General features: G+C 44.0%; 1 protein-coding gene and 1 pseudogene across 2 annotated transcripts in view; one reads left to right on the forward strand and one right to left on the reverse strand.

The window, feature by feature from the left end:
• Positions 1-21,002: 21,002 nt before the first annotated feature.
• On the reverse strand, positions 21,003-21,640 carry LOC309828584 (large ribosomal subunit protein mL48-like; annotated as a pseudogene). The gene has a single exon. The product of its transcript is annotated as a large ribosomal subunit protein mL48-like (transcript).
• A 26,589-nt stretch (positions 21,641-48,229) lies between these two features.
• Positions 48,230-72,089, forward strand: part of FARS2 (phenylalanyl-tRNA synthetase 2, mitochondrial) — a gene marked incomplete at its 5' end in the record, with an annotated part of 313,564 nt that continues 289,704 nt past the window's right edge. Inside the window, one exon of the mRNA XM_082664360.1 lies at positions 48,230-48,850. Within this exon, the coding sequence (XP_082520486.1) occupies positions 48,230-48,850 (621 nt within the window). The remainder of the gene's footprint in view (positions 48,851-72,089) is intronic.

The raw sequence follows: 72,089 nt of genomic DNA on the forward strand, positions 1-72,089 counted from the left end.
AAACCGCTTTCTTCCTGGGAGAGCACAGGATAATCTGCTTAGGCCCACTTGTGGCCTAGCGGAGAGGATGACTTTCCTCCACATCCCCACGAAGCTAGCTCCGTCCTGCCTTCTGTGCAGTAGCTGCTAACGTGGCTATTATTCAGTGCAGAGCAGCTGGGAGAGACTGGCTGGCCTGCTGATAGCGTTCTGCTGTAACACGCTGAGGTTGGCACCTTTTACTTTGTCCGGTCTTGGCGGGATTAAAGTTGTTTTCAGGATAGGAACTAGAAGCTTATTCTCAAAAATTTAGACAATAAGGAAAAATTGAAAGACGAGAGAAAATTTATTCAAGTTCCCTCCACCTGAATGCAAACCATTCATAACGTTAAAATTTTTTCTTTCATTCTTTCCTCCTGTATAACTTTTTTGTGGTTCTAATTAGACTGTTTATGAAAGTTTTACCTTTTCCTTTTACTTAACATCTATATATTTCCTCGTTATTATAGAATTACCTTTACAGAAGTTTAGTTTTTCATTGATAGGCCTTTATTGGAATGTGTGCTCGTTCTGTCAGCATTGGGCCAGAGACTCGTCCTTGTCCATCCACGGGACTCTGGCTGCCCCGAGTGTCATTATTTTCAACAGAACAAGGGGTTTTCTCTAACTACAGGGCTTTCTTTCTCTTTTAACTTCTGTGTGTTAAGACGTACACATATGTATGCAACCCTGCTAAATGTTACTAAGGAAAAAAAGACTTACACGGAGTTTTCTTTATTTGTAGATTGTGGTGCTGAACTCAGATCAACTTATTTCTAGCCTGTCCTCTTTAGATATATGAACCTCTTAAGACTGAGACCTTTTCAGCTTTTGACCATGCTGGCTTAGTCAGCTGGGGAGAGGACCCTGTGCCTCTTTTTAAGCATGGGCGTGGAGGGTGAGTGAGAGCCTGAAGGTCTGTAGGTGATGGGCAGCGGGGCCCGTGGTGGGGTCTGGCTGTCAAAGATGAGAGACAAAAGCCAGCCACAGACTGCGTTCTCCCGTAACTGTGATGCGTTTTTGATCCGTGTTGATGTAATATAGCCATTGTGGCTCCATGTGGTTCTCCCGCTGTAGGTTTCTTTGGGGGTAAAAGTAAATTTAAGGAACTTTGCATGCATCATAGGATCTACTGACCTGGACTTGAATAAAAAATTGGGTGCCCAGTGAGTGCTGGAGACCAGTGTTGGGCAGTGAAATCACGGTCCCTTTCCTTAGGAGCTGCTTGGGATGCGTGGTCACCAGAAGGACACGTCCCTGCTCCCAGAGCCTTGGGTTAGGCAGGGGAAACCGAAGGTCAGCAGCAGACCCGGCGCCTGGTCTTTGGTGGTATAACAGGGGAAGGACAAGTTGCCATAGAGCATGAAGGCGTGGCCTCTAACCCAGGTTTGAGGATTCTGGGTGGCGAGTGTGAGTGTGTGTGTGTGTTTGACAGGTGGTGGTGCTGAAGACTGGCTCTCGCCCGCAGACGTTACGGCTCCACGGGTGCGGGGTCTGCTGCAGCACTGGGAATTGTAACGCTTCCCAGATCTCGATGGACAGCAAAATTTGTGAGCCTCCAAGCCTTATAATTATGCGAGGCATGTGGATTTTATCTGTAGAGATGTTTTTGGTATTAACGAGCCACCCCACCGAAGGACTTTGACCAGTAGAGTGACTTGATTAGACCTATAAATTTGGAAGATCTTGCTGCTGGTTTTGGGGAAGATGGATTGGGGAGGCTAAGCCTGGGGGCAGTGAAGCCAGTTAGGGAGCCCCTGTAGATAAAGGTGGCCTGATGGAGGGGGTGGCAGTAGAGATGGAAGGAGGTGGGTGGATCCCAGATGGAAGAGCTCGATTCAGCAGAGCTTGTGATGGGGGCGGGTGTGGGGCGGAGGAGGGTGACCAGTTGACTGAGGGGGGTGGGACTGGGGAGAGGAGGGATGATGTTGGGGAAGGAGTGGGTTGTTTCCGTGTTCAGTAGGGGTCGCCGGCCCCGCCGGTTTCTCCTTCCAAGCAATAGCTCAGGAAAGTCCCTGGGCTGTTTGCTAAGCTCTGGCTTCGCTTGATAAACTGCCTGTAGTCTGACTTCTCCTCAGGTAGAGTCTCCTTATATCTTGTTTCACCTCACTTTGAGCGGGTCCATGTTTTTCTTCTAATGATTAATCATCTTGCATGTCTCATTTGCATAAGGGCTCAGTTTCAGGGGCTTCTCCCCACACTTGTGATCAGTGGAGGTCCCGGCGGCATGGGGCTTACCCGTGGCTCAGGGGCATCGAAGATCCGCAGCTCCCTTCCGTCAAGATTGAGCCATAGTTGGGGAAGAGTATACATCTGTTACTCTTCCGTTTAGTTGAATTACAAATTTACATTACTTGTATCTGAAAAGTGTTTGGAGACTTTTGAGTCAAATTTCGTATAGTAACCTGGAGTTTTTTGAGAAAGAAAGAAATCTATGTCACAAAAGTTCAGGGACTTCCCTGGTGGCACAGTGGATAAGAATCCACCTGCCAATGCAGGGGACACGGGTTTGAGCCCTGGTCCGGGAAGATCCCACATGCCATGGAGCAGCTAAGCTCGTGTGCCACAGCTGCTGAGCCTGCGAGTCACAACTACTGAAGCCCATGTACCTAGAGCCCGTGCTCCGCAACAAGAGAAGCCACCGCAATGTGAAGCCTGCACACTGCAACGAAGAGTAGCCTCCGCTCTCCGTGACTAGAGAAAGCCCGCGCGCAGCAATGGAGACCCAACGCAGCCACAGAAAAGTAAATAAATAAATAAATAAATAAATAAATATATTAAAACAAAAACAAGAACAAAAATTCAGTTGTGCTTTATTTTAAGAAAACCCAATACAGAAAAGTCTTAAATGCAAAGCAGGCAGATTCTGGGTGGAGATGATTGGTGGTTGATGATGTTGCTTCGTGGATTCTTGGCTTTGTGACTAGATGTGCTTTAGGAATCGTTTGTAATGTAAGGTTTCTATGTTTACGTGGCTTGGTTTTCAGGAATTAGCTTTTGGAATAAGGAACGGCCTACCTGGCTGTTATTTAATCAACTAATATTGTTATGAGAATCTTGGGCAAGCATTATTAAGGATTAAGACCCTTCGCCGCCACAGAATGCTGGATACCGTCAGACAAGGAGAATCTTTATGAATGTGATGCCTGACCTTTGCCCTTTACTGTAGTTTTTGTGTAAAGCTGTCCCATCTATTTCCTTGCACGTAGCGCCTGCAGAACTGCCTAGTGAAATCTAACCCTGTGTGTGACGTTTTGGTCTGTTGACATAAATATGATTCTAAAGTCATACATTATATGTAATGAAATTCACTATAGATTTACCTAGGTAAATGAATGAGTTTTGAAGCCAAAAATCATAGAGGGAGATGGGAAATTCACTTGAGTGAGAAAAAGGAACAAAGAGAAATTATCATAATACAATCTGAAAAAAAACCCCACATCTGAAAAATACAAGACCTGCACATTAAGTGTTTGCAGTGAAGTAATATCTCTCCCCCATCTTTCAAAGGAAGCCTGCCATGCCAGCAATAAAACATATATTTCCCAAAGCATCAGGATCTACTGTTGGCAACATATCATTTTGAAATGAATTTGTTTGCTTTATTTCTAAAGAGTAGACTGGTTTTTAAAGAAAAGGGGAACAGAGGGCAGCAGAATCCCTAATGCTTTTGTGATGGGCTGGTCATATATGCATGTTCAGAGGCAAATGACCATACAGGAACCTGCTTCATTTCAGTGAAGTCATTTCCTTCCTGCCACCTTGCGTGGCATCAACAGATGAGTCGTGCGTGAGACATAAAGCAGTGTACCGCTGGTGTTCACTCTGTCGTCTTGTGAGGGCATCATTACGGAGAGGGGTGCTGGTGGCTAGCCAGATGCTTAACTGGTAGCCTTAACTGACTGATGGAGCCAGATCCCTGTTGGCTGACATCTGCTTTTAGAAGTTATTTATAAAGGAAAGATCACTGTAATCAAAACAGCCAGAGAGAATTTTAGATGTCAGATGTACTACTCCCAGATTCATCTAGGGCGAGTGGCACTGGAGGAGGGATTAGCTCCTTCTCTAAACACTTGTTTGTGTTGAGTGTGTTTTTCCTGTGTGTAAATAGTACTTTCGAATACATGTTATAAGCAAAACGTTTGAAACATACATAGATTCTTCTGAACGTTGTAAAGGAGTCTATAAAACTACCAAAACGACACATTAACAGGCGAAAAAAAATTGATAGGACAACATGTAAAGAGCTTGGAAGGCCACACTCCTGTCCTCAAAATAAGAAAACAAGCTCAACAGACTGAAAGTCAGCAGCTCTTCTTAGGCCATCAGAGAACTGACGTCCCATGGGAAACAGCTGCCCCGAGGAATGGAGAGAGAAGTGGGTACCGAGACTCGCAGTTTACTCGAGGCAGAGGTCCAGGAGCAAAGCGCCCACTCCCCCCAGCCCCCCAGGACTGGTAGGAACAGTTAAACTGTAACGGGTGAATGGCTGGGCGCTTGGCTGGCACAAGCCAGGAGCCCCGCCAGAGTCTCAGAAAAATCCTCTCCTGCTTCTGGCAGTGGGAAGGGAAGAGGAACCAGTTTGAAATATAGCCAGAGCATTCTGTTCTCTCATTTTACCAAAATTAAAACTGCTTTACCAAAGCTTGACAGACTTGGGTTTACCAGAACCTAACTGATTTGGGGGGATGGGATATACCTGATTCCAGTCCCCTGTAGACTTTTGTTCTTACCTAATCGGGGGGAAAGCTTATACTTGGGAAAGTCACAGTCCAGAGGCACAGGCTCAGTGAAAGACTGAGAGCTGAGCATAGCACCGCAGGGGGCTTCCCACGCCCAACACCTTACTACAACCTCAGGCTCCTGGATCAGAACAAGGCGTTACAGCTGAAAAAACTGCAAGGCCCAGACCCTGCTTAAGGGGAAGCCAAAGGCAGCGGGGAAGACGAGACAAGGACCCCTCCGTCTCTGACACGTGCAGCCACAGTCGACAGTAAACCCAGCCCGCTCCAGCCAGAGAAACACAAAACCTAACACTAGAGGCCTGTCTCCCCCAGTTCCTTCTGCACAGTGCATCCTGGCTGGCTTTCAGCAAAACAATTACAAAGCACACCAAAAGGCAGAACACGCTTTGAAGAGGCGAGTGAAGCATCAGAATCAGCGTCAGATACGGCAGAGATCTTTGAGTTATCGGACTGGGCATTTAAAGTAGAAATGATTTGGGCTCTGATATGCTTAGGGCTCTAATGGAAAAGGTGAACAAAATGCGAGAACAGGTAGGTGTAAGCAGAGAGATAGAAACTCTGGAAAGAATCAAAAGTTAATGCTAGAAATAAAAAAACCCCGCTATGGAGATGAAGACTGCCTTTTGGCTCATGGGTAGACTGAGCTGGGCCAAGGACACAGTCAGTGAGATCCATCAGCTGAAATTTCTCAGACTGAAAGGCAAAGGGAAAAAAGAATGAAAAATACCCAAACAGAAAACCTGTGAACTGTAGGACAACTATAAAAGATGTAATACATGTGTAACGGGAATGCTGAAAGGAAAAGAAAGACAAAGGAAAAGAAGAAATAGTTGAAGTAATAATGGCTGAAAAATTCCACCAAATTGATGGTAGCCATCAAACCACTAATCTAGGAAGCTCAGAGAACATTGTGCAGGCAAATTCCAAAACATCTACACTTAGACCTATTGTATTCAAACTGCAGAAGGTCAAAGACAAAGAGAACATCTTGAAGAAGCCAGAGGAAATAAGCACCTTACTTGTAGAGGGACAAGGATAAAGATTCCAGCTGGTTTTTCACAAATCAGTGAAATTATCGGTTAAAAGTGAAGGAGGAATAGACTTCCTCAAGCAAACAAAAATTGAGGGAATTTGTCACCAGCAGATCTGCCTGGCTAGAAGTTGTTGAGAGAAATTCTTCAGAGAAAAGGAAAATGATGTAGGTCAGAGACTCTGATGTGCAGAAAGAAAGGAAGAGTGTGAGAGGAGGAATAAATGAAGGGGCCTCTCGGTTCCCGCCCCTGATGCTGTCCTCATGTCCAGCACCCCTGTTCCCACCCATGCTGAACAATACAGACACGAAGAACAGTGCGTTGTCGGTTCAGAAAAGGAAGAGACGCTTTCTCAGCCCACAGCTGCAACTGAAACGGACACAGCAAGTTCTCTGGCTCATGGAAGAGAGAAATCTACTCCAAAGACTGTTGGGCAGCACTGCAAATAAGGAATGAAATATGATGAAAGCCACCTTCCCCTGGCTTTATGGCTTTATAGGCCTTGGTAATGTACCTTATTGTGTCTTACGCCACAGAACATTTTCTTACAGTATCATCCTGCCAGTTACATTGTAGCAACATTTTGAGGCCAATCAGAGCTTCAAAAAAAGGAATTGAATATGTTGGGTAGACATTATGAGCTCTTTAAAAGCCAAAAATTATTACCGCTTTTTAAACTAGAAATGAAAAGGCCACTGAAGGATCCTATACGTTTTAACTTTTAATAAGGGAAATATTGATTGCTGTCACCCACAGAAGCAGACAACCCTTTGCGGTCAGTCCTCCTCCCTTTAAAGAGAAAGAATAAAGGGTTCTTGAGACCAAAAAGTAAGAAAATCGCTGTGGATTATCCCCAGCTGTGCCTCGTGCATTTCTTGCTATGACCTCATCAGGAACCACTGTTAAGAAATTTCAAGTACCTGTGTGAGTCCCTGTCTGGGTCTAGGTTTTTGGTCCTTTAACCCAGGAAGCTGGTTGTTGGTGACCTGAGCGACTTGGAACCACAGTTAGCTTCTTTCCTTTTTGGCTCTTTGTCTAATTTGTATGTTATTTTTTCCTCCTCTACTATATTTTTCTTATTCTTCCTTAACATTTTTCCTTTTTTCTTCATTCTTTTACTTTTTAATTAACGAGTCCACAGAGCCCCTCCAGCCTGCAGAGGCTATTCCTCACAGTCCCGAGCATGAGGCCTTGAATCACACCAATATCCTGAGACTGTTCGAGGTGGTTGAGACCCAGGAGACACTCTTCCTGGTCATGGGGTACATCGCCGCAGGAGAGATGTTTGACGCCGCGCTGGACCCCGGCCGCCTGGAAGAGAAAGAGGCCTTGGCAGATTCCTCCAGGTGGTGTCCGCTGGGCAGGACTGTTTTCTGTTTTTCTCTTCATTCTCTGTTAATTTTACAGTGTTTCTAATCAGTGATGACAAGGACTGTTTTCCCAGTAGGATCAGAGACCCAAGACTTATGTTACTGGGAAAGACCTTAGAGACTCCCCTTGTTTACAGACTCACAGAAGTTACATTCCTGGCCCAAAGCCACAGCTAGTTGGTGAGAGAATTGGGATTCAGCGCTGAGGCCAGCTGAGTGCCTTCCGTGGCATCCCCCTTGTTATGCCTGGAGCTCCTCCACAGACGTTCTCATGGCCCCTCAGTGGTCATCCGGTCCCTGCCTTTTAAGGGAAGGGATTCAGAGGGCTGCGTGAGCAGGTATTGAGCAGAATATACGACTTGTTTTTCTTGGTGTTCATAGAGAGTAAAAACCTGCTTGATCAATTCCTGACCCTGAACCCCAGTGAGAGGCATGTTAGAGGGAATCATGAGGGACCCATGGATACATGGGGCCCCGAGGAGGGACTGGAACCCCCCGACTACTGGAGGACCCGGCAGACTGAGTCAGTGCTGTGCCTGGGCTACACGTGGGAATCGGTCCAGGACGCACTGATGGGCTTGAGCGTGACGAAGTGACGACCACCTGTCCGCTCCTGGGCTACAGGACACCCCAGCTGGAGGGCTGCACCGTCCCCATGAAGCCCCGCCCTCAGCCGACCCACTCACAGCCGCAGTCCTTCCCCGGCCTGTGAGCTTGTGCCCTAAACCTCGGGCTCCACAGCCTCCCGGGCTCAGGGCTGTGGCCTCTGGTTGGTGACACTGTGTCTCTCGAGTGGCCAGTTCGGTCGTGGGAGAGATGAGACAAGCAGCCACGGTGGGCAGCACTTTTCAGAGTTCCTTGTGAATTAACTTGTCTGCAGTCCCCTGAGTCCTTCTCTGCACCAGCAGGGCAGGGCCCCAAGCACAAATTCTACCTGAAAGAAAAATGGAGCTGTCCAGAGTGCTGGAATCGCTGAGCATGATGGAGCCCTGTTCAGCTCAGGGGACAGTGCCCTGCAGGCCTGGGGTGCACTAGCGCCCCAGGAGTCACAGCATTAGGAGGAGCCTGATCCAGATCTAACAGGAGGGCGGTGGCTCAGGGCAGCCTCCCTGCTCCTCTCTGCTCCTTACGAGCTGGAGGGCAGACACGGAGTGATGCCTTCGGCCTGAGCTGTCTGTTTAAAAGTCACTTGTTAAAGTGGAAGAGCCCCTTTCCCCTGGCCAGTCCTTTCCTATTTTGTACAAGTTAATTTATCCAAGACGTTAATATTTTGACTCCTGAGGGAATATTAGGAGCTGGGTACGTAAATACGGATGATAAATATTTGTTAAACAAATGTATTTATTGGGCAGCTACTGTGTGCTTGGATGGTGCTAGAGCTAGAAAGCTAAGATACAGTGCTTGTCCTCCAGGAGCAGTAATTAGTGGGAGATTCAGTCACAAGTATTTGTTACGTGCCCAGCACCCAGCAAGTAATAAAGAAGCGTCTCTTTACTTTTAGTTGGTGAATGGTGCAGATGAGTGTAGAGGCTGCGCCCTGAACCCGGCCTGGGGGTTTGGGAGGTTGTAGGGAGTGGAGGGAAGGTGAGGCTTCCTAAAGGAAGTGAGGATTGAGTGCGTGGGTGGGTGGAAGTGAGCTGGCTGAGGAAGGACGGGATAGCAGGGACCTTCGGAGACCCGGCCCTGACAGAGCAGAATGTACATGTCAGGAGTGCATTTAGCAGTGAGCTGTGTGCGTGGTGAAAACAGTATTCCGTTCACTTGGAAAGGTAGGTGGAGGTAAGTTCTGCGCTGCTGGGGTCCAGCAGAGGCACACAGCAGCTCCACGTGCCTTCCTGGGTTGCCCGGAACATAGACATTAACTGAGAAGATTTCAGATGCATGAACTCAGTGCTTTCCATAGATGTTCTGTAGGACACAAGGTGCTTGGATATTAATAAGTGCCACGTGATAAATAGGTCCTAGGGTCCAGTTGGTTCAGAAAAGGCAAGAGATTAGAGTCCACTCTGTGTCCCTTTGTCTGTGCATGTCCCAGCAAACATTTATTTACCAAACAGTGCTTTTCTGTGTCCACACCCCAAACCACTACCCCTGACACCCTCTTTTGTCTTTAGCTGAAGGTGGCATTTAAGCTGAGCGCCTCAGCCTTTTGGTGAGTTACTCAGGTTTCCTGGGTCTCTCCCATGTTACATGTTCTTAAACTTTTTATTTTTTCCTGTTAATCTGTTTCATGTCAATTTAAATCTTAGACCAGCCAGAAGAACCTAGAAGGATAGAGGAAATTTCTTCCTTCCCAACACAGGTATAGTTCAGGTACTGCTATGGAACTAGGATATAATAGTGACCAAAACAAACAAAAGGGTTTACAGTCTGGTGGGTCAGACAGATTTCCATCAAATAATCACATAAGTAGATATAAATTTAATTGGAAAATGATCTGGTAAAACAATTCATGTTTTAAGGCACGACAAGAAAAATTTAAACAGTTTTTTTTTCTCTGCCCATCGTTTGGGCCTCCTCCCTCCCCTTTGGTGTGCCTCGTGCGTCTGCAGTGTGCATTAACCAGACCCCCACCCCAATGGCAGAAATGCCTGCTCAGCCATAAAGATAATTTTTCTTCTCCTGGTGCCAGCCATGTAACTCCTTAGAAGATAACATTCATTTCTCAGTCCTGTATGGGGTCACGATGATCCATGCCTTTACTTGGACATATCTTTGGTGAACTTTTTTTTTTTTTTTTTTTTTTTTTTTTTGCGGTACGCGGGCCTCTCACTGTTGTGGCCTCTCCCGTTGCGGAGCACAGGCTCCGGACGCGCAGGCTCAGCGGTCATGGCTCATGGGCCCAGCCGCTCCGCGGCACGCGGGATCCTCCCGGACCGGGGCATGAACCTGCGTCCCCTGCATCGGCAGGCGGACTCCCAACCACTGCGCCACCAGGGGAGCCCATCTTTGGTGAACTTTATGTACAATGCAAAGTATCATTTCCCTTAAAGATAACAATTGGTATAGAACAGGCTGGGTCAATTTACCTGGGGATGTACTGGGCTGAACCTAATGGAAGTTCTTAGCTTAAGTACTTACTTATGACCTTATTACTGTTATTAGTTGTATTATTTGTATTCTGCCTATTTTACTAGATTATTGGCTTTGCGTTGTCAAATGGGTGACTTAGTCTCCCATAAAAATAATGATGACTAGGCGACTTCAAACGATTGACTAAGTATGTAGTTCTATAGGATCGATGATTGTAGTACTAGTTAAGTCAATCTAGAGTTGACTTAATGTGTAGGTTAGGATGTGCTTAGATTAAATGCAAATACTATACCATTTTATATAAGGGCCTTGAACATCTGGATTTCAATATTCCTGGGGGCCCTGGAACCAGTCCCCAGCACATACTGTGGGACAACTTTATTTACTATGGAGGTACCGATGAAATACTCATAAAGATAGAATAGGGCATACAATTAATTGTCATAAGACGTGAAAATTCTAGAAGTTTTTCCTCCAATCTGTAATATTTTCCCTCTCAAGAAAGGTTTATTTTTCCCCCTTTAACTTCTATAATTTTAAAGGTCCACTGGGTCATTTAAACTGATACAGTTCTGATGGACAGAATGATGTTGCATACAACCTGTCTTTCATGCCATCTTGCAATTGCCCTGCTTTGCCCAAGAGAGATACCAAGGTTTGGCCGTATGAAGATGGGGCTATTTTTCCATTATGACTTTAGAGTTGCTCCAAAGACCTGCTCCTGCTTTCCTTATACTCCATATTGTACAAGTAGCAAGTCATACTTTTCAGTCATATACTTTTAATTATGAGTTTCTGTTATGATATGAATATTTAGGGTGGAAAGCAGCTGTCGTCCAGAATCTCACCTGGGTTTCGGGTTTACTGCCAGCTACCTGGGAGGACAGAGCTGAATGACCAGTTTGGTGAAGGGCTCATTACTGCTGGGCCTTAGGGAAGAGCTGGTAGGAAGCTGGCCTCACCGAGGACTTTCCGTGCTGCCCCTTGTTCTGCAGTGACAGCAGCTCCTGCTGTACAGTCCTGTAAATGTATTCATAAAAGAGCGAGGATGACGCATATACAGTTTACCTGCTTGAAACTGACTGACATTACCTCTGGGATTTATTCTCTCTACCAATTAATTTATAATCTATTCCACCTTTCTCTTCCCTTACCTGCCAGTCACTGCTCTTTTCAGGGATAATTGCAAGGAAGAAGAGACTGTGATTTTCTATCAGTGTGTTGGTCACCATTGCATTCTGCTATTATGTGAAAATGTGGATCCTCCCACCTCGCAACCATCATTTCTTCCCTTTCTCAGTTCTTGTTCTGTTTCTTGTAAGTTTTTTGAACATGTCGGTGAAGGAACATTTGAATCATTTTGGTGAAATGAATTTCCTTCTGCCAACGTCTGAAGAGCACACTTTCCGGGACCCAAAGCATAGGTATATGAACAACTCTGTACACACAGTGTTGGAGAAAATGTAGCTGTTTACCCTGACACTTCAATGAAATGAACGACAGAGTCCAGCCTTCCCTTTGCCTTTCTGGGCTTGGCTGGCGGCCCCTGGGATGCTGTCCCATTTCTGGGAAGATGTGCACTGAGGTTACGGGTTCGGAGAAAGGAATGTCAACTGGCTGTCCACCGAGAACACGTCCCGTGTTCCCTTGTCACTTCCCCGCCTCCTTAGATTGTCATGTTGAGAGACAAGCCGTCTTGCTGCGGGAGGGCGTTTGTTAGCAGCACTGCAAACGTCTGCATCCTTGTACGTCGATGTAGCTCATAGGCGCAGAGCTCGAGAAGTTTGAGCATTTATCAGAAATGGCTTTCACCTTTCTTAGTACTCCTTTTTAGTTTGGTTATTCCTTTTAGGTTAACAAAGAATGTTTCTGTGTTGCTTGGATGCTTCAGAGACACATTAGCATATCAGGTCCTCCTGGACATCTCATCCCCTCGTAAGCTGGCAGAGCTCTGGTGGATGTTTTGAATTTTTCCCCCTCTGTCAAAGGGGAGAGGAATTGCTGACATCTACTTGTGCCTGAGCGCTTGAAGCAACTCTGTTTCCAGCTTTTATATCACCACTAAGGAAATTGCCAGAGTCATGCATTGTTAATTTTGCTCCCTGATGTTAAGTGCACCTGATGGGTCCGCTGAGCGCTGCCCCCTCTGCCATCCAGCGGCAGGCGGGGACTCGCGAGACCCCAGCCGCTCTGCCTGCCTCCCCGGACAGGGGCGCTCAGCTGTGTCCTCCCTCCAAGCTCCAGCAGGACGAGGGTCACTCAGTTGCTGAAGAGCAGGGGGGCCATGGGCGTTTCTGTTTGCTTATCGTAGGGCACACGACCTTCCTGCAGCTCAAGCAACAGGTTCTGAAAAACTAGTGTCACAACTATTTTGCATACATTTTCAGGTTACCTATGGAAAAAAAATGTCCACTTGTTGAGGAAGGTGCCTCTCACGATTTATGCTTTGTGATAAAATATTTCAAAAATTCCAAAATGTTTTCCTTATTAAGCACCATGAGAAAGATGAAAGGCAGATGAGCAAATATTTCTAATTTGTGCAGTATATGTGATGGATGAATTAGTTATAAAACAATCATCGCTCTAGTGGTAAAATGTCAAGAATTGCCAGTTTAAAAAAAGAAGTCCAAGGTTTAATAAACATATGAAGACATTATAGACATCACGAGTAATCCGTGAAGTGCATACATTTTAAAGCATCAGATTGGCGGAGGTGAAAAAACAATCCTCAGTGTCAGGGAGGAACTGGAAGTGTGACTTCTTTCTTATCATAGGTATGCTTTTTTTTTTTTTTTTTTTTTTTTTTTGCGGTACGCAGGCCTCTCACTGTTGTGGCCTCTCCCGTTGCGGAGCACAGGCTCCGGACGCGCAGGCTCAGCGGCCATGGCTCATGGGCCCAGCCGCTCCACGGCATGTGGGATCTTCCTGGACCGGGGCACGAACCCGTGTCCCCTGCATCAGCAGGCAGACTCTCAACCACTGTGCCACCAGGGAAGCCCAGGTATGCTTTTTGAAGTATTATGACAACTTAGAAGATGCACATGCTTTTTTGACATGATGGTTACCTTTGTCCAGGATTGCTAAATATGGCATTATTTATATCACGTGACCATCAGTGGGGAGCTTACTGGGCCCAGTTCCTCTGAGCTCCAACTCTCTGCATCCAGGGCTTACACTTAGCCCCAGGGGAAGCCCAAGTTGCTGTGCTGGTGACTGAAACGACGTTTATTCTGGACAGAATGATCACAGATTCTAGAGCAGGGGCCCTGACATGTCAGAAGGAACGCTTTTCATTTCCTTCCATCAAATCATGAACATCTGCACGGGGCCGTCCTGGCCAACGGCCTCATAAACAAGTTGATAGAGGGTAACTCTTCTGCAATTTGATGTAGACCCGCTGGTACAGTATGTTTAAGTTTCTGTAGGATGCCGATTTCCAAAATCAGTCATGTACTCTGCCTTGTTCAATTTCTCCCAACATTAGAGTGATGTTCCAAAATTATGAACATCTAAAATGAACTCACCTGTGTCTCTAAATTGACTATAATTGCTGTCCTGCCATGGTTGAGGTGCTTGTGAGCTGTTTTTAGTCATAACGTTTGTGGTAACAAATACATTTTTTTCTTCCAAATTTCTGGACACCAGCTGGGTGTCCTACAATTAAATTAAATTCTGTACTGACTACCTGGCGTTAGCTCAAACCCTGTAGGTGAAGGGCTAAGTCCCACCAGACTTCCCCTCCTTCAAATGCTTGTCACGATCTGGGTCTCCACCTGTACCTTTCACCAAGCAGCTGTATCTTTGGTTTCCATAACCCCCCGTCCTCAGGTTCAACTATTTGCTAGGTTGGCTCACAGAACGCAGAAAGTGCTTTACTCAGTATTACGGGTTTATGATGAAAGATATAACTCAGGAACAGCCAAATGGAAGAGCTGCGTAGGAGAATGTGTGGAAAGGGGGCAGGGTGGGAGAGTGGGACCTCTCCACCCTCCCACCACTGCGATGTGCTCACCACCCGTATGCTCTCCGAACCCCATAACTTAGAGATTATTATGGAGGTTTTATCATGCAGGCATGATTACAACAAGTACAGGGATATTGTGGGTTAGAAAACAAATCAGAAACGTGGCATCAAAGAAATTTCATGTTCATTAACAGACCTCTTTGGATTATGCCTCCAGGCTCCCCCAGAGATATCTTCATTCATTAACTCTGATGAGGTCGTTAGATTTGAATAGTAAGAACATGTGAGCATGTGAACATATATACGTTGTAACTTCTGAAAAACTGTACAGATGTTAGCATTATTAGGTCAATACTGTTCGCTGATAATCTTATTAAAGACTGTCGAATATTTTTGGGACCATCATTTCTAATGAACTCTGAAGTTTTCAGGTATCTACCTCAGTCAGCCATCTTTGGATAAAAGATTTAATTTTCTCTCTTGTATTGTTTACTTGAATTAATCGTGGTGGTCTGCATTGTAATGTCTCCTCTTTCAGAGTGTCTTTATTAGACGGATGCGTTGTAGTCTTAAAGTGCTTTGTACGTAGATACTCAGAATGAGAGGTTAACTGGAGCCCATGTTTCATATCTTCTGGGAGCATTTAAATGGCTCTGCTTTCACCGTGTCCAGCCTGCCCTGCTGAACCTGTATTACTCCTTAGGATTCACTGAGCACAGAAAAGGGCTCAAAAAATAGTGCTGTCCTGGTGGCTGGGATTTCCTCTTATCTGACCCTGAAGGTTAACTTGACGGACGTTCATCTCTATGTTACTTTGGCATCTTAGGACCAGGAGTGGAAGGTCAGATACAAGGACGTATGTAAGGGAGAGCTGGGGGCTAGTTGCCCCACTCCCACGTTGGTTGTTACTGGGTCACAGTAGGGTTGGGTCTAAAGGAAGTGTGAGATCACTATGGACAGAAATGGACCACAAAACAAGGTGTGGGGAATATTCCCTGTGGTCCAGGCGAATATCAGAACATTGGCTGCTTCTCAGGGCAGGTTCTACCCCTGTTCCTGGTCTTAAAGGGGGTGTTACTCTGAACCCATTGTCCACTGTTACCAGTGTCATTTGTGGTCTCAGAACTTGTGTGAGGATGTATGTGTGGTTCAGTGAAAGTCATGTACAATTTCTTCAGACCTTATGTGCCAGCTATTCGGCAAATGACTTTAAATGCATTATTTCATTTAGTTTTCACAGAAACTGTGAAATGGGTATTCTTCACCCCTATTTTTCAGACAAGAAACTAAAGTCCCGAGATGTAACATGATTTGTCAGGCTCCAGGTTAGGTTTGCAAAGTACTGGAGCCAGGAATCAAACCCAGGACTGTGTCACTCTGGTGACCGACGGACCCTGGGCACCTACTGTGTGGAGAGCCCTGGGCAGACACCAGAAATGCACAGAAAACTAAGCTGCCTCCACGTCAAGAAAGGTGACACATTGTCCTCATCAGAATGCTAAGGAGGTGCCAAAGTGACTTAATTAAAAGCACTGCATAAATGCATGACATTATGCCAGGTTGGCAGTGGTTTCCTGCCAATATATGAAGTGCTAAGAATCAATGGGAAGAAATATATGGTTATAAAACAGAAATGAGCAGAGCATAGAAAGGCTAATTGAAAGCGTGGAATGTTAGAAAACCTGCAGATTTATTTATGTGAAGTTTGGAAGATGCTGCTCTAGCAGTTTCTGGCTGGTTTTGATGACTGATGATGTACCTGAAGTAGCTGAGCTACGCAGGTTAACCAGCAGTGCTTTCTCCGAAAGCATGCTCCCTCAGAGAACCTTACCTTCGTGCACCTGAAGGGCACGCAGCTGTGTTACATTGGGTATAAGATGCCTTAGGGTCAGAGAGGAAACGCAAACAAAGGCAGCCTTATGTGGTTTCAACACCATTTATCAGTGTTCTGCCTGTGAGAGCCTGCCTGAGCTCATGGTGATAAAGTGTGAAGGGCAAGGGTGTGTCAGTGTTCACAGGGGAAGATGGTTCCAACTAGGACAAGGGATTAAAACCACAGTGGTTCAGTAATAAGGAATATAGGAGAGCAGATATTAGATTTGCTTTTATTCAGCAAAGTGAATAATTCTGAGTTGACTCAGTTCTCAGGTTTATAGGTTAAATCAAGAATGCTGTACTAACATTGAGTTTCTGATATGATTTTTAAAATTTAATCCAAAATACCTGGGTTTTTTTTGTTGTTGTTGTTTTGGGGTTTTTTTGGTATTAGTAACTTGTAAAATGTACCATTCTGCTCTTTTAATTGTCTAGGCATTTTCTTTCACCAAGTACTCTTTTGTTCTGTTTTGATGGAATTCTGTCAGTGAAATTAAAGAAAACTAAACCATGTGCTTGGGAAGAGTCAATATTTAAGTGATGCTATGTATTTTGATTTTACTTGAAACAGGTGGGAAGGGAGAAGAAAGAAATTTGTGCATAGAACTCACCCATTGTGTGCCAGGCACCCTCTTAGATGCCATGTGTATACATATTGATATATTTATATGTCTATATAATGTTATCTCACTTTGCATAGCGTTTATAACCATTTTGCAGATGACAACATTGTGGTTTCAAGAGATTAAATGACTTGCTGGTTAAGACAGGTTTAGAATTTGAACCCAGGACTTTTTCTTTCAAAGCTCTTGTTTTTGTTGGTGCTTGCTGCTGTCTCCGTTTTGAAAAGACTGAATTGCAGTTATCGGAAGATTACGGAACACAGAGTGGTGAAGTCGTAGTGTTGCTTTCGATCCACTTGTTTTGAGCAACACGATCATATTAAGTAGATGTTTTCAAGAGGGTCCTAGAGTGAGTGTAGAAAATGTGTGAGGAGAGCTCTGCCTTGCTAGGTTCTGAGCCCTTTTTCAAGGATATGATCACCTAGAGTGGAGGAAGCTGCCTTTGTGGATTGCTGGCCTCTGCTTACAGTTGAGTTTTAGACATTTTTATCGGCAGCTGTCACTTGTGAAACCGTGCTATTTGGTGGCCGTTTCGCTTCACTTGTCTGACTGGCCCCTTGGCATTTTGACCATGCCCAGCGAGCTGTCAGACCAGCAGCACACCACCTAAGTGTCTGTTGTGACTTTGAACTCTGCCTTCGCTCATCTGGTCTGTGCACCATCTGCTGCGTCTTCCCTGATCCTTTCTGGCTCTCTAGACTTTACGCATCCATCACTGCCTATCCGCCCGGGCCCTCACCTCTCCCGTAGACGCGTCCCCCGTCATTCTCCGCGTTGGCTGCTCCTCCTCTCGCACGTCTGTGGGTTCTCTGGCTGTCCTCTAGTTGATCATACGCTCCTTTATAATGTATTTCTCTGTGTCACCGTGAATACTGCGGAGCTCTAGCTTCATGTATTTTAAACTCTTTGATGTCATGGATGGTGATTTGAGCAACAGTATTTTAGGACTTCAAAAAAAAACTCCTTACAAAGTATTTCATGTGACTTCATTTTAGTAACCTCTTTGGCAATACAGGCGTAAAATAGTTTGATCATGCACGGTGTCACAAAGAGTGCAGGGAGCCTGACACTTATACATCGTTGGTGGGACTCCTAACCAGTGCACTCCCATTGGGGACATCCATTTGGCCCTATCTGTTCAAGTTTAAGATGCATAAACCATTTGACCGTGCAATTCAGCTTTTAGGAGTTGATCCTAAAAATGCTTTTATGTATATGCAAACATGTGAACAAGGGTGTTGTTTATAGATTTATTCATTTTAGCAAGAAATTGGAAAAATTTAAATGTTCAATAGGGAAGTGGCTAAATACATTGTGGGGCTTTCATATGATGGAATACCCTGCACCTTGTAAAAGAATGAAGTAGATCTACGTGCGCTACTGGACTTCTATGGAGTATCTTCTGTATAAATTAACTGACAAGAATAAGGTGCAGAACAGATGCTAACATTTGCATAAAAATTAAGTCTGTGGGGTTGGGGGTATATGTGTGTGTATAGATGCATACAGTTGTATAGCATGGAAACTTGCTTATAGGGCAGTCCAGGAGGCAGTAGAAGTTTGTTCTTCACTGCTTACCCTTTCATAACATTTGAATGTTATTATTATGTATGATTTTTCTATGAAAAACATTAGATTACTTTTTTATTTATAAATTTATTTATTTATTTTTGGGTGCGTTGGGTCTTCGTTTCTGTGCGAGGGCTTTCTCCAGTTACGGCGAGCGGGGGCCACCCTTCATCGCGGTGCGCGGGCCCCTCACTGTCGCGGCCTCTCTTGTTGCGGAGCACAGACTCCAGACGCGCAGGCTCAGTAGTTGTGGCTCATGGGCCTGGTTGCTCTGCTGCATGTGGGATCTTCCCAGACTAGGGCTCGAACCCGTGTCCCCTGCATTGACAGGCAGATTCTCAACCACTGTGCCACCAGGGAAGCCCTTAGATTAATTTTTTTAAAGTCTGGTAGTACAGCTTAAAATTCCCAAGTCTATTGACTTAACAGTAGATGAAATAATGTGTATATAGAGCTTAGCATAGTTCCAGATATAATAATGGGTTTTCAGTAAATTAGCATGAGTGGTGGCCATGGCAGAGATGGCGGTGGAGTAGTATGAGGATGTCAGAACTTTACGCCGAAGAACCCCTTGTGACAGAGAACAGCTAATGTTTCATCCCCCCATCTCTGCCTCACCTGGGCATTTGAGTTGTCTTAAAGAGGTGGTCTAAAGTATGAAATAGTGTATAGTTCTGGTGCTTTGGTTTAAAAGATAAAGTTAAAAAATGTTTTTCTTTGTTCTTTTCTGTATTTCCGTGTTTGTTTTTTAACATAAAATAATTGTGTATCTCTTAATATCAGAGAAAAAAATTAAAAACTAATGTATCTCCTCAGGGTAAAAGCAATTATTCAGTCAAACTTTGCAGTCTTGACAGATGAGCCGTGTCATCTTGTGGTGTGGAACCTTGTCCACTGCCATCTAGCTCCGGCTGTGTATAACCCCTGTTTCCAGAAGAGGCTTTCTCTCTATAAATTAAGGTTAGAATCTGATGTTGCCTTTTGATGATTTCCATCACGATTTAGTGATTTCCGTGAAGTTGTTGGAACGGAAGTCTGCTTCTGAGTCACGTGCCATCTGTTGCCTCTTGACCTGTGGGAACATCAGTCCCCAGCACGTGTGACTGTCAGGTGTGGTTGTCAGGAATTCCTGCTTCCAATTCAGCGTCCTCATCTCCGGTCTTCATCTCGGGTCTTTATTGCTGTCAGTGACTCACACATTTGCAAATTCCTTGTCCATTTCACTTCTGCCCCATCTGATCCTTTGTGAGGACCAAGGCCAGAGAGAGGAACAGGTGCTCTCCTGGAAACCGTGGCCAAGGGTAGTGGGAATAACAAGGAGGGAGAGATCCACGGGTGACCTGCAGGGAGACCACGTGCAGTGCTTTGTGTCCACATTTCTTCTTCAGAGTGTTGCAGCTTTCTGGTTTGATGGGCTGTATTCATAAGACTATTAATAGATGTGTTTTTAAGCTTTGTGTCCCACAGTTAGGTATTGATGTTATTTTTTTTGACCAGTATTAAAAATCTAGAATTGATTTAATTAAATGCACATATGTCATTCAGATAGAAATGATTTCAAACCCTGCTGCTGCTTTTTTTTTTTCTGTTCCAATAAACCTTTGTTTGCAAAAACAGGCAACGGGGTTTGGGAACTGGATAGAGGTTTCACAACACTGCAAATGCATTATATACCACTGAATTATTCACTTTAAAATGGTTCGTTTTGTGACATATGAATTTCACCTCAATAAATTATTATTATTATTTAAAAAAAATTATTTATTTATTTTTGGCTGCGTTGGGTCTTCGTTGCTGTGCGCGGGCTCTCTCTAGTTGCTGCGAGCGGGGTCTGCTCTTCTTTGCGGTGCGCGGGCTTATTGCAGTGGCTTCTCTTGTTGCTGAGCATGGGCTCTAGGTGTGTGGGCTTCAGTAGTTGTGGCTCGCGGGCTCTAGAGCACAGGCTCAGTAGTTGTGGCGCACGGGCTTAGTTGCTCCGCAGCATGTGGGAATCTTCCTGGACCAGGGCTCGAACCCATGTCCCCTGCATTGGCAGGTGGATTCTTAACCACTGCGCCACCAGGGAAGCCCCAATAAATTATTTTTAAAAAGCAAATAGGCAGTTGATGGGATTTGGCTCACAAGTAGTAGTTTTCTGACACGTGACCAAGATCAAGCTTTAATTCTTTGCTTAAACTCATTCCAGGCAACCCTAATTTGCAGTTATGTAACATCTACCTGCATACTTATGACAGGTCACTCACTACCCCACAAGGTACTTTTTTTTCCACTTATGGACAGACCCTGATCCTATCTGGAGGGTTTTTTCATATACAAAATATCCCTCCCTATGCCTTCTATCCACAGAGGGTTTACTTATGTTATGATTGTCTCCTTCACTAAAGGAACTCCATGCTGGGTTGATTTAAAGGATGAGTTCACTCGGATTGGGAAATACTGGAGGGGAACATGCTTATGTGCTAAAGCACCAGGCAAAGAGAAACTGAATCCCTTAGTTAAAGATACTCGACAGCATGGAGTGACTTCTCTCATACACACACACGTCCATCATCAGCAGATTTTTATTAGATGGAAGATACCTAGGTCTGGCTCAAAGGAACGTGGTGACAATTGGCAAGCACTCCTCCACAGAGCAGAGGAGGCACTCCTGGCTGTGGAGATGGGTACTTACGATATTGAGGGTCAGGGTCTCCTGATTGACTTTGGCCACCTAGGAAGCTCTTCCCCTTGGCACTCATTATCACCAGTGCTGGCCTGAAAGGGTCTGCAGGGAGCTAGTTCAACTTGGCTAACAGTTCTTCCTGTTCTGGCTGGGCTTTGAACCTTCCCTTGAAGTCTTCTTCAGTGTGCTCCCTCACTGACAGTGTGACTCCTTCAGGACGATTGCTTTGGATTATTTCCAGGAAAATCTCTGCAAATGTAGCGCTCAAACCACTGATCTGAACCACTCACGCATGGGTGGTAAGAACTGAGTCCAGGAGCATTTTGCTGCCTTGGTTCTGCAACTGCAACACCTCCATGGTTTTGGTGGGCCTCGCATAACTTTCCTCGACTTTAATGGAGAGATGGTTGCAGAGGTTGTGAACATATTGGGCATAACTCTCTGCCAGGGCCATATCATATGCAGTCAGGTGAATGTTTCAAACCCCATATTCATCATCTGTCCCCGAATTAATAGGTCTCACTTCCACTTTCCCCTCTTCTTCTTGGGCTCTTGTGCTTTAACTAGGTGCTTGCATCTTCCAATGCCACGCGTGGGCTGTGACCTGTAGTGCCGACTGGTGCTCAGATGAATGCCACCTGCAGAACAGATGGGATTCTCTCTTGAAGTTCTGAACCTCAAGAGGGAAAAGACTTACTTAAAAATGGTGTCATTCCTCAGACACAGCGCCTTTCCCAGAGCTCCATTCATCCTTCGCTGCTGCGCGGCCTGTAATTGTGCCAGCTGAAGATCGGCCCAAGCAGCCGCGACCCCTGGGCGTCCGGAAACCAATCCTGCTTCTTCTGAACAGACATTCTTAGGTGAAAGTCAACATGTTCCTGAGCAATTAGAAATTATGATGTAAATCATTTTTCTTTAATATTTTAGCAATGCTTTTAGGTGACATACAATTACATTGGGTGATTCGATGTGTAGAACTGTCATGAATTAGTTTTTCACTATTACTACCAGAGATTTAAGTTTTTGGGGAAATTGGGTGACCAGTCATCAAAGCAAATATAATATTTAACAAAGTAGAAGGTAAAAAAATTTAACACTTGGTATGTAAACACAGACTAATTTTTAGTTAGTCTCGTTGTCGAATAGTAAGTGGTGGTACTTTTATATACAGTGAGTGTAGTCACCAGAGGTTGCCTAGGCATTTAGCTCCATTCTTTTCATACCTTTGGGACAGGTGTTTTGCCTTTTGCAGAGAAGAGAGAGACAGGAGATTTTATTGTTCGGACTGTGCTGAACTCAGAGGTGCTGTCCCCGCTTGCTGAGTGTCCTTCTAGAGCAGATCTAGGGAAGCAGTGGGCCTGCTGCTTCAGCACAGAGCTCTTGTGAGACTTAATATGAAAAAATTACAGAGGTGTAAATGTAGTTGAACCATTAATTTTCAACTTTTTTTCCCTATCATGTTTCTTTTTATTGTCAGCTAAAAATTGTCACTCACCATCTGCTTCTATAAGAATGAAGTCACTGGCCACTACAATCGCTGACCTTCATCGCCCCCTGAAAGGAGTTCAGGGTGGAGATCAGGAATGAGGCCCTCTGTGCTCTGGGGAAACTGGCAGAACAGGTATTCAGAGAGTTAGATCTTTCCAGAAGAAGAGTTTATGAGCCCAATTCTTGCATCTCTTCGTATCTAGAAAAGCACTAACATCACTAACGGAGACGTGTGCTCCTCGTGACCAGCAGCAACCTTCTGCCGAACTGTGTGCTCAACTGCACGCACCCCCTTCACCAAAATCACACATATCCTGACTTCCCCCCTACCTCTTTGGAGCAGTTCCTCAGAGCTCTCGGAGAGGCTGTCTCCTGGGCTATAGTCCTCATTTTGCCCCAAATGAAACTTAACTCACAGCTCTCACGTTGTGCATTTTTTTTTCAGTCGACTTTATTTATCAGATACTATTTCCTTTGGGATTAAAACAACACAAAAGGTAAGGTTGTTTTGGTAAGAAAGCTCACAGTGGAGGAAAAATATCTTCGTTCTAAATATATCATTCTCAAGATATACTGATAAAATAAGATGCGCTTTTTCTCTGAAAGAACAAAGACGTGGCAGTTGATGGTTTTTAAAAGTCTCAGAGACTTTATTTCATACCCGTGTAACTGGAAGCTGGGAGTCTTTTCAAAGTGTTTCTCAAACCAAAGATATTTCTTTGTGTGTATGACATCTCATAAATCTATGGGCAGATAAACTATTTTCAAAAGCCCAGATTTGTTTTTGAAATAAAATATATGCTTGTGTTTCCCAGATCTGTATTTAAAATGATGCGAAGAGCTATTTATATGATGTCAGATGCGGAAAAACCATCAGCATTTCAAAGAGCTGATATTCTGTACCAGAGCTCAAGTAAACAGGGGCGGACTCTGTCATTCAGTGCAGAAATGTTTCCCAATTGTTTTTTAACCTTTCAAAGTTTTTGATATTTGTAAATATCAAAAGTCTTACATTTTCGTGGGGTCAAATATATTTATCTTTCATTTATTTTATTTACTTGTTTAACAGTCATTCCTAACCACAGATCATTTGAAAAATTACCAATATTTCTTCCGTTTTTTAAAAACAATTCTTTAAAAAAATTCTTTTTTTTTTGAAAATTCTTCTTAAACATAATAGAATTCTCTACAGTCTGTTGTGGCACATGGGATGAAGTGAAGATCAGATCATTTTTATCCCAACTACTTAGTCAATTTGTTAACACTATTTCTTATATATGCTATTTCTATTGATACATTGGTTAATGAGAATATATATTAAGTTTTCAAATATCTCAGAATCTATTTGCTCTGTCAGTTTTTGTGCCAGTTTTCATTATTGTTGTTTTCTTCTTATTTTTCAAAAATTCCTAGCTTCTGTCACTTGTTTAATTTTTCAAATGAACTTGGGGATTATTTTTAAAGTCTTTCTCCTAACCATCCCCCTCCCCCTGTAGAAATTTCTATTGGGAATTACATTAAAATAGTTTGAGTGGAGCTGGCATTATACATTCAGTCTTTCATACATACAAGGCAGATCTCTGTTTATTCTGCTCTTCTTTCCTGGTTCTTCGTAAATTTTGATAATTTGCTTCATACAGGCCCCTCTCTATATTTGTTATTATAGAAGATGTTTTTCTCCAGATAGGTTTATTTCCTGTTGGTCATTGTTGGGATTGAAAAATGCTATTGATTTCTAAAATTTTAAAATTCACTCCCTTCACCAAACTATTATCTGTTCTGATAGTTATCAGTCAGCTCATTTGAGCTTTCTAGATACACAGCTGTGTTGTAGCCAATAATACTATGGTTTCTTCCTTCTAGCAGTCATGCTCCATTGCTTTGTGTCTTATGTTCTTTTATGGGCTAAAATCCTAAAATTAAAAAAAAATGATCGCTTGTAAAGTACCTGTTCTCTGTTGGAAATGATTTTGTAAGTTACCTAGGGACTGCAGGTATTTATGTATTGTGTAGAAAGGTTTTTGGAAATCAACACATTTCCTTGTTTTGAATCAGTGGTATCTGTTCCTATTTTTGGTAGAATAAGTACAACTTTAGGGAAAACTTGTTAAAATAGAAGCCTTGGAAACTTATTTAAAGCAGATTTTTAAATAGATTACTGTATATTCTTTTTATTTTTCTAGGTGAAAGCTTGGTGATACTGGGAAACCGAAATTCAGAGTTAAAAAATAATGATTTCAGTGGTTCTAAACTAAAATCCAGCTTTTATGGTTAACTGTTTTAATAGACATATTGGTAATTTTGTAGCTCAAAGTTTGCTTCTGTCAGTAATAGTACTGCCTATAATCAGTAGACTAGATTGTTGATACTGTTGGAAGTAAGGAGTGATCAGCGCTAGTTTTGTAAGGGGTAGAGCACAAACTAGTGATGTAGAGTTTGATGCTGTCTTATCTTTTCTTTTTTTTTTTTTCAAGGAACTGGCTACCCTGTCTTGATAAATGCTTCTGTAGTAAGCTGTTTGTACACCTAGTGAACAGACCCATGGTTTCCTTCTCTGTATTTGAGTAACTGGAATGTTCTTTTGTTTTTTCTTTTAAATTTTTGGCTGCATGGAGTTTTCATTGCTGTGTGCGGGCTTCCTCTGGTTGCGGTGAGCGGGGGCTACTCTTTGTTGCAGTGTGTGGCTTCTCTTGTTGCGGAGCGCTGGCTCTAGGCGCACGGGCTTCAGTTGTGGCACGCAGGCTCAGTAGTTGTGGCGAATGGGCTTAATTGCTCTGTGGCATGTGGGATCTTCCCGGACCAGGGCTCGAACCCGTGTCCCCTAAATTGGCAGGCGGATTCTTAACCACTGAGCCGCCAGGGAAGCCCTGGAATGTTCTTCTGATGCCAGTTTTCATGTCATATTTCTGTGATCTTCTTTAAGTTTTCTATCACTTCCCCTTATCGCCTGGACAAGCTTTAGGTATTGTGGTCTTGGTATCTGCGATTCTTTACATTTTTCCCTCTTAGCTTTGCATGCTGAGTTAATCAGTTTATATCCTATAACTGTCCGGTTGACCGTGAGGCATCACTTTTATACACTTATTATGTCCATTTTTGTCTCACTTGCATTGTATCAGCACTTATAGGTTTCCATCTCCGCTCATTTTTAGAAACAAATATTAGTAAATATGATGCAATATTTAAATAATTGCACAAATAAATGTTGCTTGGAAACATGGAACTCTTGCTTGCTGTGCTTTACTTGATGAAGTAGTGGGATATGTGTGTCCATCAACTGATGCATGGAAATCTCGGGGAGGCTCAGGACAGGTGGTTTGAGCATATCCCTTTTCAATGTTTGACAGTGCTGGTTGCCTGAAAGTCATGCTGTAAAGTGCTGGAGTGCCCGTCAAGAATGTCGTGATCTCTGTTAAGCTGAACCTTTTCTGGGTCTCAGTTTTCTCTTCTGCAAGATGACCAAGCTGGTCTTTATGATCTTTAAGGTTCTTTTCAATGTGATACTGTGATTCTACTTGGGCCATTCAGGTCCTTTCACAGAAATTGAGTATTCTTATACAGATATAATAAAAGAAAAAAATTTAAAAAACCAAGTTTATTTTATTTATCCCTTTTTTTTTCCAGCCCAGTACAGATAAGAAACTGGTAGTTATTACTGTTTATGTTCTGCCTTTCTCTTAACTCAAATAATTGAAGGTAGCTTGCAACAAGGATACAAATTTATGGTAGAATGTAAAAATAAAGAGGACCAAGCAGGGAAATAGAAATTAAAGTGGAAAAGAACCATCTAGAAAGATGGCAGGCCTGTTGACCAGGAGGGCCTGCAGATGCTGAGGGTGTCGGCAGGTAGAGAGAGGCAGGTCGGTCCCAGGGAGCGGGCGAGCTTGTGTGCAGGGTGCTGGTCGTGGACCATGTCTGGAGCCAGTGTCACGGAAGCCACTGTGTTTCAGTTTATCTGTGTCTGCGGTCGTGATTCTGAAAGGCCGCCGCCTCTGCTCCCCGTGGAGAGCCTGGCTGCAGCTGCAGGCACAGACCTCGCTCCCCGTGGGCAGTGCTGGCTCCCCATCCCCTTGTTGCCCCGGGGAGGGCACCGGAGATCCAGGCAGTAAAGGGCGAAGGAGACGTCGCCAGCCCGGAGGGGCAACGACAGGGATTTGTGACATCATGGGGCCTAGAAGGAGAGCCTCCGGGTGGGTGACAAACCTCCTCCTCTGTTCAGGGCGGCCGTCTGGCCTTCCCTCGTATCTCGAGTAGCCCGTGGTGCCCTCTGGAACGCGCTCCGCCTTGCTGTCTGCTGGGCAGCAGGGCCCGGCGTCGGCTGTGAGCTGGTGGCGTAGGAGGGACCCGGGTTTCGAGCGACCACTCAGGAGGCCTCCGCGTCTCCCCGCGGCCTCCATCTGTGTCGAGGGACGTGTTGAGCCAAAGGGTGGACTCTGCTAAACCTGCCGGAAGCAGTGCAGTGAGGCTGGTCTTGGTCTGACGGTGGAAGTTCATCCATTCTCCAAGTCACTGGAAGCCTGTGGGCTCTGGATTAGACCTGGGCTTCTGACTCTCGCCAGGACTCCTTCTTACTGTGTAGAGCCTCATCTTCCTTTTCCACAAAATATCCTTCTTGAGTTGTGCTGATGACTAGTCGAGGTGTTATCTGTGCAGGGCCCTGTTAGTGACTCACGCAGTGACAGTCGTCATAATGTCCTTGTGATTATTCCTTTTATTATTCATCTGTTCTCCCACCAGACCTTTTGCAAGAGGTGTCAGTAAAACAATAAGCAGCCTTCAGAGATGTTTTTCTTTGATCTGCTGTACAGGTGAAAACTCTTTAAGGCAAGCTGCTATTTTGATATTTGAAGGATATCAGAAAGACCCAGGACTGTGGAGACTGGAAGACTGCTAGTTTCCGGGAGTATGTTTGTCAGGGGGCTCCTTCCCTCCAGGCAGGGAGGCCTGTTGGCCCCTGTACTCCGGAAGGTCCACGCCCGGGCTCCTTTCAGTAGCAGTGTGCCCGCAGCTTCTCAGACACGCACGTGTAGACGAGGTTCACGTGTTCCTCATTCAGAGCAGGTGACAGAGATTCAGAGAGGAGAGGAATTTCAGCTTAGCGTTTGAATGTTGTGTTTGAGAGGAACAGACAATTAAATGCCGTAAAGTGGCACAGGACAGTGGCCTGAACTTTAAGAATGTTCCTTTTCCTCCGCTCTCCCACTTCACCCTGAGATTTTCACATTTATATTAATTATCTCCGCGGCTCATGAGGTCATACAGTAGAATCTGAATTTGAAATAAACGTCAAAATCAGACCGATCATCTTCACGGGCGGCTACGAAGAAAATGTGCTTCTGTGGCTGAAGCATTTTGCCATATGAAGCTCAGGCCTTATTTTTCAAATACCTTGTCACCAAAATAACTAGGACATCACATTAAAGACTCTGGAGGGTGTTGGGATTGTGGCAGGATGTGGCCATGTGGAAGGGTGCGCCGTGGACTGGCCGCCCCTGGGCTGGTCCGCCTCCCGCTGGCTCTGGGGATGGCCTGTCACCTGTTCACTTCTGTGAGTGTACAGAGGACGCACCGCTGTGCACAGTTTACTCAGCCGTTCCTGAAAACGGTAATGGTACTTAGTCACTCACTCAGGCTCACGGTGCTTGTGCAGATAAAATTCATTACCACCCCCAGCAATGATTTTCTGTTTGTGTGTGTGTGTGTTTCTTTACATCGTTGGAGTCCTTAGAACTATTTTGCATGAAATCCCAGTTTATAAGATACGTAGAAGTAAATGCTGTGGTGCCATTAGGGCCTACACCCCGCTTTCCTGAATTTTCACCCCGAGCCTCTTGCATAGAGCCACAGGATTTGAAAGCTAGACCCATACTCTTGTGTGCACCATTGTATTCTTGATCTAATCCCAGTTTTACTTTTTTCTCACTTTTTCATTTCATTTTGAAAAATTTCAAGCATACAGTACAATTGGAAAAATTTTACAAGGAATTTCTGAATAGCCATCACCTGGGTTCTTACCATTAACCTGTTAATAACACTCACGTTGCCACATAATCATCTGTCCCTCTGTCCATCCAACAGCACATCTTTTTTGGTGTGATAGATTTCAAAGTAAGTTGCAGACTTTCCTTAGATGCATATGATTAGCACAATCCTCTTTTTAAGGTAAAATTTACATACAGTGAAATGCACAGGTCTTAAGTATACCATTCATGCATTGAGTTCTGACAGATGGACACACCTGTGTAATTCAAACTCCCTATCAAGATGCAAAACACTACGAATGCCCCAAAAAGCTTCCCCATGCTCCTTTCAAAGATTAATTTCCACCTGCACCCTCCGAAGGAAAGCACTGTTTTGAATTTCTTCTACTGTAGACTAGCTTTATCAGTTATGCTGCTTTACATAAAGGGAAGCGTTCAGGATGTTCTCTTTTGTGACTGGCTTCTTTCACTCATCATCATGTTTCTGAGATGCACCCATGTTATTGTGTGTGTAGTAGGGGTGTGTGTGTGTGTGTGTGTGTGTGTGTGTGTGTGTAATGGTGTTCCCTTGTAGGAACACACCACTGTTTGTTTATCCATCCTCCTATTGATGAGCATCTGGGCTCTTTTTGTTTTGGGGCTGCTGTGAGTAAAGTTACAATGAATGTTCTCATACAGATCTTTCTGTAGACATTTTCTCTTGGTTAAATACCTAGGGTTCAAATTATTGGATCCGTTGCCAGACATTTTTCTGAAGCGGTTGTATCATTTTACACTCTTTCAGACAAAAGTGTTTGTCTGACCAATGATGTCAAGCGCTTCTACATGTACTTATCAGCCATTTGCATATCTTCTGTGATTGGGACTCCTTGTCTTTTTATTATTGAATTGCAGGGGTTCTTTGTATGTCACGGCTGCCGTGTTCATGTTTTATGAATCTTTTCTCCCAGTCTTTGGCTTCCTTTTAATTTTCTTAAAGATGTCTTTTGAAGAACAGAAAATTTTAATTTTCAAATACAATCTTGCCAGTGATTTCTTTCATGATTATTGCTGTTTTAAGAAACCTGTGTCCACTCCCAAGTTACGAAGATATTCTAATATGTTTTCTTCTAAAAGTTGCACATTTTGGTCAGTAGTTTTTTGATGTATCTTGAATTAATTTATTTATATACTGTGAGGTGGGGACTCTGCCTTTTGGCCACTCCTCTGCATAATCTGCTTCTGTTTCCCTGACTGACTGATGTGCACATACACTGATGGCTGCATACTCGTACATTCTATTCTTTCTTTACCCCACTTCCACAAATATTTGCTGAGTGTTTATTATGTGCTGGGTGCTGGGCTTGTTTTTGGGTATATAGTGTTGAACAAAATATAAATAATCCATGTCACCATGGAGGTGGTAGTCTAGTAAGGATAAATAGACATTAAGCAAATGAACACAGATGCTTTTATATGCAAGTCTAGTGAAGTCCTATGTGTCTTAGAAAGCTCACCTTAAGTCAGTATTTGAAAACCAGACATTGTAAGCCACCATATCAGCTGGCTAAAGAAAATCATGTGATCATATCAATTGATATGGAAAAATTACTGCACAAAATCCTGTACTCATTCAAGATAAAACTCTCAGCAAACTAGGGATAGAGGGGAACTTCTTCAGTTTAATGAAGGGCATCTGTAAAAATCCTCCAGTTAACATCATATCTAATGCTAAGAGACGGGATGTTTTCTCCCTAAGATTGGGAACAAGGCCAAGATATCTGCTTTCAGCATTCTTGTTCAACGTTGTATTGGAAGTTCTAGCAACTTCAATAAGGCAAGAACAGGAAATCAAAGCCATATTGGAAAGGAAGAAAGAAAACTATCCCTGTTTGAAGATGATATGATTGTCTGTGCAGAAAATCCCAAAGAATGTATGAAAAACAAAACAAAACAACTCTCCTAAAACTAATAGGTGAGTTCTGCAAGGTCTCAGGATATAATATCAACAAATAAAAATCCATCACGTTTCTATATGCTAGCAACAAACGTGTGGGAACCGAAAGTACAGACACAAAACTATTTACCGTCACTCTCAGGAAATAGGACTGTATTTAACAAACCATGTGTAGGAACTTTATGCTGAAGATTATAAAATGCTGATGAAAGAGATCAGAGACCTAAACAAAGGGAGAGAGACGTGCTCACAGGCTGGAAGACTCAACACAGTGAGGTGTCAGTTCTCTAAATTGTTCAGTGCAATTACTGTGAAAATGCCAGCAAAGGTGTATTTTTTTCCCACTTAAAGTCATCCCGATAAAGTACTAAAAATTATCAGCCTTATTAAATATCAGTCCTTGAACACTGCCTTTTCAGAAATATACATACGAGTTTTTGTTTTAGAACAGTTTTAGATTTATAGAAAAATTGGGAAGGTAATCCAAAGAGTTTCCACACCTCTCACATTGTTTTTCCAGTTATTAACATCTTACATTAGTCTGGTGACTTTGTTAAAATTAATGAATCCGTACTGATACATTATTATTAACTGAAGTGCGTACTTTCTTCAGACTTCCTTATTTTTACATGATGTCCTTCCTCAGCTCTGGAGTCCCATCCAGGATTCCACTTGACGTTTGGTCATTTCTGTCTTGAGCTGCACAGTGAATTAGGTTTTCCTGGATTGTGATGACTTGGACAGTTTCGTGGAGTACCTGGTGTCAGATATTTTGTAGAATGTCTCTCAGCTGGGATCTGCATGAGGTTTTTCTCATGATGAGACTAGTGTGATGTGTGTTTTGGGGAGGACACCCACAGAGGTAAGGGCCACCCTCATGCATCATATCGTGGGCGCACTATCAGCTTAGCTGATCACTGTGGCTGTTGGTTTGATCACCTGGCCGAGGTAGCATGTGTCAGTTTTCTCCACTGTAAAGTGACCCTTCACCCTTTCCCTTGAGAACCATCAAGGGTTTTATACACAAGCGTCTTCCAAGATTTATGTGGGGGCTTTCCTTATGGTACTGTGGTTAAGAGTCTGCCTGCCAATGCAGGGGACACGGGTTCGAGCCCTGGGCCAGGAAGATCCCACATGCAGCAGAGCAACTAAGCCCATGCGCCACAACTACTGAGTCTGCGCTCTAGGGCCCGTGAGCCACAACTACTGAGCCCATGTGCCACAACTACTGAAGCCCATGTGCCTAGAGCCCGTGCTCTGTGGCACGAGAAGCCAGCACAATGAGAAGCCCGCGCACTGCAACGAAGAGTAGCCCCTGCTCTAGAGAAAGCCCGCGTGCAGCAACGAAGACTCAGTGCAGCCAAAAATAATAAATACATAAATAAATTTATAAAAAATTAAATAAAACAAAGTTTGTATGGAAAGGCACAGGTCCTAGAATAGTTAAATAATTTTGAGAAAGAATAAAGTCAGTGGAGCGATTGTTACGAAAGCCTGCAAGAGCTACAGTAAACTAAGGCAGAATGGTATTGGTGGAGGGACAGACACAGAATAGAGAATCTAGGAAAAGCAATTTAATGGAGGAAGGATAGGCTTTTCAAAAAATGGTGTGGGAACAATTGGACGTCCATTGGCAAAACGGTGAACTTTGGCTTAACTCTCACACCTTATATAAAAATTAACTCAAGATGAATCATGAACTTAAATGTAAAACTATAAATCTTTTAGAAAAAAACATAGGAGAAAATTTTTAGGATGTAGGGCTTGGCAAATAGTTCTTAGACTTGACAGCCAAAGCATGATTCATAAGAGAAAAGAATTGATAAGTTGGACCTTCAAATACAGACTTTTACTATGCTAAAGACCCTGTTAAGAGGATGAAAAAGATAAGTTTTGAGACCGGGAAAAAATGTTTGCAAACTACGTATTTGAAAAAGGAACAGCATCTAAAATATACAGAATTTTCGAAATTCAACAGTAAAACAAAGAAACAGAAAATAGTGCAATTAGAAAAGGGAAAATAACATGAATGGACATTTCACCAAGAAGATCTGCACATGGTAAGTAAGCACATGAAAAGATGCTCACCATCATTACCCATTAGGGAAATGAATATTTAAACCACAAAGAGATATCACTACATACCTATCAAAACGGCTAAAATGAAAAATAGTGACAACCTCAAGTGCTGGTAAGGTTGTAGAGAAACTAGATCCCTCATACATTGTTGTGGGAAGTAAAAGATACAGCAACTCTGGGAACCAGTTTGGCAGTTCCTTATGAAACTAAATATTCAGCCACCATGTGACCTAGCTATGCATTCTTGGGCTGTTTACCCTGGAGAAATGAAAACATATGCTCACATAAGAATTTATACACCAATGTTCATAGTAGAATCCACCAGCCGTCCTTCCAAGGGAGTATGCATGGTCAAACAAACTGTGGCACGTCCACACCATGGGGTAAAGCAAAGACTCTCAGTTTTTTCCTTCCTTCTGATGTAGGGAAAAACCCAGTTCGTCCTTTCTGCGTGCTTGTTTATCCTGTGTGTCTACTTTACTTCACTTCTGACACTTCTGGTCCCCGAATGTGTGAAGGTTTTCCCCACACCAGTAAGTGGTTCTCAGACACCAGCTGGGTGTCCTACAATGTAACTCAATTCTGGCACTGAGTACCCGGAGATAATCCCAGATCCCACCAGTTAAGGGCTCAGTCCCATAACACTAGGACTGCCCCCTCCTTTTTAAGTTAATTTAACTGTAAAGTATTTTATTTCACAAGCCCTTTAGACTTGGGTCCTCAGGCTGTTTCCAAATGGGAATTCTCACTGTTTTTGTTTTGCCCTATTCAGTCAGTTAGAGGCAGTACACTTTCACAATCTCTCTAAAGAGTCAAGGACACCATGCCTAACAGACTAAATCTCTGGCAATAAAAATTTGAAAACAGCTTTTGTTTTTTCCACTTGTAAAGGTAGATCATCAACTGTCAGGATGTTCTTCGAAGGTAACTTTGATTTCTGGGGGGAAGCCTTAAAAAAAGTAAAGCTTGTCTTTCAGAAGATTAACATTGATCTTTAAAATCTAAAATAAAAATAATGCAAGTATGTAATGCCCACTCTGCTCAGGTACTTGCTTGCCACCGTGCTGGTGCTTTCTTGGTGTGAAGGAAGATGCAGGTGGGGCCATGAGCAGGCACTGGGTGACCTGTGGAGGTCAGGGGGCCTGGTCCCTGCGGAGAGGGTGTCTCTGGGCCTCGTTTTCCCGTCTGCCAAATGCTGTGGTTGGGCTAACTCCTCTCAAAGCTCCCTCTGACTTTGGAGTTTTAAGATTTTCTGAAATATTTAAATACTTCCCTAACTAGCCACAGAGGGCGCCATCCTTCCTACTGCTGGAGCCGCTGTGAGGGAGTGCAGCCCAGGGAGCCTGGAAGCAGGCTTCTGAGCGCCTCCTCTTTGTGGCTTTGCTTTTCCTTTAAGTGAACTTTTGTAACAACGGTAACAGACACATATTCTAGTCTAAGTGATAGGATACTTTCCACACCTCAGTAAGTTAGCATCTGCATCGTATCCAGGGAGTAATTTTCTACCCATGTCATCCTTCTGGTGTGCAGTCCAGGTCTGGAAATAAGAAAAGGCCGTTTCCATCCTTCTGCACTCAGACCAGGCACTTTATTCCTTAGGTCCACACCCAGCCTTATTCACACTTGGTATTCAGTTCTAATGCGCTGAATTGTTTTGCTTCTGCGCAGCTTCCAACGGAGTGGAAGCCTCAGGTTCACAGAGGACGGCAGAGCTTTCAGTACTGCTCTTACAGTGGTAGAGGATCTGCTGGCCAGTGGAAATCCAAGAAGGAGGCTAAAAACAACAGAAAACTGTATGATGGCCCAGAATAGCCATAGCCTTTCCAAAGGATGACCACTGTCATTGAGAAAAGTTTAAATTTTGTCTATCGCCTCTGTTAAATGCTATAGTAACATTTCACGGTATTTCTGTACCGGTGGTTCTCCAGCCTTTCCTGGCATCAGAATCGCCCTGAAGCCTGCCGGCCCCGCCCCAAGTCCCTATTTCCTGGATCAGGGATGGGGCCAGAGCCTTACTTCTAACAGCTTCTCTAGTGATGTTGGTGCAGCTGGTCCTGGGACCACACTTTGAGTGCCACTGTCCTCCATAAAATCATCTTCAGTGTTGTTTAAAATCATAAGTGTAAATTTCCTATAATTAACTTACATGTAAAGCTCATTGCTTACTACATAATTATTTCCAAAATATCTTCATTTTGTATCATCCTCCCCATAGCCCCCTCCTAAGGGAACCTAAGGTCATGGGATATTTTCGCTTTCAAATACATAATCCTCTGTGCCATTCCCCCCTATGAGAGTCTGCTCTCAGTTTCTTCAATGCAGAGAAACTCCAAATGTTTGTGATTCTTCCATTTTTGAATTCATTTGTTTCTACTTTCATTCTTTCTTATTCTTAATTTTATTTGGTTATCGTTTTACTATTGGAACCCAAAGCTTAGTTTTACTTTTTTTTTAGATTACTAATGAACTTAATGCTCTTTTCCTGAGCATACGTCATAAATTCCTCTCTGTCACACACACCCTACAAAATTCAAAAGGTTATATGACGCTGTATAGTTAAAAAGAGTTTCTCTCCTACCTCTGTCTCCCAGCCACCCACTTCCCCTCCTTGGAGGCATCGACTGTTAGTACTTTCTTGACATACATGCAGTCTTTATTATTTACCAATTTTGTATTTGTGAATTTGCCTAGTTGCTAGAATTTATTTATAACCTCAAAATCAGCACTCCTGGGGCTTTCATAGTCATTTGAGGACATGCGCAGAACATCACAAAGCAGAGTCCCCTACCCACGTGTTCCCAGCTGAGGTCAGGCAAGGGGGTGGTCTGCGTTCTCATTTCAGCTCCTACGTAGATAAGTATCTTTTTTGCCATCTATTTAGTGCCGTGTTTTTTGTGTTTTTGTGCTTTTGGGGGGTGATTTTGCTGTTTAAATGGCCCCCGGGCCTAGTGCTGAAGTGCTGTCTAGTGTCCCTGAGAGCAGGAAGGCTGTGACATGCCTTGTGGGGAAAATACGTGTGTGAGATGAACTTGGTTCAGGCGTGAGCTACGGTGCACTTGGCTGTGAGGTCAGCGTTAATCAACCGTATATATTACATAAGATGTCTTTAAACGGAAAGACACATAAGCCAAGGTTATGTACTGATTAGTTGGCAAAAATGTGAGCAGGGCCTCTCCGGACACTAGGTCTCTCTCCCTGAGGAGCAGCGGTTCAGTGTCCATTGATTCGGTGTTCTCAGGGATGTTCTAGATCAGAACTACTTTGAAAAATGAGAATTGACTGTGTATTACTTTCACTGTTTTCATGACCCAGATATTTTGCAATTTGAATTCAATGCTTTCATGTACTAGCTAATCCTTAAAACTTAACAAAACTTACAGAAAAATGCAGAGCTATGTGTTTTACAGGGGATTTTAGCAGAGAGCACAATATAATCAGGACCGATTGTGGCTGATTAGGGCGGATGGAACCTGGCATGTAGGCCTGAATTTCACTCTTCTGCCATCTCGCCACGATGTTCAGAGTATGACTTAGCAGGCACACGACAGCCTTCTCTGCATTAAGAATTAAGGAGTGTTGTTTGATTTCCACCCTTGTAAATGACTTGCTGAGTGAACCTCAGTGCTGTGCTTTGACTTTTATCATTAGGTCTGCTGTGGGGAGAGGATCAGGCAGTTGAAATATCACTGTGAGTTATGGAGTAGTGTCTTCTCTTAGTGAAACAGTGATATGGAAATATACAACATGGATATTCCTAGTGGCGTTTACTTGTTTGACTTGGGAAAACATTCTTTTTAAGGACAGAAGCATCGTCCCTGTCCTCCAGTAGCTTAAGATCTAACAGCTGGAGCAGCATCCTAATTGGTGGGTGCAGTGAGTGTTTTATGTGCTTTTGGGGAAGAAAGAAGAGATGGGTCAGTTCCGCCTGAGCAGAGTGTGAAGGGTAAGACCTGGTTTCATAGAGATAAAACATCTCTGGAATTACGGATCATGTCAATGGGAAGATGTGTTTCGGTTTGAAAAGAAATCTCGCAAGGAGCTTCTCAGGACTGTATCTGTTGGAAAAAGCAAAGTTGGCGGGTGTTTATCAGGAAAGGACAAGCAGTGGAAATGGCAGGGGCGGCCTGGGACCGGGTGAGAGGCAGACGGCCTGGGCTTGGACCCTGATGCAGTCTTCAGTTGGCAGGCACAGCACTGGGCACATGAGTTTATGTCTGTCATAGTGCTGTCAAGAGGATTAAATGAAAGAAGAAGAATAAAGAAAAGGCTTCAGAGAGGAGGTGATGTTATGTCACCATTTGTAGGTAGTGTTTCAGGCTATTAGCGTCTACTTAATAATTATGGAGCTACCAACTATACTTCAATAACATGTAAAAATAAATAAATACAGAAACAAACAAAAAAATAATTGTGGAGCTAAGGGCTGGCGAAGCCTTTGTGTGCTAGAAAGACTCTTTCCTCCACTGTAGCCAAGACTCCCGGATTTTATATGCAGCGACTTTATTTGGAGGAGCTTAGATAAAATCATTTTATTTAGAATATTTAGGAGAGCAGAAGTTTTCACCTGGAGGCTACGTCTTCTATGTAACAGTAATATTTCTAATTACCTAAAATAGTTTTTAATATGCAGTTTAGTGAGTTGGTTTAAAACAAGTTTTAATTTTACCTGCCATAGCCATTCGGCTTGCTAAGTATTTCTGGGCGAACACTTTAGTCTTTTTCATTAGCTGAGTATTTTTTATTTAAAGACTATTCCGTAAACGTACATTAGTAGGGTTATTACACATTATTTTAAATGCTGAATTTAGTGGATAATTAATTATGTCATTCTCCAAATGTGTAATATGTGGAAGGACTTTAAATACCTTTCATTAGAAACAAAAATAAATGATGACTAGTAGGTTGACCTAAGTTGAGATTAGCCAGCAGTTTTGATGTTTCACTTGACTTTGATGAGATGCTAAAGAGCATTAAGGAAGAGTTTGGTATATTTGTTTTATAGTGTTTGTGTGTATTATTTTTTATATGCATGAGAGGAATTTTTTCCCTGGCATATTTAGGGAAGTATTCATTCATACTAATGGGTATTGGTAACATGAACTTAATTTTAACTCATGATATTTTTCTTAAGTGAAAATTTGTGAAAGAGTGGTTGGGAGTCTAACTACAATTCCAAATATGGTGACATCTTTAGATACTTACTAACCAGCCTTCAAGTTAATTTTGTAGGGTCTTTTGTCTGCAGTCATTCCCTCATGCATTTGCTTAATTACAGATTTTAACCTTTTGACTTATGACAGCAAAACTGATTTCTCTTGGAACTGAGTACAGTGATTTGTGTTTTTAAAAACCTTTAAAAAGTTGTGTTTTTCCATTTGTTTCTGTGTCCATCATAAGAGATTTTTCTCTTGAGTACTCCTCCATTCTTGAATAATTAAGAAGTTTCCAGCACGACAGAACACTTTCCAATCTCTCATTCTTGAAAACACGGCATTTATGAGCAGAGAATGGTACTGCTTGTCATTTCTCCACTGAATTACAGTGATGAAAAGACATCTCTTCTGAATGGGAACATGGCCTTGTATATTCACATAATGATTGTATGTAGAATTGCTTTCCTCACTCCTTTTTTCCCCCTTAGACTTAATTTTTTTTCCCCCTTAGACTTAATTTTAATCAGAGACATTATCTACACAAAGGTGCCTATTACTAAAGAAGGCTGTGGTGGCAGGGGCTTTCTCGGGGTCTCTGATCGGTTGGCCCTAGCCCTGTCCCTTGTCGGGCCTGCCCTCTGAGCGGAGCTGCCAGGTTCTCGCGTCACTGTGGTGACAAGTGGTGTGCTCATTTATACAGCAGCTGGGCCTTGTCAACCTGTGGAAGCCATGTGCCCCTGGCCGCAAAGTCCAGTGCCAATTTTGTGCTGGTGGCTTTAAGCCATGCCTTAAATACGTTGCTGAAACCGATGGTGGATAAGTAGTCATTGGAGGGAAGAACTGCGTTCATTTGCGCGAAGTAAGAGCATTTGTGAATGGTAAAGGGCTGCTGGTATTTCTGAGCAGTAGACCCTCCTGCTTTCTGGAGCTGCAGCTTTCTGCCTTGGGGGCTTCCCTTTTGTTACTTACGTGCTCCTGAATCAATCAGAAAAATGCATCTCCGGGGTAAATCTTTAGAGGAAAGAGTTTATGTATACTTTATTCTCTTCAGTGTTAAAGTACCCAAAGTACAAAAGCAAAGTTGTTGGTATCAGTGCCCACAATCATAGCTAGGAATTAGGCACACCAGATGCTGGGAAAAATGATAATTGTGTCCAAATGGACAAAACTCAAGGAAAGAGTATGGGACGCTCTTAGTATAACTGTGTGTTAAAACATTCTCCTAGGCATTTCATGTTACTGCAAGGTACTGATTTCAAAGCGCAGTGTCCATTTGACCCTCTATTGGCTTTTTTCTAGTGGGAGAGATATATATGTCCACAGATGCTTACCACTAGGTTCATTTGGCACGAAAAGTGTGACTATTTCTATGTTAAACATCTAGGTAATTTATATTGGCTTCAACCAAGCCAGCAGGAGATAAGTTTTCCTGGTGCCCAGTTAGTTAAAGTGTTTGTAGAAACAATATCTTCTGTTCTTCTGCACATCCAGACTGGACTCTCGGTGGTCTTATTCATTGTGTATTGCACAAGACCCCTCCCGGAATAACCCCCTAGTTATTCTCCAAGGTAGAGCTAGCCAGATAACGTGTGGCCTCGTCTCTGAGGACTGGCTTCATGTGCACGTGGCCCTTTTCCTTATGGTTCCGCTCTCCTGAGGACAGAGCTCTGGCCGGGCCATCAGGACCGGGCCTGGGCTTGTAAGACCTTTGCCCTATTTGACCGAGTTTCAACTGCACTCTTGGCTTCTTTAACTCCTTTGGTTTAGGTTATATAAACATTATGTAGCCTAATCTTCTCTGTTTCTCTAAAATGTATAAATATTTTGATATAGATTTTCATGAATTCAGAGCTGGCTTCTACTAACATAACGTGATATATTTTATTTCGCCACCATATTAAATTACATTTCCCTTCTGATCAGTGTCACCTATGAGTTAAGAGAGGTGAAAACACTTTAATTGAACCCAATTACTGTTTTGTCATGTAATTAAAATTCCAGAAAGCCTGTTAACGTACCCATACTGATACAGCAGAATTAAAGAAAATGCTATTTATGGAAGGACCCAAAATCCTAGGGTCACTCCTTAACAGGTAGGTGCCTGAGAAGTGAAACATGGTGTGTGTCCTGGGAAGGAAGCCAAGAGGGGCAGGAAAGGTGGTTGTGTTCACCCAAAGCCATATCTGAATAAATACTCTGCTCGGCCATGAAAGTTTTTAAAGGGAAGTAATCTCAGTTCATCATTGAGATGGTGGGTCACAGTCATCACCGTCCCCCACTGTCTGCAGGCTTGTGTGCAGGCTTGTTGACTGGTGATTTTTCTTTAGATGCTATTTCGTTCACATAAGTTTGTTCGTGAGATTACTGAAACGGAAGCTAGGGGAGAGATCTCGTCATCTGTTAATTAATTATTCTTCATTTCTAGTCCTCTGATCTACGGAAAGAACCAACAGGTTAGGCAAGGTATTGTGTGGTCAAAAGATTTGAAAGGTGTGCTAGGGCCTGCGGTGAGTAGAGCATGGGGGTGCCTGATTTAAGGTTAGGGACAGGTCAAAAGGGCCTCTTCCCCGTAGAGAGCGCTTTCCTGCCTAAGGTTGCTTACAGCCTTACTTTTCAACTTCTTGTGAAAAGTAGTATTTTTGACATTTGCCTACTCAACAGCGTGACATCTGTAACGGAGCCTGGTGACCAAGGAATTTTATGTCCCTGAAGAACAAGTATACAGTCATCACACAGTAAAATAAAACTGCTTGCTGTAGTTAACAGATTCCTGAAGTTCCAAGACCTGAAAGAACTCAGCCTTGAAATGCTATTTCTGCAGCTGCTAATGCTGGAAATGAGGCTGATAAATCAACACTAGGAAGTGCTTGGCGCTGACCTTGGACCACAGTGAGGTTTGACTGAACCCGCAGAGAAGACGTTGAAGGATTTCGTGTCACTAACGAAGAGATTAGCCACATTTCTCTTCGCTGGAAGTTGATCTGCCAGTGTAGTAAATAAGTTGAATAGAAGCTGAATTTGGTAATGTTGCTCCTCTTTGTGCATTCCTTGAATGAAGGCGGAAATGCTGGAATGGTATTAAATTCAGACAAGCGTGAGAGAGTAGTGATGAGGATGAGGGTGACGTCATGAATGTAGGTGTGACAGTGGGATTTACAGTAAGGAATATATCTGTGGTCTTCTTCCATTGTTCCTAGCACGGAGCTCCTAAAACCCATCTGACTGTAATCTGTAACGCACAGGGGCATTCTTCTGTTATGATGTCAGTTTTGTTCTCAGTTCCTGAAAAATGTGTCTGTTGTTATTCATAGAACAAGCCCTTTTCTGCTACCCCTGAGTTTATGTTAATGAGGGTAGAAACCCATATTAAAGTGTCAGGAGACAAAGGAGCCTTTCTAAAGGCCATGTGCGGGGTGGGGGGGCGTCATTTGAGAATGATGTTCCAGGCCCATCATCAGATGCCCAGGTTGCGGCTGACGACCACCGCGGTGATAGCCATGCTGTTGTACTTTTCTGAGGTCCTCTTGCAGCCCCGTACAATGAGCTGCGCGTGTAGCATAGGTAGTAGCTTAGACTGAACTAAACTTTAGTGACTATTTTCCTTAGAAATAAGAAAGATTTTTCCTTACTAAAAGACAGCGTAACGTTTTAGCTTTAACGTGTATTAAAGATTTCATTAACGGGTATCATTGAGAAACATCTGTTTGGCATAAGAGCCCGTATTATCAATTTCCTAGAAAATCTGAATGTCTTGGGGGAGAAAAGCATTGACTGATTGGCACTGTGCTTCTGCCAGTTGATTTACAGCTAGGGGAAGGAATTTGGAAAAAGGCAAAGAAGTTTTTTATATGCCAAGCATTTCATCTGTGGAGAATGCAGAATGTTGCCCGCCGTCCTGTTCTACAAGTACCATGTCGTTAGCCACTGCAGTTGCTGACCTGTCCAGTGGTTAAGGCTCCACGCTCCCAGTGCAGGAGGCATGGGTTCGATCTCTGGTCAGGGAAAATTCCACATGCCATGCAGCCAAAAAAAAATTACAATACAGTACACCCTGGAAGGAATTCAGGGTGAAGGTCAGAATGAAGCACTCTGTGTGCCGGGAAAACAGGCAATATTTTGGGCCTCTCGGCCCTTAGATAGTTAGAAATATTTCAGGAGAAATTTTTTTTTAATGCTAACCATCATCTGAACCTCAGCAAGTCATAGTATTTATTTATTTATTTTTGGCTGTGTTGGGTCTTGGTTTCAGTGCGAGGGCTTTCTCTAGTTGTGACAAGCGGGGGCCGCTCTTCATCGCGGTGCGCGGGCCTCTCTTGTTGTGGAGCACAGGCTCCAGACGCGCAGGCTCAGTAGTTGTGGCTCACGGGCCTAGTTGCTCCGCGGCATGTGGGATCTTCCCAAACCAGGGCTCGAACCCGTGTCCCCTGCATTAGCAGGCAGATTCTCAACCACTGTGTCACCAGGGAAGCCCCCAGGTGAAATTTTTTATGAACTGTATTCTTGCATCTTCCCTTACTTAGAAAAGCACTTAAAGTTCATTAACTGAAATAGTATTCTTTGTGACTAGTGGTAACCTTGTAACGAGATGTATGCTTGACTGCACGTACCCCTTCACCAAAATTGCGTATATATTGGCTTCTCCCTCTGCTTCTTAGAAGCAGCTTCTCAGAGTCACTTGAGAGAATGTCTCCTGGACCACAGTCCTCAGTAAGTCCTCAGATAAAACTGAAACTCACAGCTCTCACGTTGTGCATTTCCTTCCGAAGTGGACACCTGTGTTGTTAAAAGTAATCTCTTACCTGGTCACTGAATGCAGTTAATTAAACTACAGCAGCGTTACGTTTATATTGGCATTATTCTTTTGTTTGTTTGTTTTTTTGTTATTGTTTTTTAACACCTTTATTGGAGTATAATTGCTTTACAATGGTGTGTTAGTTTCTGCTGTATAACAAGGTGAACCAGCTATACATATACATATATCCCCATATCTCCTCCCTCTTGCGTCTCCTTCCCACCCTCCCTATCCCACCCCTCTAGATGGTCACAAAGCACTGAGCTGATCTCCCTGTGCTATGCAGCTGCTTCCCACTAGCTATCTATTTTACATTTGGTAGTGTATACATGTCCATGTATTGGCATTATTCTTGATACAATTATAAGTGGGTTTAATACAACCTCTTAAAATGGCTAGAACTCAACTCGCCATATTTTTAAATAACTTTTTCTTATAATAATTCAACTATTTCAAAATAACAGGTTTAATAAAAAATGTAATAGATGTCCATTTAGAAAATTTAGAACTATAAAAGTAGAAAATAAGGACCAGGGATTATAGCCATTGAATCTTACATAGTTCTTCCACGGTTTCTAAATATAGTAAGTGTGTATTTATATATATATATATATATATATATATATATATATATTTATATAGTTAAGATCATCTCATACATTTTTATATTCTATTTATCACTTTGTCAGTATGTAGTTATGTCATTAAAGCTCTTTGCAACCATTACACTTTATGACTGCACAATGTTTTACTGTATGGTTCTACTATAATTTACTTAATATCCCCCTCTCTGGGGAAAGTTTATGTTGTTTGTAATTTTTCTGTATTATAAATCACACTGTAATGAAACTTCTTTGTGTTTCACTTCTGTCTTAATTTGCATTATTTCTTGTGATAATTCCTTGAAGGGTAATTACCGTGCCAAAGGGTATGAACAGGTTTGAGTCTCTTGCTAGTGCTAGATGGCTGCCCAGAAAGGCTGCACCAGTGACACAGGGAACGGCCTTTTTAGAGACATTTTCTTTGCATTCAGCAGGAACAAAAACACTCTTTGCCCGCTCTTTTTGAGCAAAAGTTAATGGAAATTGGCTGTTTCCCTGCCGTTATTTAGTCCAGTACAGTATATAAGCTGTGTATTGACTGGGCCCAGCTTCATTTTTCTGGGCAGATGCTGTTTCAGCCCTGTCTCTGCAGATTAATGGGACGCACCTGATCTCTTTTGCATGGCCATAACCACATGTGGGTCACATTTGGGTACCATGGCCCTTTCGGTAAGCTAACTGTGCTTTAGAGAAATTACCACTAATTAGTTTCTCCTTTACACACAAGACTGAGGGAGATTGAAGGAAGGACTGTTTAAACCGCTGCAAAATTCATTCATTCTAACAGACAAAATAACATTTACTTGGTGAATGTTGAGATTGTACAGAATATTTTTCTTTATAAGTCTAAAGCTTTCCTTGGGAGATCGGGGTCATCTAGTGAAAGTTCCCTTAACGTCCTTTCTTTTGGTCTCAGAAGTTTTAAAGTATTTTTAATCCATTTTCTCATTCATTTTTATATGTTCCATTCATGTAAACCCATTTTAATCTGACTTCTGTCTTCACCCAGCCATTGAAATTGCCCTGTTGATGGTCGTCTTGTCAAATAGTTCTTTACTTTGCCCCCTGCCTAACATCTTTGCTACATTTGATCCTGTTGGCCAATTTCCTTTCCATCCTTTTCTGTTTTCCCACTTTCTCTTCTCCCTTCCTCTTCTGCCTGGTGTCAGGTGTACTGCTAGCCTCTGAGTGCGCGGTCATTTGGGAAAGAGAGGGGTTGTGTGTCTTCTACTCTCAAGAACCACATAGTCTAGCAGGAAGACAGACAGTTGGTAATAATACAGCATATTAAGAATTGTATGTACAGCGGCCCTTGGTTCAGAAATAACCTTGGTTTCCTTCTAGAAACTTCCTGTCCTAGGTTCTGTGAGAACCCTTTGGTTCTTTTACTCTTTATATATCCTTCTTAAAGAGGATAATTGCCAAGAGCTCTGTCTTTTGCCCATTTCTGCTGTTACTCTCACTTTCCAATGGGTTCTTATACATGCTTACGACATTAACTCTTACCTCTATACAAACAAATCCCAAGGTCTCCATTGCTAGTACTGAGCTCTTACCTTATTTGCAAACCTCAGACTGGGTCCTAGAAATTGTAAGATGGCTCTGTCACCCGTACTTAACTTCAACACGTCCAAAGTTGTTTCCCTCTCGAACCAAAGACACACATGTGGAAATCATTTGGACAAACAAATAAAATTCATCCCATGTTCTCTGTCTCAGTGGTATTGCTTTCTCTGTTACCTGGTCTCTAGAAGTCTATGGGCCATTTTTAACCTTTGATTCAACTTATCTTGTGTCTTACGTACTAGACAATGAGTTGAGTGCATTATGAACAGGATGCGGTGTAATCCTTTTACTATGAGGTAGGTATTATTTTCTGTATCTATACATGAGAAGCTTGAGGGCCGAAAAACGTCAAATGCTGTGTCCAAGGATAATACACAGAGCGCCCAAGGGGCCGGCCTAGGGTTACAGCCCATGGGTGTCTCTGCTCAGTGTGGCCTTTGCCCGTGATGTTGTACTGACTCTTTTCACGGTCCGTCTCACTATCGCTTCTGTGCCAAAGTGAACACATTTAATGTTCACATTTGTGCGTTTGTTACTTTCAGCGGCTCTATAATCCTCATGTATTTGTGGCCAGAAGGTATTCTTAGTAATGTGGAAGAACGTTTCAGTGAGTTAAGCTAAAACAGGGCTCAGCAAACTTCTTCTGTAAAGGACAAGATAATAAGTATTTTAGGCCTTGAGGGCGGTACAGTCAACTATTCAGCTCTGACTTTGTAGTGGAAAAGCCTCCACAGACAATATGTAAACAAATGGGCATCACTGGGTTCTTCCAAACGTTATTTTCAAAAACAGGGCATGGGCAGTTTGGGCCCGCAGGTCCTGAGTTGAGTGGTATTTCATTTCCACCATCTAAGCGAATGTGTTTTCTTTGATTTATTCATGCATGTATTTAAAATGCATTGAGGTATAATCTAAGTTGCTCAGTTAAGGTAGAAGTTAAGATAGGTAATTACAGAGAAGTAATTTGAATGTAACAGTCTTGGGTCTGTTTTGACTGAGAAATAATTGAGTTGCTCAGAGTTCTGAACTTGGTTCACAGGTAGATGTATGAGTTTTTGCAAGTTACAAGATCTAATTGAGGCCTAGATTCTTTGTAAAATAATAAGAGTAATACTTGCCTCACAGTGTTGTTGGAAGGATGAAATGGAAAACCACTTTCCATAGAGGCAGGACCATGGTCGGTGTTATCTTTCTGGGTCTCCTGTATTTTCCAGATGGACTTTCTCACAGAGAAACTTGACAGAGGAAAGAAGAAAGGCATTTACTTTTCAGATGGCAGTGGGAAATCTAGCATAGTCATTATTCTCTCTCTGTAAGAGATGATAATTAAAAAAAAACAAATTGTTTTGGGTGGGGAGAAATGACAGATGAGGGCTGAGCAGATAGATTAAAAAGTCTGAAAACAAGGACAAGAAAAGTAAACTTTCCTTAGCAAGCTAGGGGTGGGGTCAGGAGGACCAAGAAAGGACGTGTGGATGGGCTCTGCTCCCACCGAGGTGGGAGCAGAGCCTGGGGGTGCAGGTGGGCATGGGCATGTGTGGAGCAGAAACAGAAAAAAGGGGGGTCGGCAGCCCATGAATACGGCCTCAGGAGCACCTTCCCTGGAAGAATCCTGAGCTTGGTGACAGCACATGGCTTTGGAAGGGAGAGATGCTTGTCGTGTCTTGCCAAGGGCGCTGAGCTGGGTCGCTGACAACCGACCAGCGTGACTTAGTGCTGAGACGCAGGAGGCGGCACGGGCATATTTAAAATTTATATCCACTGCAGTGACAGGCCGCTGAGCACTGTGGAGGGGGGAGATGGATTTCCACCGAAGTGCAGCCAAAAACACTTTTCGCAACAGCTCTGACAAAATAGTGCCATAAATGAATAAACCCACAGAGTTTCTGGGTATCTTTGAGAGCTTCTAACGTGACGGCCGTCTCAGACCAAGGGGCTCTCCCCAGGTGTCACGTGTGGTTTAACTCGGATCTGGGAGGTCTCGGTTCCATAGGCTGGGTGGGCTGTGCTGTTGGGTACATACCCGCTGTGCTTTGGATGGTCGCGTGGAGCAATGTCCTTCCCTCCTAATGCAGTTTATTAGCATGAAGTTAGGCATTTTCTTGGTATGATTGCAGAGTCCTGGAAGTCAAATCACTACCTGGTTGTATGCTTTATAGTAGCCCAGTGGGTAAAAATGCCACGTTTTAGAAGATGTTATTTGGCAGATTTAAGTTCATGGTAAATTTTTTATGAGCCTAGGGATTTGACCTCTAAAGATCTTCATGCCTGAGATCCCCGAGTCAATTTAAACTTGCTCGTGGACCAGCAGAGAAGTATCCAGAATCCTTCAGTGTTGTCTTAACACTCCCTGTACCTTAGAGTTTGGGCCGCTATACCTGGATCTTTGTCACCTCATTTTTGATGTGAACAGCCTATGAGTGAGTTCCAGCTGTGAAATCTGGTCCTCTTCTTATTAAATTCTGGGCATTAAAAAGAAGATCTGGTCAATACGCTGTGTCCTGGCTGCTCTGCGTCTCTTCCCAAGTGAGTTTAGGCCTGCTCCTGGTTTCCTGTGGGTGCCCAGTAGAAAGTTGCTCTTTTACAAAAGAGACATGTAATTGATGGGATCCTACAATGGTATTAAGTTTAAATGACATGACCAGATGTGAGGACAGAAAAGATTTGCATCTATAAAAATAATTTCAGCTGTCCACTGGTATAGTCTATCACTCTGTGTAATATTTCCTTAAGTTTTTCATTTTTATTTTTAAAAAATCACATAAAAATAGCGATTACCTAAATTGGTGTATTTTATTGGAAACATCCAAAAGAAAAGCTTTGCTCATGTCATCCTGTAATATGGTGAACTAATCAGAAGTCACATGTTGTCAGGAGTGAGCAGAGCTTGGTGGTTAACGAGGGTGAAATGGGCAGGATGGCGTTTCAGACATTCTCCTTCCATCCTTCAGAGACATGACGTAATCATGGGTTTCCTTTAAGGAATGAGACCCCCAAAAGTAGTCAAAATAAAAGAAAGTCATGGGACTTCCCTGGTGGCGCAGTGGTGAAGAATCCACCTGCCAATGCAGGGGACACAGGTTCGAGCCCTGGTCTGGGAAGATCCCACATGCGTGGAGCAACTAAGCCCGTGAGCCACAACTACTGAGCCTGTGCTCTAGAGCCCACGAGCCACAACTACAGAGCCTGCGCTCTAGAGCCCGCGAGCCACAACTACTGAACCCACGTACCACAGCTACTGAAGCCCACGTGCCGAGAGCCCGTGCTCCACAACAAGAGAACCCACTGCAGTGAGAAGCCCACGCACCGCAACGAAGAGTAGCCCCCGCTCACCGCAACTAGAGCCCGCATGCAGCCAAAAACAAAACAAAAAAATAAATAAATTAAAAAAGAAAGAAAGTCATCACGTTGATAGTTTTATTCAGCGTGAGGGGTCCGGGACATGATGTGACCTGATAAGGGAAATTTTCTTTACACTCGGGAGGACAGCTAGAGATTAGGGATCTAAGCGTGACGTCCGTGATTCTCTTGATGTGGAGCAGAGGGTATAAGCCTCTGGGCAGATTTCCTTAACTGGCTGTTCGCTCTGAGTGGCGGAGGGGGAGGCAGACATCAGTAGGGTGGTGGGGAGCTGGTGGGAGACAGGGCCCTCCCGCCCCCCACCCCTTACTTTCTGCAGAGTGAACCATGACTGGTGCTTATGTGTGTGCTCTTTCCAGAACCCGTGAAAGGAGTTGCTGCGATGGTTTGCTGGGCTCTCAGGAGAGCTGCCCAGGTGCGCGTCCACCTGGCGAGGAAGGCCAGCGGGGTCTGCCGAGGCCCTGAGCATCAGGCCTCGGGCGCGAGGCCCGCTGCCCCGGAGCCCGCCACCCGAGGAGCCCTCGGGGCCCTGGGCGGCACGGTGGAGCTGCTGGGCAAGTCCTACCCCCAGGATGGCTACAGCAACCTGTCCCGCAAGGTCCTGTCCAGGGTCGGCAGGAACCTGCACAACCGGCCGCATCACCCGCTGTGGCTGATCAAGGAGAGGGTGAAGCAGCACTTCTACGCGCAGTACGTGGGCCGCTCGGGGACGCCTCTCTTCTCTGTCTACGACGACCTCTCCCCGGTGGTCACCACCTGGCAGAACTTCGACAGCCTGCTCGTCCCGGCCGACCACCCCAGCCGGAAGAAGGGCGACAGCTATTACCTGAACGCGACCCACATGCTGCGCGCGCACACGTCCGCGCACCAGTGGGACCTGCTGCGCGCGGGGCTAGATGCCTTCTTGGTGGTGGGCGACGTGTACCGGCGTGACCAGATCGACGCCCAGCACCACCCTGTGTTCCACCAGCTGGAGGCCGTGCGGCTCTTCTCCCGGCACCAGGTGAGTGCGGCCCCTCTCGGGCTTGGAGGACAGCCTGTGTGGTCTCGTGGAGGCCACTGCGGTTTATGTCAGCCAAGCCCCACGGGGTCCTTGACCGTGTTCTGCACCTGTGCGTTATCCATCCTGGGTGGCGTCCTCTGTGTAGGCGGAGCTCAGTGTTTTCTGGCTGATGTGTTGTGTCAGTAGCCGCAGAAATTGGCAGGCCTTTGTTTCCTTGTGTCAGTCCTTCTCCTTCCAGTCCCAACGTGCCTGTCTCTGGGTTTTCCTTATGAGTGGGTAGTCAGTGGCTCACAGTTACCGCCAGTCCCGGATGACTCGAGATGCAGCCCTGAGACCCGTGGTCTGGTTACCCCACATCTCAGTTAGCGGAGGTTAATTACATGTTCCTGGTGTTAGGCATGAATGAATTTCTTAGGTAGCCTGGGGACTGGTGGTTTAGCGGCTGAGCCTGTAAGCTGTCTTCTTGTCCCGCTCTCTGTCCTTACCGTCCCCTGCTTTACACCCGTGGGTGCTTTACATGTTTTCTTTTTGAGACATTTTCATTATTGCTCTTCTTGAAATACGTGTTTGGATGCATAGAGCCTTTTTGATCAGGAAGTCTGATATTCCGGCCATTCTCTAAAGCACCCAGCTCCTTGCGCCTGTTAGCTGACACCCTAATACATTGTGCGCAGCTTTTTTCTTTTTTTGGCAATTTATGAATATTCCTTAAAGCGTGAGTCTATTTCCTAAAACGTGCAGTATCACTTGTCTTTCATTAACATATTTTAAAACCGTCTCTGTTTTTATGTGAGAAACAAATGGAATTAATGAGGCATTGCTCCTATAGTACTTCTTCCAAACACGTTCACTGAAACAGGGGGAATAATTGTCACAAAACTCCTTCCCACAAAACACCAGGTTAGTGGGTTGTCGGATATGAGCAGGAACAGTATAGGATCCTCAGGCTGGTGAGTAACCGCCGTGCGTTGTGTTAAATGAGTCGTGTTTTAGGAGAGAGGGCCGTTAGCTTCAGGATGTGCTGCCTTCCTGGGAATTCGTGGTAATTCAGAAATAGGTATTAGCTTTACACAAAAGGCCACCCAGGCTTGATCCCAGAGCTGCTTGGATGAGCGCTTTTGCTACTAGGAAAAGCTGACTATTTTCTGTGTTAGGAGTAGTAACTATTAACAAGGATACAGATTTATTAGGAAACAAAAGGGAAATGGACAAAGACAGGTTGAAGTCTGGGAAATATGACCAAGTGATGGAATATCACCTACAGCTAATGAGCCAGCGGAGGTGTGACACCAGTGACAGGGTGTCCAGGTCACGGCAGTGGCAGGTGCACAGCCCAGTTTATCTCATTACAAAAATGAGCAAGGATGGTGCTCCCTGGTTGGTAAGCCTGCAAGCCGTGGGAATGGCAGAGGAGAGGAGCTGCGAGACACACACTGGTGTGTTAGTGGTGGAAAAAATCCAGGCTCCCTTAGACGGTGGGAAACAGGGAGCGGGTAGGGAATTAACTTCATCTCATTTCACACTTGCGCGGGGTCTGGTCCAGTTTAGCGGGGAGCAGGCGCTAGCTAGAAAGATTCTGCTTCTAGTTAGAAAGATTACACACACACACATGTACACGTATGTGTCTAAGAATATAGTTTGATAAAGTAATCCCACGTGCCGTGTTTCGTTTACTCCTCGTAATAAAAACTTGTGAGACAGATTATTTCCACTTCAACCACGAGGAATCTGAAGCCCCAGTAGGTTAGCGACTTGCCCAGTATTACCCAGCCAGCTGGTGGCAGAGTCAACCCTGAACGTCACCTGTTCTACTGTGGTCTGTTGCTTTTCATAGAGGAGCTGCTTGGGACCCAAGCGGGGCTTTAGTTCCAGGAACGGTGTTGGGGAGAGAGGGGTGGAGCTTTGTGGATTCCTGGCCTCAGCTATAGTGTTGGTACTAAGTCTGACCTAATCTTAAATCTCAAAAACATTCGTTTCCTTCTTTCAGTTTATTACCCTATGAATAGGATTTTTCTCAATAGTTTTAATCATGCTACATATATAATTTACAAAACTATATTGTCATCCTTTAAAGTTTTCCTGTTATTTCATAATCTCGGTAATCATTGTTTTCATCACTACATGGTATATTTCAGCAAGGAGGAAAGTGCATAGAGAGGTATGGGGTAAAGGAACAAGGATAAACACAGAAATGGATGAACTATGACAATGTATATTTTATTTAACTATTAATTGTGAATAAAACCCTTCTGTGTTTCGAGACAAGGTAAGATGTATCAGTATTCACAAATATAAATGTGTTAAATTTACCAATTTAAAGACATACATTATCAGACTGGACATTTTTCAATTAGAGAAACCTGAAGTAGAATCATACCAGAGGTTGAGAGTAAAGGGCAGGAAAATATATATCAAGCAAATACTTACTAAAGGAAAGCTGGTAAAGCAGTTATTAATATTAGATAGAATAGAATATATGGAAGAAATATTAACTATGAATAAAGAGGGATAATACATCGACCAGGATGCTTTATGACTTAGGAATTTTAATGTGCTCAACATCATAGCCGTAATATAGAAACCGAAACCAAAGAAATAAAAGTTAAGTTTGACAAATTCATAATCATAGTAGAAGATTTTAAATGACCTCAATCGAAAACCAATGGATTAAGCAGACAAAGTGAGTAAAGATACAGGAAATCTGAAAAATATGGTTAAGAGGCTTGATTATGTTTATGTTTAAAATGCTGTAACTGTGTGTGTGTGTGTGTGTGTGTGTGTGTGTGTGTGTGTGTATTTCTGTGTGTTTGGACAGACAGACAGACATATACATAAATCCTGTACCCAAGAGCTGGAGGTATATAGTCACATGGAATAACTTAAAAAAATAAGGGGCTTCCCTAGTGGTTCATTGGTTAATAATCCACATGCCAGTGCAGGAGACACGGGTTTGAGCCCTGGTCCGGGAAGATCCCACATGCCGAGGAGCAACTAAGCCCATGCGCCCCAACTACTGAGTCCGTGTGCCACAACTACTGAAGCCCACATGCCTGGAGCCCGTGCTCCACAACAAGAGAAGCCACCGCAATGAGGAGCCCATGCACCGCAACAAAGAGTAGCCCCTGCTTGCCGCAACTAGAGGAAGCCTGCGTGCAGCAACGAAGACCCAACGCAGCCAAAAATAAATAAATAAATAAATTCTAAAAAAACATGTTGCCCATGTACTAGTTGACAGTTGAAGTCGTAAACAAATGTCAAAGAATCAGTAACATTAATAGAACCATGCCTGACTACAATGTAGTTGATGTAGAAAGCACTAAGAAAAGGATAAAGAAGTTTCCATATCCTCAGCCATCTAAAGATTCACAACTATAGATTCATGGGTTAAAGAGAAAGATTAGGATGTATCAAAAGTTACTTATCACTCACCAACAATGAAAATACTCACTTCAAACTGCTCGGGCGTGGGGGGAATAGTCACTTTATTACGTAGGAACTTGGTCGACCCACTTAAGTTGTACCATCACAGTTAACATTAATAAAGCAAAATGGACGGGATGCAGCGAAAAAAAAGTGCGGGCCATGCATTTCGTTTTAAATATATTATTAAGAAAAATTAAAACCCTGCTAAAAGCAAACAACATTGTTCTCAAAAGTGGGAATTGGGTTGTATAGTTTTTAGTAGTCCCAAGTCTTACAAAACAGACACAGCACCTGGAATAGCAGAACCCCAAACCACAGACAACTCTCCAGCACCCTGGCTGACAGCGTCTCGCTAAGCGCTTCACCGCTGGCTGGCAGATCTGCACTGTGTCAGAAACTGAGGCGGTGGGGGAAGCCGGGGGCCGAGAAGAGGAGAACTTCCTTAGGAGTCTCCCAGAGAACAAACTGTGGGAACCAGATTGACTAGAGGGGTTTGACATTAAGTCCTGGTGGTAACACTGTTCACCAGTGGCCACTACCATCACAGAAAGCGGGGCAGCCAGACTTACGTGTCCCCTGATGGAAGAATACAATGCCACCTGTGAAGTCCTGCCCAAAACTTTGGACCTAAATCAGTTCAAATAGCTAGATCCAACAACCAAATTTATAGGAGATACAGAGGACAGAGAAACACAGTAAACTATACCATGTAGATATGATAAGCAAAATCCAGCCTGACGAAATTCTACAGCAGTGTTCCTCAAGATGAGATCTCCATAATGAAATAAGTGCAAGAATCAGAAGTAAGTGATTAGAAATGTTTAGACCGTCATAGTCAAGCCTGTTGTCAGAGGACTTCTGTGGATCTGCATGCAGACTGGTCCAGGTGTTCCCAGATGCTCTTGGTGAGCTGCATGTGCTCAGTCTGGGTGGTGGTTTTGTGCAGTAGCACCGTGTATCATTTCGAGACCGATTAGAAATCTAAAACTGTCTCTTTACCGTAGACAGTTTGAGAAGCACTGCTCTATGGGATAAATGATTCAGTTTCTTCAAATAAAAGCAAGGAAAACAAAAGGGGAAAACAGTAGATGGTGCCTGTAGGTTAAAAGGACAGATCTCAATCACAATGTATAGATCCTATCAAGAGAAAACACCTTTCAAGAAAAAAGATTTGAGACCATTGGAAATTTGAACACCAACTGAATATTTGAATTTAAGGAGTTCTTTATTTTTACTTTTCTAAGGTGTAACAATGGTAGTGTATTTTTATACAGTCATTCTCTTTCAGAGATACATATTGAAATACACGTGAGCAAAATGATGTCTGGATTTTCTTCGAAATAATGAGGGGTAGGTGTCTGGGGATGAATGTAAGAGGATTGGTCATGAATTGTCAATTATTGAAGCCGGGTGTTGGATACATGATGAATCCAACATTATCCTTTCTATTTTTGCATGTGTTTGAAATTTTCCTAATAAAAGTTCGAAGAAAAAGACTGAAGGAAAACATTGGGATCAGTCAGTCTGTCAATAAAAAAAAAAAATTTTGCTGAACATGAACTGGGATCCGGGGCTGTAAGAAGGTATCACACAGTCACGAGGAGGTCCCTGGTTTCACGGGGAAGACAACAGTTAAGATTAAAAAAATAACGGGAGGCGGGAGATACTAAACACTAGAGCGTGAGCACAGGTTACATTCAGTAGAAAATTGAAACCGATTAAATCTAGAATTAATAGCCTCTCTTCCATCATTCTGAGATGATTTTACTGTGAGGTTTTATAAAATCTGAAAGACTTGTAGTCTTTCTCAAAAAACAGAAAAAGAGGGACCTATCAAACTCATTTCATGTTAGACTTGTTAATAACAAATTAGATAAAAAAGATAATATTAGAGGTTTCATCTTTATGAACACAGATTATTCTCATTTCTAATGAACAGGTACAGAATTATTAAATGAAATGTTTGCAAATGTAATTTGTTGGAGTATTGTGTCCTACCACATTATTACTATGCATGTATTACATTGTATGATATTAACTGATACAAGGGGAAAAAGCATGTGATCACCTCAGTAGATGTGGGAAAATCATTTGGTGGCATTTAATGTTTTAGGACGTTAAAAAAGCATTTGATGACATTAATATGATAAAAACTTCTAGCAAGCTAGGAACAGAAGGGAACTTCCTTAACATTATGAATGATATTTGTCAAGCACTCACAGCATACATCATGATTAGTGGTGAATCATTATAAACAGTCCCATCAAATTAGCAACAATTCAGGGTTGCTTGCCATCACTGTGTGGGAGGTTCTAGTTTATGCAGTAAACCAGAAAGAGAAATGAAGATCTAAGCATTGGGAAACATGAGATAAAGCTGCTTCATTTATGGATGACATGATGGGCTACCTAGGAAATTGAATAGATATCCAGATCAATTATTAGTGCTAATAAGAGAGTTCAGCAGTGCTGTTGGATACAAAGACAATATACAAAAATACATTTCTTATCTACAGGTAATAGCCAGTTAGAAAATAAAATGGAATAAAGATTTTATTCATAACATCAACTAAAACTTCAAAGAATCTAGGTATCATTGTTGCAGAAGATGTTCAATATACTTGTAGATAAAATTATCAGATATTATTAAAAGACGTAAAGGAAGAAGAGACAAAGGAAAGGAAGGAGAGACAAAGGAACGATATACCATGTTCCTAGATTCATGAAGATGCTAGCTTTCCGAAAATCAATCTATAAATTCATCGGAAATCTAATAAAAATGTCTACTGCGTGTTTTGCAGAAGTTGAAGGACTGATTTTCAAATTTATAGGAAGAGCAAGTTTACAAATAGCCAGAAAATAATTTAAGCGCACCAGTGTAAGGGGACATGCCTTACCAAGCATCAAGACTCATAATGCTCCAGTTATTAAGATGGTTTTGCATTGGCACAAGTTTAGTCAAATAGAGAACATTGAAACAGCTCTCCTCATATTTGGGAGTTCGTTTTCATTATAAAATGGAAGTGATGTTAATAAGTGGGGAGATGATGGATTCCACATGAATTGCTCTGAGACAGTTGTCTGTAGAGGAAAGAACACTTGGTCTCTACCTCACACCAAATGCAAAATTCAACTCTGGATGGTTTCACAATCCATTTGTGAAAAGGAAGTCTTCAAAACTTGAAAAGAAAATACAAGAGATTATTGTTATCACCTTGTGGGTAGAACACAGTCTCTTAAATCGAGAATTCCTAAACAAGAAAAATCCTTAGTGGAAGAAAAATTTTAAAGTTGACTGCGTTAAGGTAAAACTTAACACCTAATAAAAGAATTCTTAAAGAAAGTTAAAAGGCAAGCATCAGGCTGGGTGGAGAAATCTGCTGTGCATATAACTAACAAAGGGTTAGTGTTGATCAAATATAAAGGTCTCAGTATGATAAAAAGAATCCAGTAAGAAAAAATCTGAAATACCAAGAGTTGGCCGATATGTGGAGCCGTGAGAATGCTCTGAGGGAGTATAAAACCCACACCTGGAACCCCACTCTCAAGTGTGTAGTTCAGATGCGTCTTGAGTGCTTCTATCAGCAGATAGATGAGAATGTTCATAGCACTATCAATGTGGTATGGTATTCATATATCTGTGAAAATGAATAAATCACAACCAAATACATTAACATGAATGAACATAGAAAGTAGCATTAGGCAAAGAAAGTTTTAAAAGCTGACATTGTATGATTGCATTTATGTAAAGTTTAAGACATGGGCAGAGCTAACCAATATATTATTTTGGGGTTTGTGCATGTGTGGACAAGTTATGGAAAGCAAGGGAATAATTTAAACATTAAGTTTGGTTGTTACCTCTACAAGGAGTGGCAGGGGATTGTGATCAGGTACGGGCATGCAAGGGGCTGCAAAGTTTTTGGTACTTTTCTCTTTTCTGAAAATGGATATGGGTGGTGAGCAAACACGTATGTGCTTTTATTACTATTTAAAATGACATACCCTTTTTATAAATCGATCGTGTAATTTTTTTTTAAGAAAGAAAAATGGGCAAAGAACATTAACAGCCTGTTGATGGAAGAAGCATGAGATCAGCCAGTAAACAAGGATCGGTTTTATCGGTAAATAAGGAAATGCAAATTAAAGCAACCAGATATTCTTACAAACCGATTAGATTAGCAAAATTTAATAATCTTGACAATACCGAGTATCTAGAGGAACCATAAATCTTACACCCTTCGACGGGGAGCGTATGTAGTTGCCACCACTTTGTAGAGTTATTTGGTAGTTTTCCTTTTTTTTTTTTCTTTCTCAAATTGTGCGCTCTGGGATCTGGCATTTTTCTTCTAGGTGTTACAAATAAAGGACAATGGGCTCTAATTGTGCATTGAGTGCTTCACAGCAGTTAACATAAATAAACTAGAGGTACCATGTCAGCTTGGATGAGGTTTTAATAAAACGTTGAGAGAAGCAAATAAATTATGAGTGATACTGAACTAGGATATCTTTCTAATAGGTATTTCAAAATGTGCCCAACAATACGTGCTCTCACTGTGTGCTTAGTCTGTGCTCCTTCCCTCTCGCTCTCTGTCTGCGTGCACTAGCTCCAGCTCCTCCTCCACACACACGCATGCATGCACACCACAGCCACACAGTTTTTTTGTTGCATAAATATGTAGGTACCACAGTTTTTTTGTTACATAAATTTGTAGGTAGGTGTGAAAAAAGTACATGGGAACGATAAACACCGAAAGCAAGACAGTGATTTCCTGTGAGGTGAAGGCAGGGCGAGTGGTGGTGGCACAGGCGTCACCAGTGTTTGCAAAGGAATCAAGATGTTATGGAGTTTTTGGAGCGTAGAAGGATCTCTGAGACTGAAAAGTTTGAGAACCACTGTTCTATAGCTTCGAAACTAAATTTTTGGAAAACATTTATTGAGACATTAAAGATAGCAGATTTCATGTGTTTGCTGGACCCACTGGAGGGAGCCCATATGAATCCTGTACCTATTTAATCTGATTTAAATATATTAATTAAAAAGTACACACCTGGACCAGTGCTCGAAGAAGCTCCACTTTCCTTTGGTCTCCGGAGATGCCTGTCCTGTCTCGCTGGTGGTGCCCTGTTCAGGGGGCCTGCGAATGCACGGGGTGGGCAGGGGGTGGGCAGGGGGCAGACATTCTGCAGTTTACTCTCCACTCTTGGCTGCAGAGGCTTTGTTTCCTCCGTGTCTCTATCCCTGTTTGATGATTTCCTCTGGGTCGGTGTTATCCAGAGTCTTTCTATTACATACACTTGTGCAAGTGATAGTTTATTCATGCTGAGCCTTCCTTCCTGCCTAGTCCCGTCTTCATTATTGGAAAAAAAAATTCTAAATGCTATGTTTCTTCCTCCCTTCCTTCCTTTCCCCCTTCTCCCCTCCCCCCTTTCTTTCATTTTTTTGGGTAAATTTATTTATTTATTTTTGTCTGCCTTGAATTTTTTGAAATTTTTACTGGTCTACGAAATACAAAACTTTAGGTCTTAATAACTGAAGATGTGGTGATGTTATGGAGAAGTTGTAAATATTTTATAATATGATTCATGAATATTCACACAGAAACAAAGGAGCATATTTTCATAGAAGAGATAAATGAAGCTGTATAGAGAAGTTAAGCTTTTTTTTCTTATTAATTTTTTTTTTTTTTGGCTGCATTGGGTCTTCGTTGCTGCACGTGGGCTCTCTCTAGCTGCGGTGAGCGGGGGCTACTCTTCGTTGTGGTGCACGGGCTTCTCATTGCGGTGGCTTCTCTTGTTGCGGAGCATAGGCTCTAGGCACGCAGGCTTCAGTAGTTGTGGCACATGGGCTCAGTAGGTGTGGCTCATGAGCTCTAGAGTGCAAGCTCAGTAGTTGTGGTGCACGGGCTTAGTTGCTTCGTGGCATGTGGGATCTTCCTGGACCAGGATTTGAACCTGTGTCCCCTGCGTTGGCAGGCAGATTCTTAACCACTGTGACACCAGGGAAGTCCTGAGAAGTAAGCTTTTGCTATAATTTTGACCACAGCGATTGCTATATACTACTTGATCACGATGTCTGTGTGAGGTTCATATCCTATCCCATGCCCCTTTTTATAAGTGATCACTGTTGCTCCCCGTTTCCCCCTGTAGGAGTGCGGGTAAGGGACTTCTCCATAGACTTGTCTGCAATGGCTCAATCCTGGTGTAGACATCCTTCATTACAAACAACCCCTTTAGCCTCTATCGTGGTCCATCCTTGTTAGAAAACCACTCTCATTTATCATTAGAAAATTTTATTTTTCTCCCTTTGATACTCTCTCCCACTTTACAGATGGTTCATTAGAACCCTACTGTTCCTGGGCTGCTTTTCCCGGGCTCCCCCAGTGTCAGTCTTGTGGTATCCAAGCACAGTCTCTTTCTTCTTGCTCTCTACCCGAATCACTCTTCTGTCCTTCAGTGAATGACAGGTTTTATTCTCCACCATGTGGTGATTGGGTTTCCTTAATAGCCTCATGTGGAGTGGGCTTTATTGAAGGCGTTTTTATTTGGCTTTGATAGATTATAGTCACCATGTTTCCCTAATCTCTTCCTGAAAATCTTTTAGGAAGGACTCCCCCTGTCAGAGACACACTTGCACTGAAATGGCTTTTCTGTTTTAAAATTCTTTTTCTCTACCCAAATGTTTACTCTGGTATATCTCTTGACAGTGAAGCAAAAGGTGGCTGGTCACAGCCAGGACCCACGATATGTTGGACTTGGGTAACACCCGGTTACTGGGGGGCAGAGGGGGGTTTAAAGCGAGCCTGGTCTCTGTTTTCTGTGGCGCAGCGCCTGTGCAGATAATTAGTTCTTGCTTATGACAAGGTCAGAACGCGTGGCCTCTCAGCCTGAGGCCCCGACACTGACCCGTGGCTTACTGTCCATGACCTCGGGGAGCTGTCAGCACTTACTGCCTGGAGCTGCTCGTTTGCGTATATCTGATTTCTCCAACTGGCCAGTCAGTGCCTAAAAGGTCGCTCTTTCTTCCCTGTGCCTTGTCCTTTCTCTAACCCAGGGTCCTGCACTGAGTAGCAGTTGGTGAACGTGTATTCGAATGCCTCCCTCGTTCTGCCGACGTCCGCTCTACGAAACATGGCAGCTCACAGTGTCAAGTGCGTGGCGGTTCACCCCTCAGCTTTTCACTCTCAGAGCTGTTTCTCCTGCCCCAGGCTTCCCAAGGAGCAGGTGTATCAGTCAGGGCTGGATTGCAAGGCAGTGAGTGCCTGTGACTCGATCAGGGCAAGCTTAATATACAGGATTATTAAGTGTAACACAGAGAATAGGGGGATGCGGGGTTGGCGGGTAAGAAGAGAACTCTAGAGGGCGTGGGACTAGCAGCTACAGGAGCAGCTGACGCCCCCAGCCTGAGGCTGAGCCCCAAGGAAAGAGCTTCCCCCCACCCGACCCCCGCACCCCCGTCTGTGGCTCCCGAGGGGCACCAAGCTGGTAGTGGTTTCATGCTGATAGAATGGCTGGACATCCACCCTCTGGAATTTGCTGGAAATCTGCTTCTGAGGTGCCAGGGGAAGCTGTTTCGGGGGAGGTGTCTTGCAGGAAGCACTGTGCTGTGAAACCGCCCAAGAGGGGCAGTCCTGGGGGGTGGCTGCCGCTGCCCGCTCCGAAGGGCACAGGCGCGGGGAACCAGCCAGAGGCCTCTCGCAGGGTCTCTCCAGCACCTCTGCTGGGCCAGCTCAGCACTGCGCCAACTGGCAGAGGATGAATATTTAAAGGGCCCAACTCAGTTTTCACGAGCAGTCGATGCAGGGTTGTTTGTGGCGCAGAGGCAACCGTCAGCTGGCTCCCTTTCCTGAATATCTGGAAGGCTTCAGGGAGACAGGCTGTTATTCCCCCCATCAGTGAGTGGCTAGGGAAGGTCACATTTAAGGAGGCAAAGGCATTTGTCCTTGATGGTAACTCAAGGTTTCTGAATATAATTTAGGTGGTGGGAAGCCCTCTAGTTATTTGTTCTTAGTACATGGAACGTATAAAGGATGGGGGATGGTTTGAAGGATAAAAGCTCATGCTTCTGAACCAACACAGCATCTAGAGAAAAACAGATGAGTATCTTCTATCTCAGTCCTCCAGGATCTCAAGAAAACTCTTACCGTGTCTATTCTCCATTCGCTGTTGGAGGCCAAGAGGGCCTCGCTGGGTTTTACTGAGTCCACATAATTACAATAGCAGTGTTTTTTGTACTAGCTCAAGTGTTGTGTGAAAGCAGCAGAAATATTTTCACAGCGATGTTATACTCTTTCAAGGTAGACTTCACACCTTGCTTCTTGGCCTGGTGCCCATTCCTGAAGCTGTTGTGTGGATGGTGGTGGAATTTCACGTCTTCAGCTTGGTCCGTGCCAGTGGGCGGTGACGGGCTGGAGTGTTCTTCGTCGGCCTCCGACGGGCCAGCAGCCCGTGACGCTCACATCCCGTCGGACTGCGTGTCCAGATCCCTGAGTCTACCCTTGGACGTACAAGGTGACACCTGCTCTTTAGCTGGTACTTTAAATAGCCTCTTTCTGAGGCTTTGCCTAATGCCATGCTCCTGACTCAGCCTGGGGTAGGTCTCTGTGAAGTTGTAAACTTGTTAACATGAATGAATTTGAAAGATAAGGTAGGGTTTTCTTAAACTGGATACGTCCTCTAAACACCATGCTGTTTTCCAGCTTTATAGAGACTTTGCACAGTGTTGTATGTGAACTGGTAGCATTTCATCAGAGCAATGATTTCCAGCATTTTTCTTTTACCGTTTGAGAATCTGCTGAGAGGTTTGGACACCCTCCGCAGATACACACTCTCTGTATATACGTAGCTTAAGAGGTGCTCGAGGCACCCGGATGAGATGATGAAATTAGACGAGAGTCAAGGAGCCGCTTCAGTCTCCACGTTGCTGATTTCCAGCCTGAGTCTGTAGTAAATTGGAAAAGTCTCTTCTTTATTCTCTCAGCCGCCCTCTCTTCCCACTTCTGCTGCTTCTCTGTAATACTTCCCTTGGGTCACGTTACCGTGCTGGGATTGTGTTTGGTGGTGCATTACATGAACAGCAGACGTTAGGGTTAAGTTAGCCGTAGGAAGGCAGAGAATGCCTCCTAACTTGGGAATGACTGGATGTTAGCTGTCGGGGTGATTCGAGGGTCAGGCTGAAGTCAGGAGTTAAGCGTCACAGGCTGCCTAGAGCTGGAGGCTGGGTTGAGTGTATTTGGGGAAGCCAAAGGAGAGATTTCTGTGTAAGTCTGAGAGTCTCTCTCCTGGGGCAGGGAACATTCCAGATCCAAAAAATGGCAGTAGTTGTTCTATGTTTAGAAAGCTTGCAAGGCAGACAGCTACCTGGCGACTGGACTCAAGTACAGAGTCGAGAGCGTGGATCTTGTGGGGAACAGATCTTATCACACGCCCAAGAGGAGGTGACCCGTGTTAGGGTTTAGTAATTAGTTATATGTGTTATTTCAGGTTCATGACCAAGGCTTAAAACAGGAAGGATTTATACCAGACAAATGGAAAAAATAACTTTCTCACAAAAGGATCTTGAGTGAGAGACTGTTTTTCAAAGGGAATTTGGGCTACCATCTCCAGGGTGATATATCTCTCAATATTTTTAGGACATGGACTCTTAGATGAAGGGAAAGACCCCTCAGTTGAGTTGCCCCAACTCTTTTCAGTGCAAAAAGAACTCTGTGGTAGCAATCTTGTGTCATTTTGTGGGGAATTTGGCATTGGGTCCATGTAGAATACTGTCCATCAGCTTTGGCAGTAGTGGTGTAAATGATTCTTATTTGAACTACAGTGTCTTAAATATAATTTTTTTAAATACAGATTTATTTATTTATTTTGGGCTGTGTTGGGTCTTTGTTGCTGCGCACGGGCTTTCTCTAGTTGCAGCAAGCAGGGACTACTCTTCATCGGGGTGCGCAGGCTTCTCGTTGTGGTGGCTTCTCTTGTTGCGGAGCATGGGCCCTAGGTGCATGGGCTTTAGTAGTTGTGGCACATGGGCTCAGTAGTTGTGGCTCACGGGCTCTAGAGCACATGGGCTTCAGTAGTTGTGGCATGCGGGCTCAGTAGTTGTGGCTTGTGGGCTGTAGAGCGCAGGCTCAGTAGTTGCAGTGCCTGGACTTAGTTGCTCCGCGGCATGTGGGATCTTCCCGGACCAGGGCTCAAACCTGTGTTCTCTGCGTTGGCAGGCAGATTCTTAACCACTGTGCCACCAGGGAAGTCCCTTAAATATAATTTTAACATCTAGTTGTTAGGTGTTGATTCCATCACATATGGTGTAGTGTTTATTAAACAACCCACAATAAATTCATCTATAACAATACAACTAATAATAATTTTTGGTTGAAAGGTTCTACCAGCATTCAAAATCTACAGCCAACCCACGACACCATTGAAGATCTAGTGATAATTTTCTTCTTGTGAATTGTGGTGATTCCAACTTTTCAAATGTGTTCCAGGGGTTTTTGGTGTTGTCCATTTGTATTAATCAGGATTCTCCAGAGGAACAGAACCAACAGGGTGTGAGGGTGTGTGTGTGTGTGTGTGTGTGTGTGTGAGGGTGTGTGTGTGTGTGTGTGTGTGTAGAGAGAGAGATGAGATGAGATGGTTTATACTAAGAGGTTTATTATAAGGAAGTGACTCACTTGCTCATGGAGGCTGAGAAGTCCAGATCAAGGAGAGCCAACGGTAGAGTTTCAGTCTGAATCCAAGTGTGAAGGCAGGAGAAGACTGGTGTCCCAGCCCAAAGACAGTCAGGCAGAGGGAAAGAATTCTTTCTTAGCCTTTCTTCTATTCAGGTCTTCAGCAGATGGGTGAAGCCCACTCACGTCGGAAGGGCCTTCTGCCGTACTCAGTCAGCTGATTCAAATGTTAATCTCATCTAGAAACGCGCTCATGGAAACATACAGAAATAATGTTCAACCAGATACCTGCGGACCCCGTGGCCCCGATAAGTGGACACAGCATGGCCCGTCACAGTCCTGGGCAGCAGACTGCAGTGGGCACCCAGCCCCTGGGCAATTCTGATGCCGCCGCAGCTTTGTCCTAGAGACGCCGCATTTTAGACAGTCCTCGTAAACCACTTGGTCAGTTCCTAGTAAGTAGCCTTCATTCATACACGACAGTGTGGAAGTGTGGAACTGTGCACTTCTCGCCGATCGGGACTGAGTAAAGGACGTGAACTTTTGGGTCCTGGCTCTTGGAGGCCAGCTGTGGGCCTTGGCATCATTTACGGAAAATGTTTCTGGGAGCAGTGCCTGCCACCCTGGAAATGACATCAGCTCCGGGGAGTCCAGTCCTGGCTCTGCACCTCACTGTCCACAGCCTGAGATGAGTCTTCAGCCACTTGGAGCCTCCGTTTCCTTAGTTGACACAAGGACCACTCCCGAGTGTGGCTGGAGAGCCTGGCTGGTGGCTGATGAGCTGGAGACGCTCAGCAAGTGTCAGAACCACTCCCCACCCCCCCGCCCCTGCCATAGTTATCTTAAAAATAGATGCCTGGTTAAGTGTACGTCTACCTGTGTATCATCAGCATGAATCAGTGACCTCGTGGGTCCTACTTTTAGGTCTGATCTGTTTTTTTTTTAAGCCACTGCTGTCTTTTCCGTGGACTGGTTAGTAGTGTGTCTTCTGTCATCTTCCTTGAGAGGAGGTGACAGAATTTCGACAGAGCCTCACTTGGTCCTGTTATGCTTCACCCACTGATGTCACAAACGAGCTGTTCAGCCATCTGAAGAGGAAAATGCAGTCTCTTTCTCTGTGTCATCTGTCGTCATGGCCTAGGCAGAGGGTGATGAGAGACCACGATTTCAAAGTCGGCAGCAGAATGGGCGAACTTTCCTCCTCTGTTAAATGGCGGTTGTCGTGAGAACCAGTTTGCGCAGGACGCGGTGTTGTCACCACTGTTGGTTTTTGCCTCAACACATCCAGACCTCTAAGCTCTCGTGTGGTTCGCGTGCGGCTTCGTGTAAGTTCCCCGCTTTGAGGTTTCTGATGTGTCCTCTGTATAGACCAGAGCTTGGCAGAGTACGAGTCTACATCCTTCTCCCACTGGTACCCCTAGGAGAACCCGTAAGAGAAGAAAAGTGCTGAAAAACAGACTCCTCATCATGGGTCGGAGTTAATAAAAGCCAGCCAAACAGCTGGATGTCCAGAACACCCAGGAGGCAGAGGTCACTCGCTGATGGTGGTCATGACATTTCTGCAGGGAGCAGCCTCCCGCGTGCCAGGGAAACGGCCCCGTGGAGGCGTGTAACTTGCTGTCCCCAGGCTCTTCCTGACACTGGCTTCTCGGGAACACGCGTCCTTGAGGAACTGAATAGCCTCTGTGATATATTCAACCTGAGTTTTCGCTCATGGAGGCTTGAGTGAGGGGAGATTTGGGAAGACCGTGCCGCTCGGCGAGGACCTGTTTGAGTTTGCGCCTGAAGGTCTGGGGTGGGGCTCCTGAGAAGGTCTGGGGTGGGGCTCCTGTGAAGGTCTGGGGTGGGGCTCCTGAGAAGGGTTGGACGGAAATCACTTGGAACTTGAGCTTCGGTCTTTGTAGCACCCTCGGCAGCCAGCGCGCGTTCAGCTGCCGGGCAGAAGTAGCTTTTCAACCTGCAGGGTGTTTGTGTAGCAGCTTTCGTCACGGAAGTCGACTGCCCCGTCTTCCCATGACCGCCCTGGCACCAGTCTGGCGTCCGGGAGATGAGGGAGCAGCGGGAGAGATGCGCCCTGCTGTCCGGGGAGCGCGGCCTCGGCAGGCCCCTCCTCGCCGCTCCGCTCTGCGCCTTGATTAACCGGCCTGCGGCGTAGCACCAGAAATCCAGGCAAGGGCAAAACGGAGGCAGTATCAGTTAGCTGAACCAGGAACGGACTGCCCGCAGAGACCCCAGGATGGAGCTGTACTCAAGGCGGCCCTTTCAGACACAGGCCTTCCCAAATAATGAGCCGTAGAAGATTTCATTTAGGGCCTAGTTGTTTAAAGAAATTAAAAACTGAAATTAGCAGCTGAAATCCACTTGGAGGAGTCTGCTATCCCTTTAATATGTCCGTCTGTTCATCTCACTGAGACATCCCAATCCTTCCTCCGAAGTGATTTGAATACTTACTATTTGCCGAAATGCTTTAGTTGGATTTGAATAACGTAATTGAATTTCTCCTGCCGCATTCAGGGTACGTGAAGGCTTGGGAGTTCCTGTGGTAAGATATGTGGATGTGCTTATTTTTAGAAGTGATTCTTACTTATTTCTCTGTCTGCGAGCCAAGAATTAATAAGCAGTGGGCCTGCCAGACAGATGAGGCTGTATTCATCAGAGTTCCAGGCTTTATCTGCCACTCTCCAGGTGAATGGCTTGTCTCTGGGGCTCAGAGATGATCTGCTCAGTGACAGGTTTGGGTTGAGCTGAACTGGATATAGATTGGATGCCATGTTTTCTTAGGAACCTCATCGTAAACAGGACTGTTATAAAGTAAGATCCTGACTACGTGCCACTGCTTTGTGGACAGCCTAGGGAGAGAGACAGATAAACTAGAAGGTCTACACCACGCAGTCGGCACTGGGAAAGAGATATGGCCAGGGCACAGAGGAAGGAAATCTTTATCCCTGGGGTAATCGTGGAAGGCTTACCAAAGAATCTTCAAGAGGAATTTGAAGTTATCCCGGCAGGGAAGGGGGCGCCGTGTTCCAGGTAATGGGAGTAGCAGATTTGAAGGCACGGAGACTCAGAGTGTGATGAATCCCTGCAGCGTGTCTAGTGGCGTGGCTGGGGCTCGGAGGAGCGATGGGCGAGGAAGCTGGAGAGAGAGGTATGAACTGTTCTTGAAGGGCCTTCGACGTAAATTTTTGGAGTCTGAGCATTAGTTTAAAAAGAATGAGGAATCTTAAGTAATTTTTAAGCATAAGAGGGATGTACTCAGTTTGGCATTTTAGAGAAATCTGCGTAGCAGCCTGTGGAATGGAGCAGCGTAGGGCAAGACTGGATTTGAGGAGACTAGATTATGTATAATCATCGAAGAACCGATGCAGGGCAAGCCCACGAAATGGCACAGGTGCCAGATAGGAAAGGGTGAACTTGAGGGGTGATGTGGGATTTACTGGATTTGGTGGCTGCGTGTGGGCAAGTGAGAGAAAGGGAAAAGCCACTGAAAATTTCTTTTGGGCTGCCTTCTGGGTACCACTCCCAGAGTTAAGGGTCACGCGGGGAGAAGTGTTTTGGAGTGGGGGTCAGGAGAGTTAGTGGACTTTGGGACATGTTTAGGTGGAGGCTTTGCACACGGACATGTCTGGTGGGCAGGTGCGGGCGTGCGCGTCTGGGATGGAGATGCAGGTTTACGCTCCATCGCGTGTGGGTGCTTCAGCCCCGTTCATCTCGGGCAGTCGGCAGACTAAGGCGTGTTCAAGCGGAAAAGGAGGCCCGCGGAATAGAAATGTTTAGTGACGCAGAGGAAGGAAAGGGAGGCTGTTAGGAGGACCAAGGAAGAGTGACCAGCTTAACTGTGAGGGGAAGGGTCGTCGTAGCAAGAGATGGGATGAGAGGCAGTTTCGTTTCTTTTGTGGACTGTTGTGTAAAGAGAAGAACTGACCATGTTTACTAAGGAGAAGGAGCCAGAAGAGAGGTTAGAGGTGCAGGAGACGTGGGAGGATTTCTCAGTGAGAAGTGTGTGGACAGGGTGTCATTGCAGGGGCGTCAGTAGCGCCTAGAGCTGGACGGGAGAGGGTGCACGTTTTGTTTTTGTTTTTTAATTGGAGGTGGGCCTGAAGGACTGCAGCATGGCTGCATGGCAGGTGCATTTAGGGGCGGGAATGGGAGGCTGGAAGTGGGGGTCTTATCTGATGACCTCTCTCTTCTCAGGAAGGAAGAAGGCAAAGCCTTTCCTCTGGTGACGCAGTGTGGGTGTAGGACCTCTGCAGGAGGGAGATGTGTGGCTGAGTGCTTGCTGAAGTTCACTGGAGAGAACAGCACTTCAGGGTTTGCTTCTGGACTCAGCACGTGCCTGTAGAGGCGGTTCTGAATGAACCACGTCATCAAGAAGAAATGCACGAAGCCTCTGCTCTGTTCAGGGCACCATGACAGCGGTCCTGACCCTGGCGGTCCTGCCTGCTCCCCAGAGCCGTCCTGCTGCTCCTGAGCGGGCTAGAAATCGTGCTGGTTGTCTTCCTCTGCAGTGATGGTGTGAAAGGCTGCTCTTCGGGCTTTCGTGTCGGTTAGCATGCTGGCCTCAGTCAGAGGAGTGTACATCCCCTACGTTCAATTTTGTAATAAAGTTTTAGTTTTAGAAGAGCTCTCGGATTACAGAAAAATTGCAACGTAGGTACAGAGTTCGCGTGTACCCCACACCCAGTCCCCCTGTTGGTGAAGTCTTACATGAGTCTGGTATATTTGTCACAGTGGGTGAATCAATTTTTGAAGAATTACCTATATTTTATTTCTTTATTTCCAAACCTTCTTGCTATGGCCTTTTCAGTTACCTTTGACAGTGGGAGGAACTCTTGTTTACTCATGATTCAGAAACTTGAGTCGAACCAATAATTTGAATGGCCTCCCTCCCTGTGTTTTTGGGATTGTTTTGTCCTAAACCCTGTTTCTTATCTCCTGCAGAAATCATACAATGGATGCAGAAAAGAAAAATGCTGCAGAGGAAAATAAATATCAACTGGAATTTTATCAAGTCAATATGACCCTGATGTCAGTTATATTATTTAAAAAGTGTTATTACCTAGTAAATGCAGTTTGTTAGACAGAAATCTTTTTTTAAAAATGGTTGCATGGACGATAAATAATGAAAAGACTCTTTTCTTTGGGTGAAAAGGTGGTGTATCATCGCCAGTGATAACAGCCCTTTATCCTCTGTGCCTCTAGATAGCACTGATTTTATGCTGGCCTGTAATTGACAATCTATACAGTTTGAAATAAAAAAGTCTCTTCTGGTTAAAATTATGTGTGTGTTCACTAGTGCCCTCTCTGGTCTCACGTCCCACTCAGCCGAACACAGACCTAGGATCCCCTTCTAGTTCCTGCTAAAGTACAGTTGTAACAGTCATTCAGGAACAACTTGGAGTTTGCTGGTAATTTTGTAAGAAGGAGGAGAGCATTTGCATCATGTGATCTGCAGTGAAATCCTCCTGAAAACCTTGTAAATGAGCCCCTCCCTTCTCTCCAAGTCCCTTTTTTTGTTGTCAGCCGGGAGTTGCTGGTCTGAGCCATTCCTCCAGGTAGAACTTAATTCTCCTGGCGCTCACGTTCCAGCACCTGGAAGTCTCAAAATCCTTCAAAAAGAAATCCTGTTTGTCATGCAGACGGCTCTTGGATTTCGCGGCACCTTTAGGTTTTCACTTCCCAGCCCGGTTATTTTCCCGCCCAAAGAACCCCTTACGCTCTCCTCAAGTGCCAAAGGATTCTCTTTCCTTGTTACTCAGAGATTATTGTTTTTTATTTTTTTTCCCCGTCTAATTAAGCTGGTAATCTTTTGAATCGGATCCTTCTAAATAGAGTCATACAGCCAAATCCAACAGTTTTTAAACAGCAGCTTGCAGAAATGCTTCATTCCAAGACAAAGCCCATGAGCAGGCCAGAATGTCCTTTGGGGGCTGTTGAGATTTTCATGGTCCTGCTTCTCCATCTCTTCCTCCTCCCCCGGTCCTCCTCCTTCTCCCCTCTTCCTCTTTATTAAAATGCCTGAGTCCACTGCTGTCACCTCATTCAGCCTGTGTACTTCACACTCTTTTGTTTGGCTGAATCACCTGTGACACTTTTCCGTGAACATTATCTTGGGTGATCCCTTCACTACTCGTGTCTCCTGCACTTGCATTTGACGTTGTGCAGGTAAGGATGCTGTTGTGGTCTGTCTCCTAGGGCTTTAGACGTTTGCTCTCTTACCTCGGGCGAAGATTGACTTAATGAACGTAGAATTAACTAGACTGGTGGTAAAGTAGGGGCTGACTGGCTGACCAGCTGGTTAAAATTTCAGATGCTGTTGGAGTGACCTGATTGTATTTGTTCTAATGTTCTAATGCAGAAGTGCTTTGTCACTGGAAAGCATTGTATCTGTTTCTCTTTCACCTTCCTAGATGTTGTCTTGATGCTGCTACCAGCTTCCTGTTCCCGTACTTCCTTAGTTTGTTGAGGTTATTCAGAAGATGAGCCTGGTTCTTTCTCTGTGGCATTGGGCCGGCCCCCCAACCTGCTGCCTGAGCCCAAGCATCTCAGGCAGAAGAGCTGGGATTATTTCATCAGCATTAAGGTCAAGTTAAGATGCAACGAACGTGTGCTCTCGTGCATCCGCAGCCACGTAGGGACTCCTTGAATTCAGGTTTTATTTTGATTATTCTGTGCTCTGTCATCCTTCAGAGTTTTATAAAATGAACAACAGCATCACAGACCCATGTCTTTTCCTTCCAGAGGGTTTTTCCTTCTGAACCACTTTTGGGTTTGAGCAGCATTTCTTCCCCTTTCTCACCTGCATTAGGATTATTTCTTTGTCTAGCTCTCAAAGGGGTTATTTTCCTCATTTCGCTTGCTGTTTTCCTTTGGTTCTCTTCCTTCCTTGGATAAGGAGGACAGGGCTGAGAAAACCTGCGTCAAGCACTGGTGTCCTGATAGGGACCCAAGCGTCACCAGCCTCCCTACACCCGATAGTGCCCTTGAGCTCCACGTGGCCTCCACCACGCAGACCCTTCCTGTTACTGGTGCAACACTGTCGTAGCTAACGTTTGTTCTAGTGCAGTCCCCCTCAAGTTACTGTTCACACTGACGCACTGGCACATATGAAGGCGTTCGAAAGGCAGACCCTAATTTTCATGCTTTGAGGGACTTCTTGGCCCTTGTGCAGTAATACATGGCTTGCCTGGGATAAACCGTCAGTGTTTTGTGGAGGGTGCTGCAGCAGCGTCAGTGTGCGGGGCCAGGCTTCCAGGCTTCTCCTCTCTCCTCATGTTTTCTGTCCAGTTCTTAATCGCATCCATCTGACCATGGATCCTTTTTACACCAAAGCTGAAGAGATGATCATGTATATGCTGTCGTGGAAATAACCACGGAGCCTGGAGGATGGGGTCACAAATCAGAGTTTGGTTTGAATTCAGGCTTCATCACTTGCTGTGCAGCAATGGTCAGTTACTTAACTTCTGTAAGCCTCAAGTTCCCTACCTGAGAAATGGGGAGAGAATAAGGGTGGTGAGGATGAAGTGAAGCCCTAGAGTAAGTAAGGGAAGCTCTCAGGAAGGCAGCAATAGCTACTGTTAGCCAATAGTAGTCCAGGCAGCAGCTGCGGCGAAGTCAGTTACAGGGTTGTTGCATCTGCACGGAAACTCGGAGAGAGGCGGCGAGGGAGGGGGAGGGGTTGTTTAGCATTAATATGCAAGGTGGACGATATGGATTAAACCAGTGATCAATGGACAATTCTAAATGGCTGAATAGAAAAATGGCTGCTTTGGGAACCACAGACCAGCCCTAAATAACTGCTTGAAGTTGCGCTGTCATCCAAGCCCCATTTATACTTGCCCGCTCATAGGATTTTGCATGGATGTGTTATTCTTCTGACCATTTGACTTTTTATTTGCTTTTAAATGTGTGGTTAAAATCTGGGCCATTTTGAAAAATCCTTTTGGCTTTCTGAATTTTAAATTGAATTGGCTTTTGCAATCTGTTTTTATTCTGAAGCCTGATTAGAATTAATTTCCCGCACCTGTTCTTTTCTCATTTGTGAACTACCTGCCCTGGCTTCTGCAAGCTGTTCCAGTGGGGGTGGAATTCGTCTTCTGGGTCGTTGAGGTTTCTGCAAGGACACGTAAGAAAATGTCAGAGAAATAGAAGAAATCCTAGTGGAGAAGCAAATGACACAGCCTAATGTGTGCAGTTAATGGAAATCTAATTTAATTTTATCACCAGCGGATGTCTCTCAAACAGAAAGCTAAGTGAGAGGCAGCCACTTTAAGGGCCCTGGAACCGAGGCTGAGATGAGTGATTTATTCCCAGCGTGGGGACTAATTGGCTAAGTGATCTTAGCTTCTCTGGGTCTTCGCCTCTCTGCAGTTCATTTCCTTATTTGGGGTTGGCTGGGCTGCTCTCTTCAAGTCCCTTCTAGCTCCAATGTTACATTTCCTCTAGAAATAAGAGCTGACTTGTGTACATGGTTTTATTCTCCTGTGCTGTTTTGTGTTGAGGGTGTTATGAATTACTGCTTTTCCTTCTTTCAGAGTTTTCCAAACTTTAGTCTTCAGTATACGTTATGGGTATTTTTTGGTTATACCTATGTATTGTAAATACTGTAGATACTCGTTTTTAAAAAGTAGTCTTCAAATGACTGACTTCTTTTACTTAGCATTGTCCTAAGCTGTACTACCTGGGGGAAGATACTTTGAGATGATGTCATCTTTCTCATCATATTTTGCCCCAGTATCTTTATCATCCATTGCTAATTATTGTCTGAAATGATCACTACTCTGGTGTTTGTCAGATGGTTGTTTTCTTTATCCATCATCCCTTTTAAAATTATTTTTTAGAATTTTACTTTAACGACGATCTTTAATTGAATAAATGTATATGGGAGAAGGTAATCATTTATATTAGCGTGGTTTCATGTGGATATTTCTTTATTTTGTGGGTTAGCGTCCATTACTAAAATTATTTGTTTTGTTGCTCAAATTGACCCAGATTTGGCCATTGGGAGCCTCTTCAAGGAGTCTTCAGTGTCCTTTGACATGTTCTCATCATTTTTTGGCCCCAAATGATGTCCCACGTTCATCTTATATTTTCTCTGGCCCAGCCCTGAAAGTCATTCATTTCTCTAAGGAGCCCTGCTTTTTTTTTTTTTTTTTT

This window comes from Grampus griseus (assembly GCF_964374135.1).
Source record: "Grampus griseus genome assembly, chromosome: 10".
NCBI classification, from domain to species: Eukaryota; Metazoa; Chordata; class Mammalia; order Artiodactyla; family Delphinidae; genus Grampus; species Grampus griseus.